Source organism: Schistocerca serialis, chromosome 3 (genome assembly GCF_023864345.2).
Source record: "Schistocerca serialis cubense isolate TAMUIC-IGC-003099 chromosome 3, iqSchSeri2.2, whole genome shotgun sequence".
Lineage (NCBI taxonomy): Eukaryota > Metazoa > Arthropoda > Insecta > Orthoptera > Acrididae > Schistocerca > Schistocerca serialis.
Genome location: NC_064640.1, coordinates 425,939,882 through 426,011,970, shown reverse-complemented (window position 1 = coordinate 426,011,970; position 72,089 = coordinate 425,939,882).

Genomic DNA, 72,089 nt, shown 5'->3' with positions numbered 1-72,089 from the left:
TTTCGCTCCTTGTATTTTACCCCTCTTACCTTCACGATTTCAAAGAGTATATTGCAGTGAGCATTGTCAAAATCTTTCTCCAAGTCTACAAATCTAAACGTTGATTTGCCTTTCCTTATCGATTATGAATATTAGTTACGAACGGGTGAGGTAGCATTAACTCTCTCGTTATGTTGTTTGACCAGGGAGAGAGCAGGATATCAGGCAGAATTTAAGCAAAAATTTTCATCTCTATTTCCACAGTCACTTGTTAATTTAAGCTCTACTACTTCTTTAACAATACTATCGCAGTAGCTGCAAGTACAAGGTAGACTACCAGTGTTGGTATATTCCATAGGAGGATGGGCGCCAAGGCAATATCCTGTAACAGCAGACGGTTTACGTTTGAATGACTCTGATATTTCAGTAAGCTTTCTAGTGGTCTCTCCATTCACTCGCATTCCTCTAATTCGTCACTGTTTCTTGGGGTGAATAAACGTGGAATTTAGAACCTCAGCTTTCGTTCTGCTGTCTTCTATTGCCTCATCATACTGGTCGACGAGTCCCTGAACAAAAGCATTCGATCCGCTTAGCTATTTTGCGTCGGTACAGAATTTTCTCGGGTTCTCAGCAAGATCTTTCGCTTAGGTATGACGGTGGAAGTTTCTGTACGCTGCGCTCATCGATCTTTATGTAGTCGCACGAATTTCTACTAACTTTTCCCGTCGACATCCCTACGTTCTTTTTTGAACCGGAAGAGCAACAATCTCTGTTTTTTCCGCATTTTTCGAATGTGTTCTTAAACCACTATGCGTATTTTCCCACTTAACCCACTTACTCGGCACATAATTCTCCAGGACGCGATATACCATCAGTTTAAACTTTGCCGATAATTCCTCTTTGTCCATTATGATGGAACTAAATGATTTCCATTCGTTGTGTAAGTGGGGTGGTAATAATATCTTTTCTCCTCTTTCCAGTACAAAATCTTTCCTAGTCTTCGTAGACTTAAGTAATCATCGGCTCTATGATGATATCATTATCATTAATCCCCGCCTCTATATTGACTCTGAAGATAAGGTCAGGCCTGCTTGTATCTACAAGTTTTGAAATATTTCCGTTGGGAGCGGGTAGTCCAACTAGCTCCTGAAGACTGTTTTCGGAGAATGTTTTCCGAAACACAATGAGTCCACAGACGTTCCAATATACAGTCTAAAGGTTAAGCCACCTCCCACTAAAATTGCGTGATCGGGGTACATCCGCGCTAATGAGCGTAGAATTTCTTTGAATCATTCTACAGCTGTTAGGGTGGTCTAGTGTGGCCGGTAGAAACATCTGGTAATTAAGTTGAGTTCACCAAGGCCTTTTGCTCGTGTACAGATAATTTTTCATTCAGGCTCAATATATACTTTGATATACAGAACATTTCTGTCGACTGAAATGAACACCCGTCCCTCCTATGACGTCTAGCGTGTCTTTACGCTATACTTGTTAAATATTTTCGAAAATCTATATATCAGGTCTCATCCAGCTGTCGGTCCCAAGTACAATTTCAGCTCAACAGCTTCCTAGAGGCTGGAGAATTCAGGAACTTTAAATAATATTTCGGCTGTTTACTGCTAAAATTTTTCATTAGAAGTGTCTTTACTTTGTATAGCCTTTGCCTTTCGATGTTGCAGGGCGCGACCGGCAGCCCACGCTAATCGGAATTTACGGATTTCACGGATATGGGCACAGTTCAAATGCTCCAACATCGAAAATGCTCTCTAGGTCATATAAGTATATGTGAGGAAGCACATTTTCCTTATCGCATCTAACAGAAAATCAAAGCGAACAGCTTCGAAGTGCTCTCACAAGGGCACACCTTGGAACAAATTTGACGGAAAAAAATATGGATGTATTTATTGGAAACAAGGAAGCTGAGAAAAAATAAAATGTAAGCTAAGTTATTAGTTATAATTTTCTCTCTGTTAATACAGGGTTATTACAAATGACTGAAGCGATTTCACAGCTCTACAATAACTTTATGATTAGAGATATTTTCACAATGCTTTGCACACACATACAAAAACTCAAAAAGTTTTTTTAGGCATTCACAAATGTTCGATATGTGCCCCTTTAGTGATTCGGCAGACATCAAGCCGATAATTAAGTTCCTCCCACACTCGGCGCAGCATGTCCCCATCAATGAGTTCCAAAGCATCGTTGATGCGAGCTCGCAGTTCTGGCACGTTTCTTGGTAGAGGAGGTTTAAACACTGAATCTTTCACATAACCCCACAGAAAGAAATCGCATGGGGTTAAGTCGGGAGAGCGTGGAGGCCATGACATGAATTGCTGATCATGATCTCCACCACGACCGATCCATCGGTTTTCCAATCTCCTGTTTAAGAAATGCCGAACATCATGATGGAAGTGCGGTGGAGCACCATCCTGTTGAAAGATGAAGTCGGCGCTGTCGGTCTCCAGTTCTGGCACGAACCAATTTTCCGCGGGCTACACGTAAAACTTGCCCGCACGCGTTCAACCGTTTCTTCGCTCACTGCAGGCCGACCCGTTGATTTCCCCCTACAGAGGCATCCAGAAGCTTTAAACTGCGCATACCATCGCCGAATGGAGTTAGCAGTTGGTGGATCTTTGTTTAACTTCGTCCTGAAGTGTCGTTGCACTGTTATGACTGACTGATGTGAGTGCATTTCAAACACAACATACGCTTTCTCGGCTCCTGTCGCCATTTTGTCTCACTGCGCTCTCGAGCGCTCTGACGGCAGAAACCTGAAGTGCGGCTTCAGCCGAACAAAACTTTATGAGTTTTTCTACGTATCTGTAGTGTGTCGTGACCATATGTCAATGAATGGAGCTACAGTGAATTTATGAAATCGCTTCAATCATTTGTAATAGCCCTCTATTATTACACATGGAGAGGACATAAATCCTCCTGTGATTTATCTAAGTCGGTGATATTATAATTAGGGCCGGTGAACTGTGGAAACGGTATCATAAACTAGAGATTGTTAGGACTGATGATATTGCAACTGAATGGAAAGTTTTCTCAGAATCTATAAATCCTAGACAAAGTAGTACTTCATGTACATCACTCCGTTCTACAGTTTCGGTTACTTGTAATGTAATACTTTGTCCTGATCGACTTTCTTGTCGTATAACAAATAAAAGAAGCGATCAAGACGGAGCAGAGCACTGCGTTTTCAAGTGAGATTACTATTGTGTACTCATTTAATGATTTTAAGTTATTCGTTGAGAAAATTTCGTTTACGACTTGCATATGGCCCAGCGTGCTTTATCAACACCTTGTTACTTTGCCTAATTAATATCTTGTTTTTCTGTCTATATCGTTAGCGACAATGTTAGTGAATATCATGTACATTACTGAGAGGTATCACATAGGTCTAAGGGATATTATACTTTGTCTGTATTCTTTACTTGAAACAGAACGACTACAGAATTGTTGTTTCCATATATATATTTTTTTAAGATTAGATGATTGATAGAATAATGGTGTTACAATGTGACAGAATTGCGAGACTTGTAAGAAAGGGATATGCCACGGAAATATTTCAAGTCGGTTTACGACTTGCATATGGGCCAGCGTGCTATATCAACACCTTGTTACTTTGCCTAATTAATATCTTGTTTTTCTGTCTATATCGTTAGCGACAATGTTAGTGAATATCATGTACATTACTGAGAGGTATCACATAGGTCTAAGGGATATTATACTTTGTCTGTATTCTTTACTTGAAACAGAACGACTACAGAATTGTTGTTTCCATATATATATTTTTTTAAGATTAGATGATTGATAGAATAATGGTGTTACAATGTGACAGAATTGCGAGACTTGTAAGAAAGGGATATGCCACGGAAATATTTCAAGTCGGTTTACGACTTGCATATGGGCCAGCGTGCTATATCAACACCTTGTTACTTTGCCTAATTAATATCTTGTTTTCTGTCTATATCGTTAGCGACAATGTTAGTGAATATCATGTACATTACTGAGAGGTATCACATAGGTCTAAGGGATATTATACTTTGTCTGTATTCTTTACTTGAAAAAGAACGACTACAGAATTGTTGTTTCCATATATATATTTTTTTAAGATTAGATGATTGATAGAATAATGGTGTTACAATGTGACAGAATTGCGAGACTTGTAAGAAAGGGATATGCCACGGAAATATTTCAAGTCGGTTTACGACTTGCATATGGGCCAGCGTGCTATATCAACACCTTGTTACTTTGCCTAATTAATATCTTGTTTTTCTGTCTATATCGTTAGCGACAATGTTAGTGAATATCATGTACATTACTGAGAGGTATCACATAGGTCTAAGGGATATTATACTTTGTCTGTATTCTTTACTTGAAACAGAACGACTACAGAATTGTTGTTTCCATATATATTTTTTTTTTTAGATTAGATGATTGATAGAATAATGGTGTTAGAATGTGACAGAATTGCGAGACTTGTAAGAAAGGGATATGCCACGGAAATATTTCAAGTCTGTTTACGACTAGCATATGGGCCAGCGTGCTATATCAACACCTTGTTACTTTGCCTAATTAATATCTTGTTTTTCTGTCTATATCGTTAGCGACAATGTTAGTGAATATCATGTACATTACTGAGAGGTATCACATAGGTCTAAGGGATATTATACTTTGTCTGTACTCTTTACTTGAAACAGAACGACTACAGAATTGTTGTTTCCATATATATATTTTTTTAAGATTAGATGAGTGATAGAATAATGGTGTTACAATGTGACAGAATTGCGAGACTTGTAAGAAAGGGATATGCCACGGAAATATTTCAAGTCGGTTTACGACTTGCATATGGGCCAGCGTGCTATATCAACACCTTGTTACTTTGCCTAATTAATATCTTGTTTTTCTGTCTATATCGTTAGCGACAATGTTAGTGAATATCATGTACATTACTGAGAGGTATCACATAGGTCTAAGGGATATTATACTTTGTCTGTATTCTTTACTTGAAACAGAACGACTACAGAATTGTTGTTTCCATATATATATTTTTTTAAGATTAGATGATTGATAGAATAATGGTGTTACAATGTGACAGAATTGCGAGACTTGTAAGAAAGGGATATGCCACGGAAATATTTCAAGTCGGTTTACGACTTGCATATGGGCCAGCGTGCTATATCAACACCTTGTTACTTTGCCTAATTAATATCTTGTTTTTCTGTCTATATCGTTAGCGACAATGTTAGTGAATATCATGTACATTACTGAGAGGTATCACATAGGTCTAAGGGATATTATACTTTGTCTGTATTCTTTACTTGAAACAGAACGACTACAGAATTGTTGTTTCCATATATATATTCTTTTAAGATTAGATGATTGATAGAATAATGGTGTTACAATGTGACAGAATTGCGAGACTTGTAAGAAAGGGATATGCCACGGAAATATTTCAAGTCGGTTTACGACTTGCATATGGGCCAGCGTGCTATATCAACACCTTGTTACTTTGCCTAATTAATATCTTGTTTTTCTGTCTATATCGTTAGCGACAATGTTAGTGAATATCATGTACATTACTGAGAGGTATCACATAGGTCTAAGGGATATTATACTTTGTCTGTATTCTTTACTTGAAACAGAACGACTACAGAATTGTTGTTTCCATATATATATTTTTTTATGATTAGATGATTGATAGAATAATGGTGTTACAATGTGACAGAATTGCGAGACTTGTAAGAAAGGGATATGCCACGGAAATATTTCAAGTCGGTTTACGACTTGCATATGGGCCAGCGTGCTATATCAACACCTTGTTACTTTGCCTAATTAATATCTTGTTTTTCTGTCTATATCGTTAGCGACAATGTTAGTGAATATCATGTACATTACTGAGAGGTATCACATAGGTCTAAGGGATATTATACTTTGTCTGTATTCTTTACTTGAAACAGAACGACTACAGAATTGTTGTTTCCATATATATATTTTTTTAAGATTAGATGATTGATAGAATAATGGTGTTACAATGTGACAGAATTGCGAGACTTGTTAGAAACGGATATGCCACGGAAATATTTCAAGTCGGTTTACGACTTGCATATGGGCCAGCGTGCTATATCAACACCTTGTTACTTTGCCTAATTAATATCTTGTTTTTCTGTCTATATCGTTAGCGACAATGTTAGTGAATATCATGTACATTACTGAGAGGTATCACATAGGTCTAAGGGATATTATACTTTGTCTGTATTCTTTACTTGAAACAGAACGACTACAGAATTGTTGTTTCCATATATATATTTTTTTAAGATTAGATGATTGATAGAATAATGGTGTTACAATGTGACAGAATTGCGAGACTTGTAAGAAAGGGATATGCCACGGAAATATTTCAAGTCAGTTTACGACTTGCATATGGGCCAGCGTGCTATATCAACACCTTGTTACTTTGCCTAATTAATATCTTGTTTTTCTGTCTATATCGTTAGCGACAATGTTAGTGAATATCATGTACATTACTGAGAGGTATCACATAGGTCTAAGGGATATTATACTTTGTCTGTATTCTTTACTTGAAACAGAACGACTACAGAATTGTTGTTTCCATATATATATTTTTTTAAGATTAGATGATTGATAGAATAATGGTGTTACAATGTGACAGAATTGCGAGACTTGTAAGAAAGGGATATGCCACGGAAATATTTCAAGTCGGTTTACGACTTGCATATGGGCCTGCGTGCTATATCAACACCTTGTTACTTTGCCTAATTAATATCTTGTTTTTCTGTCTATATCGTTAGCGACAATGTTAGTGAATATCATGTACATTACTGAGAGGTATCACATAGGTCTAAGGGATATTATACTTTGTCTGTATTCTTTACTTGAAACATAACGACTACAGAATTGTTGTTTCCATATATATATATTTTTAAGATTAGATGATTGATAGAATAATGGTGTTACAATGTGACAGAATTGCGAGACTTGTTAGAAACGGATATGCCACGGAAATATTTCAAGTCGGTTTACGACTTGCATATGGGCCAGCGTGCTATATCAACACCTTGTTACTTTGCCTAATTAATATCTTGTTTTTCTGTCTATATCGTTAGCGACAATGTTAGTGAATATCATGTACATTACTGAGAGGTATCACATAGGTCTAAGGGATATTATACTTTGTCTGTATTCTTTACTTGAAACAGAACGACTACAGAATTGTTGTTTCCATATATATATTTTTTTAAGATTAGATGATTGATAGAATAATGGTGTTACAATGTGACAGAATTGCGAGACTTGTAAGAAAGGGATATGCCACGGAAATATTTCAAGTCGGTTTACGACTTGCATATGGGCCAGCGTGCTATATCAACACCTTGTTACTTTGCCTAATTAATATCTTGTTTTTCTGTCTATATCGTTAGCGACAATGTTAGTGAATATCATGTACATTACTGAGAGGTATCACATAGGTCTAAGGGATATTATACTTTGTCTGTATTCTTTACTTGAAACAGAACGACTACAGAATTGTTGTTTCCATATATATATTTTTTTATGATTAGATGATTGATAGAATAATGGTGTTACAATGTGACAGAATTGCGAGACTTGTAAGAAAGGGATATGCCACGGAAATATTTCAAGTCGGTTTACGACTTGCATATGGGCCAGCGTGCTATATCAACACCTTGTTACTTTGCCTAATTAATATCTTGTTTTTCTGTCTATATCGTTAGCGACAATGTTAGTGAATATCATGTACATTACTGAGAGGTATCACATAGGTCTAAGGGATATTATACTTTGTCTGTATTCTTTACTTGAAACAGAACGACTACAGAATTGTTGTTTCCATATATATATTTTTTTAAGATTAGATGATTGATAGAATAATGGTGTTACAATGTGACAGAATTGCGAGACTTGTAAGAAAGGGATATGCCACGGAAATATTTCAAGTCGGTTTACGACTTGCATATGGGCCAGCGTGCTATATCAACACCTTGTTACTTTGCCTAATTAATATCTTGTTTTTCTGTCTATATCGTTAGCGACAATGTTAGTGAATATCATGTACATTACTGAGAGGTATCACATAGGTCTAAGGGATATTATACTTTGTCTGTATTCTTTACTTGAAACAGAACGACTACAGAATTGTTGTTTCCATATATATTTTTTTTTAAGATTAGATGATTGATAGAATAATGGTGTTACAATGTGACAGAATTGCGAGACTTGTAAGAAAGGGATATGCCACGGAAATATTTCAAGTCGGTTTACGACTTGCATATGGGCCAGCGTGCTATATCAACACCTTGTTATTTGCCTAATTAATATCTTGTTTTTCTGTCTATATCGTTAGCGACAATGTTAGTGAATATCATGTACATTACTGAGAGGTATCACATAGGTCTAAGGGATATTATACTTTGTCTGTATTCTTTACTTGAAACAGAACGACTACAGAATTGTTGTTTCCATATATATATTTTTTTAAGATTAGATGATTGATAGAATAATGGTGTTACAATGTGACAGAATTGCGAGACTTGTAAGAAAGGGATATGCCACGGACATATTTCAAGTCGGTTTACGACTTGCATATGGGCCAGCGTGCTATATCAACACCTTGTTACTTTGCCTAATTAATATCTTGTTTTTCTGTCTATATCGTTAGCGACAATGTTAGTGAATATCATGTACATTACTGAGAGGTATCACATAGGTCTAAGGGATATTATACTTTGTCTGTATTCTTTACTTGAAACAGAACGACTACAGAATTGTTGTTTCCATATATATATATTTTTTAAGATTAGATGATTGATAGAATAATGGTGTTACAATGTGACAGAATTGCGAGACTTGTAAGAAAGGGATATGCCACGGAAATATTTCAAGTCGGTTTACGACTTGCATATGGGCCAGCGTGCTATATCAACACCTTGTTACTTTGCCTAATTAATATCTTGTTTTTCTGTCTATATCGTTAGCGACAATGTTAGTGAATATCATGTACATTACTGAGAGGTATCACATAGGTCTAAGGGATATTATACTTTGTCTGTATTCTTTACTTGAAACAGAACGACTACAGAATTGTTGTTTCCATATATATATTTTTTTAAGATTAGATGATTGATAGAATAATGGTGTTACAATGTGACAGAATTGCGAGACTTGTAAGAAAGGGATATGCCACGGAAATATTTCAAGTCGGTTTACGACTTGCATATGGGCCAGCGTGCTATATCAACACCTTGTTACTTTGCCTAATTAATATCTTGTTTTTCTGTCTATATCGTTAGCGACAATGTTAGTGAATATCATGTACATTACTGAGAGGTATCACATAGGTCTAAGGGATATTATACTTTGTCTGTATTCTTTACTTGAAACAGAACGACTACAGAATTGTTGTTTCCATATATATATTTTTTTAAGATTAGATGATTGATAGAATAATGGTGTTACAATGCGACAGAATTGCGAGACTTGTAAGAAAGGGATATGCCACGGAAATATTTCAAGTCGGTTTACGACTTGCATATGGGCCAGCGTGCTATATCAACACCTTGTTACTTTGCCTAATTAATATCTTGTTTTTCTGTCTATATCGTTAGCGACAATGTTAGTGAATATCATGTACATTACTGAGAGGTATCACATAGGTCTAAGGGATCTTATACTTTGTCTGTATTCTTTACTTGAAACAGAACGACTACAGAATTGTTGTTTCCATATATATATTTTTTTAAGATTAGATGATTGATAGAATAATGGTGTTACAATGTGACAGAATTGCGAGACTTGTAAGAAAGGGATATGCCACGGAAATATTTCAAGTCTGTTTACGACTTGCATATGGGCCAGCGTGCTATATCAACACCTTGTTACTTTGCCTAATTAATATCTTGTTTTTCTGTCTATATCGTTAGCGACAATGTTAGTGAATATCATGTACATTACTGAGAGGTATCACATAGGTCTAAGGGATATTATACTTTGTCTGTATTCTTTACTTGAAACAGAACGACTACAGAATTGTTGTTTCCATATATATATTCTTTTAAGATTAGATGATTGATAGAATAATGGTGTTACAATGTGACAGAATTGCGAGACTTGTAAGAAAGGGATATGCCACGGAAATATTTCAAGTCGGTTTACGACTTGCATATGGGCCAGCGTGCTATATCAACACCTTGTTACTTTGCCTAATTAATATCTTGTTTTTCTGTCTATATCGTTAGCGACAATGTTAGTGAATATCATGTACATTACTGAGAGGTATCACATAGGTCTAAGGGATATTATACTTTGTCTGTATTCTTTACTTGAAACAGAACGACTACAGAATTGTTGTTTCCATATATATATTTTTTTAAGATTAGATGATTGATAGAATAATGGTGTTACAATGTGACAGAATTGCGAGACTTGTAAGAAAGGGATATGCCACGGAAATATTTCAAGTCGGTTTACGACTTGCATATGGGCCAGCGTGCTATATCAACACCTTGTTACTTTGCCTAATTAATATCTTGTTTTTCTGTCTATATCGTTAGCGACAATGTTAGTGAATATCATGTACATTACTGAGAGGTATCACATAGGTCTAAGGGATATTATACTTTGTCTGTATTCTTTACTTGAAACAGAACGACTACAGAATTGTTGTTTCCATATATATATTCTTTTAAGATTAGATGATTGATAGAATAATGGTGTTACAATGTGACAGAATTGCGAGACTTGTAAGATAGGGATATGCCACGGAAATATTTCAAGTCGGTTTACGACTTGCATATGGGCCAGCGTGCTATATCAACACCTTGTTACTTTGCCTAATTAATATCTTGTTTTTCTGTCTATATCGTTAGCGACAATGTTAGTGAATATCATGTACATTACTGAGAGGTATCACATAGGTCTAAGGGATATTATACTTTGTCTGTATTCTTTACTTGAAACAGAACGACTACAGAATTGTTGTTTCCATATATATATTTTTTTAAGATTAGATGATTGATAGAATAATGGTGTTACAATGTGACAGAATTGCGAGACTTGTAAGAAAGGGATATGCCACGGAAATATTTCAAGTCGGTTTACGACTTGCATATGGGCCAGCGTGCTATATCAACACCTTGTTACTTTGCCTAATTAATATCTTGTTTTTCTGTCTATATCGTTAGCGACAATGTTAGTGAATATCATGTACATTACTGAGAGGTATCACATAGGTCTAAGGGATATTATACTTTGTCTGTATTCTTTACTTGAAACAGAACGACTACAGAGTTGTTGTTTCCATATATATATTTTTTTAAGATTAGATGATTGATAGAATAATGGTGTTACAATGTGACAGATTTGCGAGACTTGTAAGAAAGGGATATGCCACGGAAATATTTCAAGTCGGTTTACGACTTGCATATGGGCCAGCGTGCTATATCAACACCTTGTTACTTTGCCTAATTAATATCTTGTTTTTCTGTCTATATCGTTAGCGACAATGTTAGTGAATATCATGTACATTACTGAGAGGTATCACATAGGTCTAAGGGATATTATACTTTGTCTGTATTCTTTACTTGAAACAGAACGACTACAGAATTGTTGTTTCCATATATATATTTTTTTAAGATTAGATGATTGATAGAATAATGGTGTTACAATGTGACAGAATTGCGAGACTTGTAAGAAAGGGATATGCCACGGAAATATTTCAAGTCGGTTTACGACTTGCATATGGGCCAGCGTGCTATATCAACACCTTGTTACTTTGCCTAATTAATATCTTGTTTTTCTGTCTATATCGTTAGCGACAATGTTAGTGAATATCATGTACATTACTGAGAGGTATCACATAGGTCTAAGGGATATTATACTTTGTCTGTATTCTTTACTTGAAACAGAACGACTACAGAATTGTTGTTTCCATATATATATTTTTTTAAGATTAGATGATTGATAGAATAATGGTGTTACAATGTGACAGAATTGCGAGACTTGTAAGAAAGGGATATGCCACGGAAATATTTCAAGTCGGTTTACGACTTGCATATGGGCCAGCGTGCTATATCAACACCTTGTTACTTTGCCTAATTAATATCTTGTTTTTCTGTCTATATCGTTAGCGACAATGTTAGTGAATATCATGTACATTACTGAGAGGTATCACATAGGTCTAAGGGATATTATACTTTGTCTGTATTCTTTACTTGAAACAGAACGACTACAGAATTGTTGTTTCCATATATATATTTTTTTAAGATTAGATGATTGATAGAATAATGGTGTTACAATGTGACAGAATTGCGAGACTTGTAAGAAAGGGATATGCCACGGAAATATTTCAAGTCGGTTTACGACTTGCATATGGGCCAGCGTGCTATATCAACACCTTGTTACTTTGCCTAATTAATATCTTGTTTTTCTGTCTATATCGTTAGCGACAATGTTAGTGAATATCATGTACATTACTGAGAGGTATCACATAGGTCTAAGGGATATTATACTTTGTCTGTATTCTTTACTTGAAACAGAACGACTACAGGATTGTTGTTTCCATATATATATTTTTTTAAGATTAGATGATTGATAGAATAATGGTGTTACAATGTGACAGAATTGCGAGACTTGTAAGAAAGGGATATGCCACGGAAATATTTCAAGTCGGTTTACGACTTGCATATGGGCCAGCGTGCTATATCAACACCTTGTTACTTTGCCTAATTAATATCTTGTTTTTCTGTCTATATCGTTAGCGACAATGTTAGTGAATATCATGTACATTACTGAGAGGTATCACATAGGTCTAAGGGATATTATACTTTGTCTGTATTCTTTACTTGAAACAGAACGACTACAGAATTGTTGTTTCCATATATATTTTTTTTAGGATTAGATGATTGATAGAATAATGGTGTTACAATGTGACAGAATTGCGAGACTTGTAAGAAAGGGATATGCCACGGAAATATTTCAAGTCGGTTTACGTCTTGCATATGGGCCAGCGTGCTATATCAACACCTTGTTACTTTGCCTAATTAATATCTTGTTTTTCTGTCTATATCGTTAGCGACAATGTTAGTGAATATCATGTACATTACTGAGAGGTATCACATAGGTCTAAGGGATATTATACTTTGTCTGTATTCTTTACTTGAAACAGAACGACTACAGAATTGTTGTTTCCATATATATTTTTTTTTAAGATTAGATGATTGATAGAATAATGGTGTTACAATGTGACAGAATTGCGAGACTTGTAAGAAAGGGATATGCCACGGAAATATTTCAAGTCGGTTTACGACTTGCATATGGGCCAGCGTGCTATATCAACACCTTGTTACTTTGCCTAATTAATATCTTGTTTTTCTGTCTATATCGTTAGCGACAATGTTAGTGAATATCATGTACATTACTGAGAGGTATCACATAGGTCTAAGGGATATTATACTTTGTCTGTATTCTTTACTTGAAACAGAACGACTACAGAATTGTTGTTTCCATATATATATTTTTTTAAGATTAGATGATTGATAGAATAATGGTGTTACAATGTGACAGAATTGCGAGACTTGTAAGAAAGGGATATGCCACGGAAATATTTCAAGTCGGTTTACGACTTGCATATGGGCCAGCGTGCTATATCAACACCTTGTTACTTTGCCTAATTAATATCTTGTTTTTCTGTCTATATCGTTAGCGACAATGTTAGTGAATATCATGTACATTACTGAGAGGTATCACATAGGTCTAAGGGATATTATACTTTGTCTGTATTCTTTACTTGAAACAGAACGACTACAGAATTGTTGTTTCCATATATATTTTTTTTTAAGATTAGATGATTGATAGAATAATGGTGTTACAATGTGACAGAATTGCGAGACTTGTAAGAAAGGGATATGCCACGGAAATATTTCAAGTCGGTTTACGACTTGCATATGGGCCAGCGTGCTATATCAACACCTTGTTACTTTGCCTAATTAATATCTTGTTTTTCTGTCTATATCGTTAGCGACAATGTTAGTGAATATCATGTACATTACTGAGAGGTATCACATAGGTCTAAGGGATATTATACTTTGTCTGTATTCTTTACTTGAAACAGAACGACTACAGAATTGTTGTTTCCATATATATATTTTTTTAAGATTAGATGATTGATAGAATAATGGTGTTACAATGTGACAGAATTGCGAGACTTGTAAGAAAGGGATATGCCACGGAAATATTTCAAGTCTGTTTACGACTTGCATATGGGCCAGCGTGCTATATCTACACCTTGTTACTTTGCCTAATTAATATCTTGTTTTTCTGTCTATATCGTTAGCGACAATGTTAGTGAATATCATGTACATTACTGAGAGGTATCACATAGGTCTAAGGGATATTATACTTTTTCTGTATTCTTTACTTGAAACAGAACGACTACAGAATTGTTGTTTCCATATATATATTTTTTTAAGATTAGATGATTGATAGAATAATGGTGTTACAATGTGACAGAATTGCGAGACTTGTAAGAAAGGGATATGCCACGGAAATATTTCAAGTCGGTTTACATCTTGCATATGGGCCAGCGTGCTATATCAACACCTTGTTACTTTGCCTAATTAATATCTTGTTTTTCTGTCTATATCGTTAGCGACAATGTTAGTGAATATCATGTACATTACTGAGAGGTATCACATAGGTCTAAGGGATATTATACTTTGTCTGTATTCTTTACTTGAAACAGAACGACTACAGAATTGTTGTTTCCATATATATATTTTTTTAAGATTAGATGATTGATAGAATAATGGTGTTACAATGTGACAGAATTGCGAGACTTGTAAGAAAGGGATATGCCACGGAAATATTTCAAGTCGGTTTACGACTTGCATATGGGCCAGCGTGCTATATCAACACCTTGTTACTTTGCCTAATTAATATCTTGTTTTTCTGTCTATATCGTTAGCGACAATGTTAGTGAATATCATGTACATTACTGAGAGGTATCACATAGGTCTAAGGGATATTATACTTTGTCTGTATTCTTTACTTGAAACAGAACGACTACAGAATAGTTGTTTCCATATATATATTTTTTTAAGATTAGATGATTGATAGAATAATGGTGTTACAATGTGACAGAATTGCGAGACTTGTAAGAAAGGGATATGCCACGGAAATATTTCAAGTCGGTTTACGACTTGCATATGGGCCAGCGTGCTATATCAACACCTTGTTACTTTGCCTAATTAATATCTTGTTTTTCTGTCTATATCGTTAGCGACAATGTTAGTGAATATCATGTACATTACTGAGAGGTATCACATAGGTCTAAGGGATATTATACTTTGTCTGTATTCTTCACTTGAAACAGAACGACTACAGAATTGTTGTTTCCATATATATATTTTTTTAAGATTAGATGATTGATAGAATAATGGTGTTACAATGTGACAGAATAGCGAGACTTGTAAGAAAGGGATATGCCACGGAAATATTTCAAGTCGGTTTACGACTTGCATATGGGCCAGCGTGCTATATCAACACCTTGTTACTTTGCCTAATTAATATCTTGTTTTTCTGTCTATATCGTTAGCGACAATGTTAGTGAATATCATGTACATTACTGAGAGGTATCACATAGGTCTAAGGGATATTATACTTTGTCTGTATTCTTTACTTGAAACAGAACGACTACAGAATTGTTGTTTCCATATATATATTTTTTTAAGATTAGATGATTGATAGAATAATGGTGTTACAATGTGACAGAATTGCGAGACTTGTAAGAAAGGGATATGCCACGGAAATATTTCAAGTCGGTTTACGACTTGCATATGGGCCAGCGTGCTATATCAACACCTTGTTACTTTGCCTAATTAATATCTTGTTTTTCTGTCTATATCGTTAGCGACAATGTTAGTGAATATCATGTACATTACTGAGAGGTATCACATAGGTCTAAGGGATATTATACTTTGTCTGTATTCTTTACTTGAAACAGAACGACTACAGAATTGTTGTTTTCATATATATAGTTTTTTTTAAGATTAGATGATTGATAGAATAATGGTGTTACAATGTGACAGAATTGCGAGACTTGTAAGAAAGGGATATGCCACGGAAATATTTCAAGTCTGTTTACGACTTGCATATGGGCCAGCGTGCTATATCAACACCTTGTTACTTTGCCTAATTAATATCTTGTTTTTCTGTCTATATCGTTAGCGACAATGTTAGTGAATATCATGTACATTACTGAGAGGTATCACATAGGTCTAAGGGATATTATACTTTGTCTGTATTCTTTACTTGAAACAGAACGACTACAGAATTGTTGTTTCCATATATATTTTTTTTTAAGATTAGATGATTGATAGAATAATGGTGTTACAATGTGACAGAATTGCGAGACTTGTAAGAAAGGGATATGCCACGGAAATATTTCAAGTCTGTTTACGACTTGCATATGGGCCAGCGTGCTATATCAACACCTTGTTACTTTGCCTAATTAATATCTTGTTTTTCTGTCTATATCGTTAGCGACAATGTTAGTGAATATCATGTACATTACTGAGAGGTATCACATAGGTCTAAGGGATATTATACTTTGTCTGTATTCTTTACTTGAAACAGAACGACTACAGAATTGTTGTTTCCATATATATATATTTTTAAGATTAGATGATTGATAGAATAATGGTGTTACAATGTGACAGAATTGCGAGACTTGTAAGAAAGGGATATGCCACGGAAATATTTCAAGTCGGTTTACGACTTGCATATGGGCCAGCGTGCTATATCAACACCTTGTTACTTTGCCTAATTAATATCTTGTTTTTCTGTCTATATCGTTAGCGACAATGTTAGTGAATATCATGTACATTACTGAGAGGTATCACATAGGTCTAAGGGATATTATACTTTGTCTGTATTCTTTACTTGAAACAGAACGACTACAGAATTGTTGTTTCCATATATATATTTTTTTAAGATTAGATGATTGATAGAATAATGGTGTTACAATGTGACAGAATTGCGAGACTTGTAAGAAAGGGATATGCCACGGAAATATTTCAAGTCGGTTTACGACTTGCATATGGGCCAGCGTGCTATATCAACACCTTGTTACTTTGCCTAATTAATATCTTGTTTTTCTGTCTATATCGTTAGCGACAATGTTAGTGAATATCATGTACATTACTGAGAGGTATCACATAGGTCTAAGGGATATTATACTTTGTCTGTATTCTTTACTTGAAACAGAACGACTACAGAATTGTTGTTTCCATATATATATTTTTTTAAGATTAGATGATTGATAGAATAATGGTGTTACAATGTGACAGAATTGCGAGACTTGTAAGAAAGGGATATGCCACGGAAATATTTCAAGTCGGTTTACGACTTGCATATGGGCCAGCGTGCTATATCAACACCTTGTTACTTTGCCTAATTAATATCTTGTTTTTCTGTCTATATCGTTAGCGACAATGTTAGTGAATATCATGTACATTACTGAGAGGTATCACATAGGTCTAAGGGATATTATACTTTGTCTGTATTCTTTACTTGAAACAGAACGACTACAGAATTGTTGTTTCCATATATATATTCTTTTAAGATTAGATGATTGATAGAATAATGGTGTTACAATGTGACAGAATTGCGAGACTTGTAAGAAAGGGATATGCCACGGAAATATTTCAAGTCGGTTTACGACTTGCATATGGGCCAGCGTGCTATATCAACACCTTGTTACTTTGCCTAATTAATATCTTGTTTTTCTGTCTATATCGTTAGCGACAATGTTAGTGAATATCATGTACATTACTGAGAGGTATCACATAGGTCTAAGGGATATTATACTTTGTCTGTATTCTTTACTTGAAACAGAACGACTACAGAATTGTTGTTTCCATATATATATTTTTTTAAGATTAGATGATTGATAGAATAATGGTGTTACAATGTGACAGAATTGCGAGACTTGTAAGAAAGGGATATGCCACGGAAATATTTCAAGTCGGTTTACGACTTGCATATGGGCCAGCGTGCTATATCAACACCTTGTTACTTTGCCTAATTAATATCTTGTTTTTCTGTCTATATCGTTAGCGACAATGTTAGTGAATATCATGTACATTACTGAGAGGTATCACATAGGTCTAAGGGATATTATACTTTGTCTGTATTCTTTACTTGAAACAGAACGACTACAGAATTGTTGTTTCCATATATATATTTTTTTAAGATTAGATGATTGATAGAATAATGGTGTTACAATGTGACAGAATTGCGAGACTTGTAAGAAAGGGATATGCCACGGAAATATTTCAAGTCGGTTTACGACTTGCATATGGGCCAGCGTGCTATATCAACACCTTGTTACTTTGCCTAATTAATATCATGTTTTTCTGTCTATATCGTTAGCGACAATGTTAGTGAATATCATGTACATTACTGAGAGGTATCACATAGGTCTAAGGGATATTATACTTTGTCTGTATTCTTTACTTGAAACAGAACGACTACAGAATTGTTGTTTCCATATATATATTTTTTTAAGATTAGATGATTGATAGAATAATGGTGTTACAATGTGACAGAATTGCGAGACTTGTAAGAAAGGGATATGCCACGGAAATATTTCAAGTCAGTTTACGACTTGCATATGGGCCAGCGTGCTATATCAACACCTTGTTACTTTGCCTAATTAATATCTTGTTTTTCTGTCTATATCGTTAGCGACAATGTTAGTGAATATCATGTACATTACTGAGAGGTATCACATAGGTCTAAGGGATATTATACTTTGTCTGTATTCTTTACTTGAAACAGAACGACTACAGAATTGTTGTTTCCATATATATATTTTTTTAAGATTAGATGATTGATAGAATAATGGTGTTACAATGTGACAGAATTGCGAGACTTGTAAGAAAGGGATATGCCACGGAAATATTTCAAGTCGGTTTACGACTTGCATATGGGCCAGCGTGCTATATCAACACCTTGTTACTTTGCCTAATTAATATCTTGTTTTTCTGTCTATATCGTTAGCGACAATGTTAGTGAATATCATGTACATTACTGAGAGGTATCACATAGGTCTAAGGGCTATTATACTTTGTCTGTATTCTTTACTTGAAACAGAACGACTACAGGATTGTTGTTTCCATATATATATTTTTTTAAGATTAGATGATTGATAGAATAATGGTGTTACAATGTGACAGAATTGCGAGACTTGTAAGAAAGGGATATGCCACGGAAATATTTCAAGTCGGTTTACGACTTGCATATGGGCCAGCGTGCTATATCAACACCTTGTTACTTTGCCTAATTAATATCTTGTTTTTCTGTCTATATCGTTAGCGACAATGTTAGTGAATATCATGTACATTACTGAGAGGTATCACATAGGTCTAAGGGATATTATACTTTGTCTGTATTCTTTACTTGAAACAGAACGACTACAGAATTGTTGTTTCCATATATATTTTTTTTAGGATTAGATGATTGATAGAATAATGGTGTTACAATGTGACAGAATTGCGAGACTTGTAAGAAAGGGATATGCCACGGAAATATTTCAAGTCGGTTTACGTCTTGCATATGGGCCAGCGTGCTATATCAACACCTTGTTACTTTGCCTAATTAATATCTTGTTTTTCTGTCTATATCGTTAGCGACAATGTTAGTGAATATCATGTACATTACTGAGAGGTATCACATAGGTCTAAGGGATATTATACTTTGTCTGTATTCTTTACTTGAAACAGAACGACTACAGAATTGTTGTTTCCATATATATATTTTTTTAAGATTAGATGATTGATAGAATAATGGTGTTACAATGTGACAGAATTGCGAGACTTGTAAGAAAGGGATATGCCACGGAAATATTTCAAGTCGGTTTACGACTTGCATATGGGCCAGCGTGCTATATCAACACCTTGTTACTTTGCCTAATTAATATCTTGTTTTTCTGTCTATATCGTTAGCGACAATGTTAGTGAATATCATGTACATTACTGAGAGGTATCACATAGGTCTAAGGGATATTATACTTTGTCTGTATTCTTTACTTGAAACAGAACGACTACAGAATTGTTGTTTCCATATATATATTTTTTTAAGATTAGATGATTGATAGAATAATGGTGTTACAATGTGACAGAATTGCGAGACTTGTAAGAAAGGGATATGCCACGGAAATATTTCAAGTCGGTTTACGACTTGCATATGGGCCAGCGTGCTATATCAACACCTTGTTACTTTGCCTAATTAATATCTTGTTTTTCTGTCTATATCGTTAGCGACAATGTTAGTGAATATCATGTACATTACTGAGAGGTATCACATAGGTCTAAGGGATATTATACTTTGTCTGTATTCTTTACTTGAAACAGAACGACTACAGAATTGTTGTTTCCATATATATTTTTTTTTAAGATTAGATGATTGATAGAATAATGGTGTTACAATGTGACAGAATTGCAAGACTTGTAAGAAAGGGATATGCCACGGAAATATTTCAAGTCGGTTTACGACTTGCATATGGGCCAGCGTGCTATATCAACACCTTGTTACTTTGCCTAATTAATATCTTGTTTTTCTGTCTATATCGTTAGCGACAATGTTAGTGAATATCATGTACATTACTGAGAGGTATCACATAGGTCTAAGGGATATTATACTTTGTCTGTATTCTTTACTTGAAACAGAACGACTACAGAATTGTTGTTTCCATATATATATTTTTTTAAGATTAGATGATTGATAGAATAATGGTGTTACAATGTGACAGAATTGCGAGACTTGTAAGAAAGGGATATGCCACGGAAATATTTCAAGTCTGTTTACGACTTGCATATGGGGCAGCGTGCTATATCTACACCTTGTTACTTTGCCTAATTAATATCTTGTTTTTCTGTCTATATCGTTAGCGACAATGTTAGTGAATATCATGTACATTACTGAGAGGTATCACATAGGTCTAAGGGATATTATACTTTGTCTGTATTCTTTACTTGAAACAGAACGACTACAGAATTGTTGTTTCCATATATATATTTTTTTAAGATTAGATGATTGATAGAATAATGGTGTTACAATGTGACAGAATTGCGAGACTTGTAAGAAAGGGATATGCCACGGAAATATTTCAAGTCGGTTTACATCTTGCATATGGGCCAGCGTGCTATATCAACACCTTGTTACTTTGCCTAATTAATATCTTGTTTTTCTGTCTATATCGTTAGCGACAATGTTAGTGAATATCATGTACATTACTGAGAGGTATCACATAGGTCTAAGGGATATTATACTTTGTCTGTATTCTTTACTTGAAACAGAACGACTACAGAATTGTTGTTTCCATATATATATTTTTTTAAGATTAGATGATTGATAGAATAATGGTGTTACAATGTGACAGAATTGCGAGACTTGTAAGAAAGGGATATGCCACGGAAATATTTCAAGTCGGTTTACGACTTGCATATGGGCCAGCGTGCTATATCAACACCTTGTTACTTTGCCTAATTAATATCTTGTTTTTCTGTCTATATCGTTAGCGACAATGTTAGTGAATATCATGTACATTACTGAGAGGTATCACATAGGTCTAAGGGATATTATACTTTGTCTGTATTCTTTACTTGAAACAGAACGACTACAGAATTGTTGTTTCCATATATATTTTTTTTTAAGATTAGATGATTGATAGAATAATGGTGTTACAATGTGACAGAATTGCGAGACTTGTAAGAAAGGGATATGCCACGGAAATATTTCAAGTCTGTTTACGACTTGCATATGGGCCAGCGTGCTATATCAACACCTTGTTACTTTGCCTAATTAATATCTTGTTTTTCTGTCTATATCGTTAGCGACAATGTTAGTGAATATCATGTACATTACTGAGAGGTATCACATAGGTCTAAGGGATATTATACTTTGTCTGTATTCTTCACTTGAAACAGAACGACTACAGAATTGTTGTTTCCATATATATATTTTTTTAAGATTAGATGATTGATAGAATAATGGTGTTACAATGTGACAGAATAGCGAGACTTGTAAGAAAGGGATATGCCACGGAAATATTTCAAGTCTGTTTACGACTTGCATATGGGCCAGCGTGCTATATCAACACCTTGTTACTTTGCCTAATTAATATCTTGTTTTTCTGTCTATATCGTTAGCGACAATGTTAGTGAATATCATGTACATTACTGAGAGGTATCACATAGGTCTAAGGGATATTATACTTTGTCTGTATTCTTTACTTGAAACAGAACGACTACAGAATTGTTGTTTCCATATATATATTTTTTTAAGATTAGATGATTGATAGAATAATGGTGTTACAATGTGACAGAATTGCGAGACTTGTAAGAAAGGGATATGCCACGGAAATATTTCAAGTCGGTTTACGACTTGCATATGGGCCAGCGTGCTATATCAACACCTTGTTAGTTTGCCTAATTAATATCTTGTTTTTCTGTCTATATTGTTAGCGACAATGTTAGTGAATATCATGTACATTACTGAGAGGTATCACATAGGTCTAAGGGATATTATACTTTGTCTGTATTCTTTACTTGAAACAGAACGACTACAGAATTGTTGTTTTCATATATATAGTTTTTTTTAAGATTAGATGATTGATAGAATAATGGTGTTACAATGTGACAGAATTGCGAGACTTGTAAGAAAGGGATATGCCACGGAAATATTTCAAGTCTGTTTACGACTTGCATATGGGCCAGCGTGCTATATCAACACCTTGTTACTTTGCCTAATTAATATCTTATTTTTCTGTCTATATCGTTAGTGACAATGTTAGTGAATATCATGTACATTACTGAGAGGTATCACATAGGTCTAAGGGATATTATACTTTGTCTGTATTCTTTACTTGAAACAGAACGACTACAGAATTGTTGTTTCCATATATATTTTTTTTTAAGATTAGATGATTGATAGAATAATGGTGTTACAATGTGACAGAATTGCGAGACTTGTAAGAAAGGGATATGCCACGGAAATATTTCAAGTCTGTTTACGACTTGCATATGGGCCAGCGTGCTATATCAACACCTTGTTACTTTGCCTAATTAATATCTTGTTTTTCTGTCTATATCGTTAGCGACAATGTTAGTGAATATCATGTACATTACTGAGAGGTATCACATAGGTCTAAGGGATATTATACTTTGTCTGTATTCTTTACTTGAAACAGAACGACTACAGAATTGTTGTTTCCATATATATATTTTTTTAAGATTAGATGATTGATAGAATAATGGTGTTACAATGTGACAGAATTGCGAGACTTGTAAGAAAGGGATATGCCACGGAAATATTTCAAGTCGGTTTACGACTTGCATATGGGCCAGCGTGCTATATCAACACCTTGTTACTTTGCCTAATTAATATCTTGTTTTTCTGTCTATATCGTTAGCGACAATGTTAGTGAATATCATGTACATTACTGAGAGGTATCACATAGGTCTAAGGGATATTATACTTTGTCTGTATTCTTTACTTGAAACAGAACGACTACAGAATTGTTGTTTCCATATATATATTTTTTTAAGATTAGATGATTGATAGAATAATGGTGTTACAATGTGTCAGAATTGCGAGACTTGTAAGAAAGGGATATGCCACGGAAATATTTCAAGTCGGTTTACGACTTGCATATGGGCCAGCGTGCTATATCAACACCTTGTTACTTTGCCTAATTAATATCTTGTTTTTCTGTCTATATCGTTAGCGACAATGTTAGTGAATATCATGTACATTACTGAGAGGTATCACATAGGTCTAAGGGATATTATACTTTGTCTGTATTCTTTACTTGAAACAGAACGACTACAGAATTGTTGTTTCCATATATATATTTTTTTAAGATTAGATGATTGATAGAATAATGGTGTTACAATGTGACAGAATTGCGAGACTTGTAAGAAAGGGATATGCCACGGAAATATTTCAAGTCGGTTTACGACTTGCATATGGGCCAGCGTGCTATATCAACACCTTGTTACTTTGCCTAATTAATATCTTGTTTTTCTGTCTATATCGTTAGCGACAATGTTAGTGAATATCATGTACATTACTGAGAGGTATCACATAGGTCTAAGGGATATTATACTTTGTCTGTATTCTTTACTTGAAACAGAACGACTACAGAATTGTTGTTTCCATATATATTTTTTTTTAAGATTAGATGATTGATAGAATAATGGTGTTACAATGTGACAGAATTGCGAGACTTGTAAGAAAGGGATATGCCACGGAAATATTTCAAGTCGGTTTACGACTTGCATATGGGCCAGCGTGCTATATCAACACCTTGTTACTTTGCCTAATTAATATCTTGTTTTTCTGTCTATATCGTTAGCGACAATGTTAGTGAATATCATGTACATTACTGAGAGGTATCACATAGGTCTAAGGGATATTATACTTTGTCTGTATTCTTTACTTGAAACAGAACGACTACAGAATTGTTGTTTCCATATAAATATTTTTTTAAGATTAGATGATTGATAGAATAATGGTGTTACAATGTGACAGAATTGCGAGACTTGTAAGAAAGGGATATGCCACGGAAATATTTCAAGTCGGTTTACGACTTGCATATGGGCCAGCGTGCTATATCAACACCTTGTTACTTTGCCTAATTAATATCTTGTTTTTCTGTCTATATCGTTAGCGACAATGTTAGTGAATATCATGTACATTACTGAGAGGTATCACATAGGTCTAAGGGATATTATACTTTGTCTGTATTCTTTACTTGAAACAGAACGACTACAGAATTGTTGTTTCCATATATATTTTTTTTTAAGATTAGATGATTGATAGAATAATGGTGTTACAATGTGACAGAATTGCGAGACTTGTAAGAAAGGGATATGCCACGGAAATATTTCAAGTCGGTTTACGACTTGCATATGGGCCAGCGTGCTATATCAACACCTTGTTACTTTGCCTAATTAATATCTTGTTTTTCTGTCTATATCGTTAGCGACAATGTTAGTGAATATCATGTACATTACTGAGAGGTATCACATAGGTCTAAGGGATATTATACTTTGTCTGTATTCTTTACTTGAAACAGAACGACTACAGAATTGTTGTTTCCATATATATATTTTTTTAAGATTAGATGATTGATAGAATAATGGTGTTACAATGTGACAGAATTGCGAGACTTGTAAGAAAGGGATATGCCACGGAAATATTTCAAGTCGGTTTACGACTTGCATATGGGCCAGCGTGCTATATCAACACCTTGTTACTTTGACTAATTAATATCTTGTTTTTCTGTCTATATCGTTAGCGACAATGTTAGTGAATATCATGTACATTACTGAGAGGTATCACATAGGTCTAAGGGATATTATACTTTGTCTGTATTCTTTACTTGAAACAGAACGACTACAGAATTGTTGTTTCCATATATATATTTTTTTAAGATTAGATGATTGATAGAATAATGGTGTTACAATGTGACAGAATTGCGAGACTTGTAAGAAAGGGATATGCCACGGAAATATTTCAAGTCTGTTTACGACTTGCATATGGGCCAGCGTGCTATATCAACACCTTGTTACTTTGCCTAATTAATATCTTGTTTTTCTGTCTATATCGTTAGCGACAATGTTAGTGAATATCATGTACATTACTGAGAGGTATCACATAGGTCTAAGGGATATTATACTTTGTCTGTATTCTTTACTTGAAACAGAACGACTTCAGAATTGTTGTTTCCATATATATTTTTTTTTAAGATTAGATGATTGATAGAATAATGGTGTTACAATGTGACAGAATTGCGAGACTTGTAAGAAAGGGATATGCCACGGAAATATTTCAAGTCTGTTTACGACTTGCATATGGGCCAGCGTGCTATATCAACACCTTGTTACTTTGCCTAATTAATATCTTGTTTTTCTGTCTATATCGTTAGCGACAATGTTAGTGAATATCATGTACATTACTGAGAGGTATCACATAGGTCTAAGGGATATTATACTTTGTCTGTATTCTTTACTTGAAACAGAACGACTACAGAATTGTTGTTTCCATATATATTTTTTTTTAAGATTAGATGATTGATAGAATAATGGTGTTACAATGTGACAGAATTGCGAGACTTGTAAGAAAGGGATATGCCACGGAAATATTTCAAGTCTGTTTACGACTTGCATATGGGCCAGCGTGCTATATCAACACCTTGTTACTTTGCCTAATTAATATCTTGTTTTTCTGTCTATATCGTTAGCGACAATGTTAGTGAATATCATGTACATTACTGAGAGGTATCACATAGGTCTAAGGGATATTATACTTTGTCTGTATTCTTTACTTGAAACAGAACGACTACAGAATTGTTGTTTCCATATATATTTTTTTTTAAGATTAGATGATTGATAGAATAATGGTGTTACAATGTGACAGAATTGCGAGACTTGTAAGAAAGGGATATGCCACGGAAATATTTCAAGTCTGTTTACGACTTGCATATGGGCCAGCGTGCTATATCAACACCTTGTTACTTTGCCTAATTAATATCTTGTTTTTCTGTCTATATCGTTAGCGACAATGTTAGTGAATATCATGTACATTACTGAGAGGTATCACATAGGTCTAAGGGATATTATACTTTGTCTGTATTCTTTACTTGAAACAGAACGACTACAGAATTGTTGTTTCCATATATATATTTTTTTAAGATTAGATGATTGATAGAATAATGGTGTTACAATGTGACAGAATTGCGAGACTTGTAAGAAAGGGATATGCCACGGAAATATTTCAAGTCGGTTTACGACTTGCATATGGGCCAGCGTGCTATATCAACACCTTGTTACTTTGCCTAATTAATATCTTGTTTTTCTGTCTATATCGTTAGTGACAATGTTAGTGAATATCATGTACATTACTGAGAGGTATCACATAGGTCTAAGGGATATTATACTTTGTCTGTATTCTTTACTTGAAACAGAACGACTACAGAATTGTTGTTTCCATATATATATTTTTTTAAGATTAGATGATTGATAGAATAATGGTGTTACAATGTGACAGAATTGCGAGACTTGTAAGAAAGGGATATGCCACGGAAATATTTCAAGTCGGTTTACGACTTTCATATGGGCCAGCGTGCTATATCAACACCTTGTTACTTTGCCTAATTAATATCTTGTTTTTCTGTCTATATCGTTAGCGACAATGTTAGTGAATATCATGTACATTACTGAGACGTATCACATAGGTCTAAGGGATATTATACTTTGTCTGTATTCTTTACTTGAAACAGAACGACTACAGAATTGTTGTTTCCATATATATATTTTTTTAAGATTAGATGATTGATAGAATAATGGTGTTACAATGTGACAGAATTGCGAGACTTGTAAGAAAGGGATATGCCACGGAAATATTTCAAGTCGGTTTACGACTTGCATATGGGCCAGCGTGCTATATCAACACCTTGTTACTTTGCCTAATTAATATCTTGTTTTTCTGTCTATATCGTTAGCGACAATGTTAGTGAAAATCATGTACATTACTGAGAGGTATCACATAGGTCTAAGGGATATTATACTTTGTCTGTATTCTTTACTTGAAACAGAACGACTACAGAATTGTTGTTTCCATATATATATTTTTTTAAGATTAGATGATTGATAGAATAATGGTGTTACAATGTGACAGAATTGCGAGACTTGTAAGAAAGGGATATGCCACGGAAATATTTCAAGTCGGTTTACGACTTGCATATGGGCCAGCGTGCTATATCAACACCTTGTTACTTTGCCTAATTAATATCTTGTTTTTCTGTCTATATCGTTAGCGACAATGGTAGTGAATATCATGTACATTACTGAGAGGTATCACATAGGTCTAAGGGATATTATACTTTGTCTGTATTCTTTACTTGAAACAGAACGACTACAGAATTGTTGTTTCCATATATATATTTTTTTAAGATTAGATGATTGATAGAATAATGGTGTTACAATGTGACAGAATTGCGAGACTTGTAAGAAAGGGATATGCCACGGAAATATTTCAAGTCGGTTTACGACTTGCATATGGGCCAGCGTGCTATATCAACACCTTGTTACTTTGCCTAATTAATATCTTGTTTTTCTGTCTATATCGTTAGCGACAATGTTAGTGAATATCATGTACATTACTGAGAGGTATCACATAGGCCTAAGGGATATTATACTTTGTCTGTATTCTTTACTTGAAACAGAACGACTACAGAATTGTTGTTTCCATATATATTTTTTTTTAAGATTAGATGATTGATAGAATAATGGTGTTACAATGTGACAGAATTGCGAGACTTGTAAGAAAGGGATATGCCACGGAAATATTTCAAGTCGGTTTACGACTTGCATATGGGCCAGCATGCTATATCAACACCTTGTTACTTTGCCTAATTAATATCTTGTTTTTCTGTCTATATCGTTAGCGACAATGTTAGTGAATATCATGTACATTACTGAGAGGTATCACATAGGTCTAAGGGATATTATACTTTGTCTGTATTCTTTACTTGAAACAGAACGACTACAGAATTGTTGTTTCCATATATATATTTTTTTAAGATTAGATGATTGATAGAATAATGGTGTTACAATGTGACAGAATTGCGAGACTTGTAAGAAAGGGATATGCCACGGAAATATTTCAAGTCTGTTTACGACTTGCATATGGGCCAGCGTGCTATATCAACACCTTATTACTTTGCCTAATTAATATCTTGTTTTTCTGTCTATATCGTTAGCGACAATGTTAGTGATTATCATGTACATTACTGAGAGGTATCACATAGGTCTAAGGGATATTATACTTTGTCTGTATTCTTTACTTGAAACAGAACGACTACAGAATTGTTGTTTCCATATATATTTTTTTTTAAGATTAGATGATTGATAGAATAATGGTGTTATAATGTGACAGAATTGCGAGACTTGTAAGAAAGGGATATGCCACGGAAATATTTCAAGTCGGTTTACGACTTGCATATGGGCCAGCGTGCTATATCAACACCTTGTTACTTTGCCTAATTAATATCTTGTTTTTCTGTCTATATCGTTAGCGACAATGTTAGTGAATATCATGTACATTACTGAGAGGTATCACATAGGTCTAAGGGATATTATACTTTGTCTGTATTCTTTACTTGAAACAGAACGACTACAGAATTGTTGTTTCCATATATATATTTTTTTAAGATTAGATGATTGATAGAATAATGGTGTTACAATGTGACAGAATTGCGAGACTTGTAAGAAAAGGATATGCCACGGAAATATTTCAAGTCGGTTTACGACTTGCATATGGGCCAGCGTGCTATATCAACACCTTGTTACTTTGCCTAATTAATATCTTGTTTTTCTGTCTATATCGTTAGCGACAATGTTAGTGAATATCATGTACATTACTGAGAGGTATCACATAGGTCTAAGGGATATTATACTTTGTCTGTATTCTTTACTTGAAACAGAACGACTACAGAATTGTTGTTTCCATATATATTTTTTTTTAAGATTAGATGATTGATAGAATAATGGTGTTACAATGTGACAGAATTGCGAGACTTGTAAGAAAGGGATATGCCACGGAAATATTTGAAGTCGGTTTACGACTTGCATATGGGCCAGCGTGCTATATCAACACCTTGTTACTTTGCCTAATTAATATCTTGTTTTTCTGTCTATATCGTTAGCGACAATGTTAGTGAATATCATGTACATTACTGAGAGGTATCACATAGGTCTAAGGGATATTAGACTTTGTCTGTATTCTTTACTTGAAACAGAACGACTACAGAATTGTTGTTTCCATATATATTTTTTTTTAAGATTAGATGATTGATAGAATAATGGTGTTACAATGTGACAGAATTGCGAGACTTGTAAGAAAGGGATATGCCACGGAAATATTTCAAGTCTGTTTACGACTTGCATATGGGCCAGCGTGCTATATCAACACCTTGTTACTTTGCCTAATTAATATCTTGTTTTTCTGTCTATATCGTTAGCGACAATGTTAGTGAATATCATGTACATTACTGAGAGGTATCACATAGGTCTAAGGGATATTATACTTTGTCTGTATTCTTTACTTGAAACAGAACGACTACAGAATTGTTGTTTCCATATATATATTTTTTTAAGATTAGATGATTGATAGAATAATGGTGTTACAATGTGACAGAATTGCGAGACTTGTAAGAAAGGGATATGCCACGGAAGTATTTCAAGTCGGTTTACGACTTGCATATGGGCCAGCGTGCTATATCAACACCTTGTTACTTTGCCTAATTAATATCTTGTTTTTCTGTCTATATCGTTAGCGACAATGTTAGTGAATATCATGTACATTACTGAGAGGTATCACATAGGTCTAAGGGATATTATACTTTGTCTGTATTCTTTACTTGAAACAGAACGACTACAGAATTGTTGTTTCCATATATATATTTTTTTAAGATTAGATGATTGATAGAATAATGGTGTTACAATGTGACAGAATTGCGAGACTTGTAAGAAAGGGATATGCCACGGAAATATTTCAAGTCTGTTTACGACTTGCATATGGGCCAGCGTGCTATATCAACACCTTATTACTTTGCCTAATTAATATCTTGTTTTTCTGTCTATATCGTTAGCGACAATGTTAGTGAATATCATGTACATTACTGAGAGGTATCACATAGGTCTAAGGGATATTATACTTTGTCTGTATTCTTTACTTGAAACAGAACGACTACAGAATTGTTGTTTCCATATATATTTTTTTTTAAGATTAGATGATTGATAGAATAATGGTGTTATAATGTGACAGAATTGCGAGACTTGTAAGAAAGGGATATGCCACGGAAATATTTCAAGTCGGTTTACGACTTGCATATGGGCCAGCGTGCTATATCAACACCTTGTTACTTTGCCTAATTAATATCTTGTTTTTCTGTCTATATCGTTAGCGACAATGTTAGTGAATATCATGTACATTACTGAGAGGTATCACATAGGTCTAAGGGATATTATACTTTGTCTGTATTCTTTACTTGAAACAGAACGACTACAGAATTGTTGTTTCCATATATATATTTTTTTAAGATTAGATGATTGATAGAATAATGGTGTTACAATGTGACAGAATTGCGAGACTTGTAAGAAAAGGATATGCCACGGAAATATTTCAAGTCGGTTTACGACTTGCATATGGGCCAGCGTGCTATATCAACACCTTGTTACTTTGCCTAATTAATATCTTGTTTTTCTGTCTATATCGTTAGCGACAATGTTAGTGAATATCATGTACATTACTGAGAGGTATCACATAGGTCTAAGGGATATTATACTTTGTCTGTATTCTTTACTTGAAACAGAACGACTACAGAATTGTTGTTTCCATATATATTTTTTTTTAAGATTAGATGATTGATAGAATAATGGTGTTACAATGTGACAGAATTGCGAGACTTGTAAGAAAGGGATATGCCACGGAAATATTTCAAGTCGGTTTACGACTTGCATATGGGCCAGCGTGCTATATCAACACCTTGTTACTTTGCCTAATTAATATCTTGTTTTTCTGTCTATATTGTTAGCGACAATGTTAGTGAATATCATGTACATTACTGAGAGGTATCACATAGGTCTAAGGGATATTATACTTTGTCTGTATTCTTTACTTGAAACAGAACGACTACAGAATTGTTGTTTCCATATATATATTTTTTTAAGATTAGATGATTGATAGAATAATGGTGTTACAATGTGACAGAATTGCGAGACTTGTAAGAAAGGGATATGCCACGGAAGTATTTCAAGTCGGTTTACGACTTGCATATGGGCCAGCGTGCTATATCAACACCTTGTTACTTTGCCTAATTAATATCTTGTTTTTCTGTCTATATCGTTAGCGACAATGTTAGTGAATATCATGTACATTACTGAGAGGTATCACATAGGTCTAAGGGATATTATACTTTGTCTGTATTCTTTACTTGAAACAGAACGACTACAGAATTGTTGTTTCCATATATATATTTTTTTAAGATTAGATGATTGATAGAATAATGGTGTTACAATGTGACAGAATTGCGAGACTTGTAAGAAAGGGATATGCCACGGAAATATTTCAAGTCGGTTTACGACTTGCATATGGGCCAGCGTGCTATATCAACACCTTGTTACTTTGCCTAATTAATATCTTGTTTTTCTGTCTATATCGTTAGCGACAATGTTAGTGAATATCATGTACATTACTGAGAGGTATCACATAGGTCTAAGGGATATTATACTTTGTCTGTATTCTTTACTTGAAACAGAACGACTACAGAATTGTTGTTTCCATATATATATTTTTTTAAGATTAGGTGATTACTAGAATAATGGTGTTACAATGTGACAGAATTGCGAGACTTGTAGGAAAGGGATATGCCACGGAAATATTTCAAGTCGGTTTACGACTTGCATATGGGCCAGCGTGCTATATCAACACCTTGTTACTTTGCCTAATTAATATCTTGTTTTTCTGTCTATATCGTTAGCGACAATGTTAGTGAATATCATGTACATTACTGAGAGGTATCACATAGGTCTAAGGGATATTATACTTTGTCTGTATTCTTTACTTGAAACAGAACGACTACAGAATTGTTGTTTCCATATATATATTTTTTTAAGATTAGATGATTGATAGAATAATGGTGTTACAATGTGACAGAATTGCGAGACTTGTAAGAAAGGGATATGCCACGGAAATATTTCAAGTCGGTTTACGACTTGCATATGGGCCAGCGTGCTATATCAACACCTTGTTACTTTGCCTAATTAATATCTTGTTTTTCTGTCTATATCGTTAGCGACAATGTTAGTGAATATCATGTACATTACTGAGAGGTATCACATAGGTCTAAGGGATATTATACTTTGTCTGTATTCTTTACTTGAAACAGAACGACTACAGAATTGTTGTTTCCATATATATATTTTTTTAAGATTAGATGATTGATAGAATAATGGTGTTACAATGTGACAGAATTGCGAGACTTGGAAGAAAGGGATATGCCACGGAAATATTTCAAGTCTGTTTACGACTTGCATATGGGCCAGCGTGCTATATCAACACCTTGTTACTTTGCCAAATTAATATCTTGTTTTTCTGTCTATATCGTTAGCGACAATGTTAGTGAATATCATGTACATTACTGAGAGGTATCACATAGGTCTAAGGGATATTATACTTTGTCTGTATTTTTTACTTGAAACAGAACGACTACAGAATTGTTGTTTCCATATATATTTTTTTTTAAGATTAGATGATTGATAGAATAATGGTGTTACAATGTGACAGAATTGCGAGACTTGTAAGAAAGGGATATGCCACGGAAATATTTCAAGTCGGTTTACGACTTGCATATGGGCCAGCGTGCTATATCAACACCTTGTTACTTTGCCTAATTAATATCTTGTTTTTCTGTCTATATCGTTAGCGACAATGTTAGTGAATATCATGTACATTACTGAGAGGTATCACATAGGTCTAAGGGATATTATACTTTGTCTGTATTCTTTACTTGAAACAGAACGACTACAGAATTGTTGTTTCCATATATATATTTTTTTAAGATTAGATGATTGATAGAATAATGGTGTTACAATGTGACAGAATTGCGAGACTTGTAAGAAAGGGATATGCCACGGAAATATTTCAAGTCGGTTTACGACTTGCATATGGGCCAGCGTGCTATATCAACACCTTGTTACTTTGCCTAATTAATATCTTGTTTTTCTGTCTATATCGTTAGCGACAATGTTAGTGAATATCATGTACATTACTGAGAGGTATCACATAGGTCTAAGGGATATTATACTTTGTCTGTATTCTTTACTTGAAACAGAACGACTACAGAATTGTTGTTTCCATATATATTTTTTTTTAAGATTAGATGATTGATAGAATAATGGTGTTACAATGTGACAGAATTGCGAGACTTGTAAGAAAGGGATATGCCACGGAAATATTTCAAGTCGGTTTACGACTTGCATATGGGCCAGCGTGCTATATCAACACCTTGTTACTTTGCCTAATTAATATCTTGTTTTTCTGTCTATATCGTTAGCGACAATGTTAGTGAATATCATGTACATTACTGAGAGGTATCACATAGGTCTAAGGGATATTATACTTTGTCTGTATTCTTTACTTGAAACAGAACGACTACAGAATTGTTGTTTCCATATATATATTTTTTTAAGATTAGATGATTGATAGAATAATGGTGTTACAATGTGACAGAATTGCGAGACTTGTAAGAAAGGGATATGCCACGGAAATATTTCAAGTCGGTTTACGACTTGCATATGGGCCAGCGTGCTATATCAACACCTTGTTACTTTGCCTAATTAATATCTTGTTTTTCTGTCTATATCGTTAGCGACAATGTTAGTGAATATCATGTACATTACTGAGAGGTATCACATAGGTCTAAGGGATATTATACTTTGTCTGTATTCTTTACTTGAAACAGAACGACTACAGAATTGTTGTTTCCATATATATATTTTTTTAAGATTAGATGATTGATAGAATAATGGTGTTACAATGTGACAGAATTGCGAGACTTGTAAGAAAGGGATATGCCACGGAAATATTTCAAGTCTGTTTACGACTTGCATATGGGCCAGCGTGCTATATCAACACCTTGTTACTTTGCCTAATTAATATCTTGTTTTTCTGTCTATATCGTTAGCGACAATGTTAGTGAATATCATGTACATTACTGAGAGGTATCACATAGGTCTAAGGGATATTATACTTTGTCTGTATTCTTTACTTGAAACAGAACGACTACAGAATTGTTGTTTCCATATATATATTTTTTTAAGATTAGATGATTGATAGAATAATGGTGTTACAATGTGACAGAATTGCGAGACTTGTAAGAAAGGGATATGCCACGGAAATATTTCAAGTCTGTTTACGACTTGCATATGGGCCAGCGTGCTATATCAACACCTTGTTACTTTGCCTAATTAATATCTTGTTTTTCTGTCTATATCGTTAGCGACAATGTTAGTGAATATCATGTACATTACTGAGAGGTATCACATAGGTCTAAGGGATATTATACTTTGTCTGTATTCTTTACTTGAAACAGAACGACTACAGAATTGTTGTTTCCATATATATATTTTTTTAAGATTAGGTGATTGATAGAATAATGGTGTTACAATGTGACAGAATTGCGAGACTTGTAAGAAAGGGATATGCCACGGAAATATTTCAAGTCGGTTTACGACTTGCATATGGGCCAGCGTGCTATATCAACACCTTGTTACTTTGCCTAATTAATATCTTGTTTTTCTGTCTATATCGTTAGCGACAATGTTAGTGAATATCATGTACATTACTGAGAGGTATCACATAGGTCTAAGGGATATTATACTTTGTCTGTATTCTTTACTTGAAACAGAACGACTACAGAATTGTTGTTTCCATATATATATTTTTTTAAGATTAGATGATTGATAGAATAATGGTGTTACAATGTGACAGAATTGCGAGACTTGTAAGAAAGGGATATGCCACGGAAATATTTCAAGTCGGTTTACGACTTGCATATGGGCCAGCGTGCTATATCAACACCTTGTTACTTTGCCTAATTAATATCTTGTTTTTCTGTCTATATCGTTAGCGACAATGTTAGTGAATATCATGTACATTACTGAGAGGTATCACATAGGTCTAAGGGATATTATACTTTGTCTGTATTCTTTACTTGAAACAGAACGACTACAGAATTGTTGTTTCCATATATATATTTTTTTAAGATTAGATGATTGATAGAATAATGGTGTTACAATGTGACAGAATTGCGAGACTTGTAAGAAAGGGATATGCCACGGAAATATTTCAAGTCGGTTTACGACTTGCATATGGGCCAGCGTGCTATAGCAACACCTTGTTACTTTGCCTAATTAATATCTTGTTTTTCTGTCTATATCGTTAGCGACAATGTTAGTGAATATCATGTACATTACTGAGAGGTATCACATAGGTCTAAGGGATATTATACTTTGTCTGTATTCTTTACTTGAAACAGAACGACTACAGAATTGTTGTTTCCATATATATATTTTTTTAAGATTAGATGATTGATAGAATAATGGTGTTACAATGTGACAGAATTGCGAGACTTGTAAGAAAGGGATATGCCACGGAAATATTTCAAGTCGGTTTACGACTTGCATATGGGCCTGCGTGCTATATCAACACCTTGTTACTTTGCCTAATTAATATCTTGTTTTTCTGTCTATATCGTTAGCGACAATGTTAGTGAATATCATGTACATTACTGAGAGGTATCACATAGGTCTAAGGGATATTATACTTTGTCTGTATTCTTTACTTGAAACAGAACGACTACAGAATTGTTGTTTCCATATATATTTTTTTTTAAGATTAGATGATTGATAGAATAATGGTGTTACAATGTGACAGAATTGCGAGACTTGTAAGAAAGGGATATGCCACGGAAATATTTCAAGTCTGTTTACGACTTGCATATGGGCCAGCGTGCTATATCAACACCTTATTACTTTGCCTAATTAATATCTTGTTTTTCTGTCTATATCGTTAGCGACAATGTTAGTGAATATCATGTACATTACTGAGAGGTATCACATAGGTCTAAGGGATATTATACTTTGTCTGTATTCTTTACTTGAAACAGAACGACTACAGAATTGTTGTTTCCATATATATATTTTTTTAAGATTAGATGATTGATAGAATAATGGTGTTACAATGTGACAGAATTGCGAGACTTGTAAGAAAGGGATATGCCACGGAAATATTTCAAGTCGGTTTACGACTTGCATATGGGCCAGCGTGCTATATCAACACCTTGTTACTTTGCCTAATTAATATCTTGTTTTTCTGTCTATATCGTTAGCGACAATGTTAGTGAATATCATGTACATTACTGAGAGGTATCACATAGGTCTAAGGGATATTATACTTTGTCTGTATTCTTTACTTGAAACAGAACGACTACAGAATTGTTGTTTCCATATATATATTTTTTTAAGATTAGATGATTGATAGAATAATGGTGTTACAATGTGACAGAATTGCGAGACTTGTAAGAAAGGGATATGCCACGGAAATATTTCAAGTCGGTTTACGACTTGCATATGGGCCAGCGTGCTATATCAACACCTTGTTACTTTGCCTAATTAATATCTTGTTTTTCTGTCTATATCGTTAGCGACAATGTTAGTGAATATCATGTACATTACTGAGAGGTATCACATAGGTCTAAGGGATATTATACTTTGTCTGTATTCTTTACTTGAAACAGAACGACTACAGAATTGTTGTTTCCATATATATTTTTTTTAAGATTAGATGATTGATAGAATAATGGTGTTACAATGTGACAGAATTGCGAGACTTGTAAGAAAGGGATATGCCACGGAAATATTTCAAGTCGGTTTACGACTTGCATATGGGCCAGCATGCTATATCAACACCTTGTTACTTTGCCTAATTAATATCTTGTTTTTCTGTCTATATCGTTAGCGACAATGTTAGTGAATATCATGTACATTACTGAGAGGTATCACATAGGTCTAAGGGATATTATACTTTGTCTGTATTCTTTACTTGAAACAGAACGACTACAGAATTGTTGTATCCATATATATTTTTTTTTAAGATTAGATGATTGATAGAATAATGGTGTTACAATGTGACAGAATTGCGAGACTTGTAAGAAAGGGATATGCCACGGAAATATTTCAAGTCTGTTTACGACTTGCATATGGCCCAGCGTGCTATATCAACATCTTATTACTTTGCCTAATTAATATCTTGTTTTTCTCTCTATATCGTTAGTGACAATGTTAGTGAATATCATGTACATTACTGAGAGGTATCACATAGGTCTAAGGGATATTATACTTAGTCTGTATTCTTTACTTGAAACAGAACGACTACAGAATTGTTGTTTCCATATATATATTTTTTTAAGATTAGATGAGTGATAGAATAATGGTGTTACAATGTGACAGAATTGCGAGACTTGTAAGAAAGGGATATGCCACGGAAATATTTCAAGTCGGTTTACGACTTGCATATGGGCCAGCGTGCTATATCAATACCTTGTTACTTTGCCTAATTAATATCTTGTTTTTCTGTCTATATCGTTAGCGACAATGTTAGTGAATATCATGTACATTACTGAGAGGTATCACATAGGTCTAAGGGATATTATACTTTGTCTGTATTCTTTACTTGAAACAGAACGACTACAGAATTGTTGTTTCCATATATATATTTTTTTAAGATTAGATGATTGATAGAATAATGGTGTTACAATGTGACAGAATTGCGAGACTTGTAAGAAAGGGATATGCCACGGAAATATTTCAAGTCGGTTTACGACTTGCATATGGGCCAGCGTGCTATATCAACACCTTGTTACTTTGCCTAATTAATATCTTGTTTTTCTGTCTATATCGTTAGCGACAATGTTAGTGAATATCATGTACATTACTGAGAGGTATCACATAGGTCTAAGGGATATTATACTTTGTCTGTATTCTTTACTTGAAACAGAACGACTACAGAATTGTTGTTTCCATATATATTTTTTTTTAAGATTAGATGATTGATAGAATAATGGTGTTACAATGTGACAGAATTGCGAGACTTGTAAGAAAGGGATATGCCACGGAAATATTTCAAGTCGGTTTACGACTTGCATATGGGCCAGCGTGCTATATCAACACCTTGTTACTTTGCCTAATTAATATCTTGTTTTTCTGTCCATATCGTTAGCGACAATGTTAGTGAATATCATGTACATTACTGAGAGGTATCACATAGGTCTAAGGGATATTATACTTTGTCTGTATTCTTTACTTGAAACAGAACGACTACAGAATTGTTGTTTCCATATATATTTTTTTTTAAGATTAGATGATTGATAGAATAATGGTGTTACAATGTGACAGAATTGCGAGACTTGTAAGAAAGGGATATGCCACGGAAATATTTCAAGTCTGTTTACGACTTGCATATGGGCCAGCGTGCTATATCAACACCTTGTTACTTTGCCTAATTAATATCTTGTTTTTCTGTCTATATCGTTAGCGACAATGTTAGTGAATATCATGTACATTACTGAGAGGTATCACATAGGTCTAAGGGATATTATACTTTGTCTGTATTCTTTACTTGAAACAGAACGACTACAGAATTGTTGTATCCATATATATTTTTTTTTAAGATTAGATGATTGATAGAATAATGGTGTTACAATGTGACAGAATTGCGAGACTTGTAAGAAAGGGATATGCCACGGAAATATTTCAAGTCTGTTTACGACTTGCATATGGGCCAGCGTGCTATATCAACACCTTATTACTTTGCCTAATTAATATCTTGTTTTTCTCTCTATATCGTTAGTGACAATGTTAGTGAATATCATGTACATTACTGAGAGGTATCACATAGGTCTAAGGGATATTATACTTTGTCTGTATTCTTTACTTGAAACAGAACGACTACAGAATTGTTGTTTCCATATATATATTTTTTTAAGATTAGATGAGTGATAGAATAATGGTGTTGCAATGTGACAGAATTGCGAGACTTGTAAGAAAGGGATATGCCACGGAAATATTTCAAGTCGGTTTATGACTTGCATATGGGCCAGCGTGCTATATCAACACCTTGTTACTTTGCCTAATTAATATCTTGTTTTTCTGTCTATATCGTTAGCGACAATGTTAGTGAATATCATGTACATTACTGAGAGGTATCACATAGGTCTAAGGGATATTATACTTTGTCTGTATTCTTTACTTGAAACAGAACGACTACAGAATTGTTGTTTCCATATATATATTTTTTTAAGATTAGATGATTGATAGAATAATGGTGTTACAATGTGACAGAATTGCGAGACTTGTAAGAAAGGGATATGCCACAGAAATATTTCAAGTCGGTTTACGACTTGCATATGGGCCAGCGTGCTATATCAACACCTTGTTACTTTGCCTAATTAATATCTTGTTTTTCTGTCTATATCGTTAGCGACAATGTTAGTGAATATCATGTACATTACTGAGAGGTATCACATAGGTCTAAGGGATATTATACTTTGTCTGTATTCTTTACTTGAAACAGAACGACTACAGAATTGTTGTTTCCATATATATTTTTTTTTAAGATTAGATGATTGATAGAATAATGGTGTTACAATGTGACAGAATTGCGAGACTTGTAAGAAAGGGATATGCCACGGAAATATTTCAAGTCGGTTTACGACTTGCATATGGGCCAGCGTGCTATATCAACACCTTGTTACTTTGCCTAATTAATATCTTGTTTTTCTGTCTATATCGTTAGCGACAATGTTAGTGAATATCATGTACATTACTGAGAGGTATCACATAGGTCTAAGGGATATTATACTTTGTCTGTATTCTTTACTTGAAACAGAACGACTACAGAATTGTTGTTTCCATATATATTTTTTTTTAAGATTAGATGATTGATAGAATAATGGTGTTACAATGTGACAGAATTGCGAGACTTGTAAGAAAGGGATATGCCACGGAAATATTTCAAGTCTGTTTACGACTTGCATATGGGCCAGCGTGCTATATCAACACCTTGTTACTTTGCCTAATTAATATCTTGTTTTTCTGTCTATATCGTTAGCGACAATGTTAGTGAATATCATGTACATTACTGAGAGGTATCACATAGGTCTAAGGGATATTATACTTTGTCTGTATTCTTTACTTGAAACAGAACGACTACAGAATTGTTGTTTCCATATATATATTTTTTTAAGATTAGATGATTGATAGAATAATGGTGTTACAATGTGACAGAATTGCGAGACTTGTAAGAAAGGGATATGCCACGGAAATATTTCAAGTCTGTTTACGACTTGCATATGGGCCAGCGTGCTATATCAACACCTTGTTACTTTGCCTAATTAATATCTTGTTTTTCTGTCTATATCGTTAGCGACAATGTTAGTGAATATCATGTACATTACTGAGACGTATCACATAGGTCTAAGGGATATTATACTTTGTCTGTATTCCTTACTTGAAACAGAACGACTACAGAATTGTTGTTTCCATATATCTGCTTCTGTAGCTCTACGTAGAGTTCTTATAGCTTCTCGTCAAAATGCGAACACGTTGGGACACAGACTTGAAATATTTCCGTGGCATATCCCTTTCTTACAAGTCTCGCAATTCTGTCACATTGTAACACCATTATTCTATCAATCATCTAATCTTAAAAAAAAAAGAAGAATGCCTTTAAAGTTTATCGTAATATAACTGTGATGTGCAAAGACTATATGGAAAGTGTAATACATGTGATGTTAGAATGCTTTGTATGTTTGTAACTAACGTTCAAAAGGTTTAAAGGGCTCTGAGAACTATGGGACTTAACTTCGGAGGTCATCAGTCCCCTAGAACTTAGAACTACTTAAACCTAACTAATCTAAGGACATCACACACATCCATGCCCGAGGCAGGAATCGAACCTGCGACCGTAGCGGTCACGCAGTTCCAGACTGAAGCGTCTAGAACCTCTCGGCCACATCGGCCGGCAATTAACTTATGTTTTGACCCTAGAATTCTGCAGCTGTTCAATGACATAAGTAAAAACTTTCATAAAATGCTTAATGAAATATTTCAATAATTTTTTTGTGCAAAGCGACATCGCTATGCGTAATACCGCCAACATAAAAAAGTGCTTATAGTAGTAAGACTTAGAAGTCATGATGTAAGGTTTCACATATAAACACTGATTATCAATACATCAAGTTGGAAGAAAATAATGGACGTGATGTAAAATAACGCGTATGTGAATAACTGATTTGTTCCATACCTTACAGCCAGCCGTTGTGGCCGACCGGTTCTAGGCGCTTCAGTCAGGAACCGTGCGACCGCTACGATCGCCGGTTCGAATCTTGCCTCGGGCATGGATGTGTGTGATGTCCTTAGGTTAGTTAGGTTTAAGTAGTTCTAAGTTCTAGGGGACTGATGACTTCAGATGTTAAGTCCCATAGTGCTCAGAGCCATTTGAACCATAACCTCCATACCCTACAATTACGGATTAGTTAACTGTTAGTAAATCTCTTCTTCAACAATCGAATTTATGGAGGGTAGGCGACTTCTGAAAGCTAATGTTTTGTATTGCGCCACTGCCAACTTAGCGATCCAACAATGCTGTGAGCAGTAGCCGCTGCTGAATGCGATATTTCAGTGTCCTGCGTTTATGACGTTTGTGATAGAATGTTTGATAAAGCAAATCCTAGCCAATTACACGCCCTACAAGCTATTCCTTATCGTATCCGGATTGGAGGTCGATGGTAGGTTTGTAGTGCAAAGGAAAAGTAAAGTGATTAAATCTTATGACTTCCCTTCGTTACACTCAGCACTACAGTCCACGAGCAGAAACCCGTATACGCTTCTGTAAGCTCTAAAACATTTGTCCGTACCATGTATTCAGCAGTTTTAAACAATTGTGCTTTAATTTGTACGAACATGTTTTCATCAAAATTTCAGCCTGATTACATACTTAGCAACTATTACCAACTCTCCATTCATTCATAGTATTGCAAGAAACGCAGGATATATTACACTTTTTGCAAAATATAGAACTACTTTTACAAGTTGTATGCAGCAATCACAATTAGCAAAAGAGAAGGAAATGTCTGCTGCCCTCAGCTGTTTAATGAGTGCTGAGCTAAGACATTCGGGTGTGGGAGGGGCTGTAGGAATCTGTGGTGCGATCCTAATCTGATGCTTTAATTCGGGAGACTCTAATAACGACCGCGGCTTCCGCTTCACCCGTTTCGTTTTAATTTGGACTCTAATTCCGCACGCAATAACGAGGTGCTGTACTCGCTCTTCCACTGAAGAGAACTTCGTTTACAGGCGACGGAATAAGCTTCGGCGTCTCTATAAGCGCTCTGTGCACTGGCGTTTTATGGGACCGGAGACTGAACTAACAACTGCAGGATCCCTTCCCGTCTCTCCGTGTGTGTGTGTGTGTGTGTGTGTGTGTGTGTGTGTGTGTGTGTGTGTGTGTGTGTGTCTGTGTGTGTGGTGAGGGTAAGAGAGAGAGAGAGAAAGAAAGAGAAAGAGAGAAGGTAATGAAGATGAGCTGAGAACTTATTCCAGCTACTAATAAAAGAGCCGTAGCCTCGTGCTTCACATCGCTCATTCCAGTGTATCCAGTTCAATAAAATGCCGCCACACGTTGCTAAAAGTACATAGTGATCGTAGTGTACTATCAGCCGCATTAATGATTACTGGCTGCAATAATTTACTGAGTTGGACACAGGTTGCACGAAAGAAAAGCGGATAATAGGGAACCACGCGTATTAAAACAAACGGATTATTTAATCATATTTTCATTGAAACAAGAAAATCGAACAATTGCTTAGTACATCACTAGGTCGCTTGGCACAGGAGGAAGTGCACACTATCTATTCCATGTGGGATTCTGAATGTAACTGTACTGAAAGAAAATTGCAGATTTCTCTCGAATTTGGAGTTGTTAACTCCAATAAGAAGGGATAATTTTCCTATCGTTGTCTTTCCTGCGGGTTGGGTATTTTACTATCGTCTCGCCGGAGCCAGCTGAGATGTTGTATGGCTATTAGACAATGGATATCCTGACTCGGTGCCTCACTGACGTGGACACCACAAGCGTGACAAGAAGTCAGCCGAAGAACTGCAGTGAAAACTCGTTTATCCGGTCTAAGTAGGACTGTAGATTGTCAGGATAATCGAATCCGGCAAAAAAAAGAAAAGGATGACTAAAGTTAATTACAATAAATGAGGGAACCCAGTGAGTTCTATGTAATGAAACAATAAGTTCCTTGTGGGTCGCCGGCCGCGGTGGTCTCGCGGTTCTAGTCGCTCAGTCGGGAACCGCGCGACTGCTATGGTCGCAGGTTCGAATCCTGCCTCGGGCATGGATGTGTGTGATGTCCGTAGGCTGGTTAGGTTTAAGTAGTTCTAAGTTCTAGGGGACTGATGACCACAGATGTTTAGTCCCATAGTGCTCAGAGCCATTTGAACCATTTGAACCTTGTGGGTGGGATTAGTATGTCGTTTACACACGACAGGATCAGTTTCAGCAGTAATATTTGTTCGTTCCAATTACATCATAGTCTTTTCCAGCTGTTGCTTCTGTGTGTGTCATAATACGAATAGCGTTCAATAAATAGCTCAAAACATTTTTTCTCGGCCACTTTTGGTTGAAAAAATGCAGAATTTGTCTTGGGACACCGTGAAATATTCCCGTTTCAGACCCTATAGTTTCGCGAAGTACTGACAAGTGGCGGTGCTGTAAGTAGCCTTCAAAACAGGCGCCTGTAAGAGAGATGCGTTCCAAGCAGAGAGCATTCATGCAGTTTCTTTTGTCGGAAAACTAGAGCATCGCAGATATTCATAGGCACTTGCCGAAATTCTAGGGAAACCTGGCTGCATACAAAAGGACGGTGAGCTGTTGAGCGAGGCGTCAGTCATTACCGCAACAAGGTCGCGAAACCTGTCCCATCTCCGGCGTGCCAACCTCCGCACACAGCTGTTAACTACGGCAGTGTTGGAACGTGCGAACAGTCTCATTCGAGGTGATCTACAGATCACAATCAGACACCTCCTTGCTCAACTGGACGTCACTGTTGGTAGTGCTGACCCACTAGTCCACTGGTTGAATTGTATTGTGCTACCCTCAGGAAATTGAAGAAACGGTTTCAACGTGTTCGTCGGACTAAATGCAAACGAACTTCTCAATCTCCACGACAACGCAAAGCGTCACACAAGTCTGCCCACGCGAGAGGAGCTCACGAAACTTCGTTGGCCCGTTGGATTTTCTTCCTCATTTATCCTGCAGCCCAGATCTCGCATCTTTAGACTCCCATCTGTTTGGCCCAATGAAGGATGCACTCCGCGGGAAGCACTACCTGGATAATGGAGAGGTCATTGAGGCAACAAGACGTTGGCGCCGGCGTCGACCAGGAGAGTGGTACCATGTCGGCACGCAGGCCCTCCCATCAGTACGGCGTAAGGCGGTCACAGTGAACGGAGATTACTTTGACAGTTAGGATTTTGTAGTGAAAAGAGTGGGAAATAAGATGGTATATTGGAATCCTGAATAAAACCAACAGCCAACGGCCTTGCCGCAGTGGTAACACCGGTTCCCGTCAGAGCACCGATGTTAAGCGCTGTCGGGCTGGGTTAGCACTTGGATGGGTGACCATCCGGTCTGCCGACCACTGTTGGCAAGCGGGTGCACTCAGCCCTTGTGAGGCAAACTGAGGAGCTACTTGATTGAGAAGTAGCGGCTCCGGTCTCAGAAACTGATTTACGGCCGGGAGAGCGGTGTGCTGACCACACAACCCTTCATATGTGCATCCAGTGACGCCTGTGGGCTGAGGATGACACGGTGGCCTTCGGTACCTTTGGGCCTACATGACCTGTGCGGGAGGAGTTTAGTTTTTAGTTTAGTTTTAGAATAAAGCCAACCTCCTTTCAGAAAAAAAGTGTTGCATTACTTATCGGATTGAGCATCAATTCAGTTAGATAATCCATCTTCACTATTTTTGTTATCTCCGTATAATTTCGTTATCAGAAATAGTTGTCCATTCGCAGCGACTAAGTTACGTCTGTGGCACCTATGTCAGAGCATTCTGGAATCTTTTCTTTGGTGTTAGTTTACACTCCCAACAAACGGGTGCAATACAGTACTGCTACACTTAACGTCAGTCTGTTAACTATCTTCCAGATTCTGTGTATGGCAGTTGGTTGAATTTAAATTCAATGACACTTATCATAGATTGTTACCTCTGTTACATCAAATACCGTACAGTTATTGTTCACAACACTCGGAAGTAGTGAGACGACGCCTAAGTCCACGAGCTGCTCAAATTCCATCACGAGTAAATTTTCTAAGTGTAGAAACTGTGCAGCTGTACTGCCGCTCAGGAAACGAAGTCCAACTCCCGGCTAAACGCTAGACATACTCCGCACGGCAGACACTCACCACCGACTGCCGACTAAAAAGAATTATTGTTAAAATTACCATAGTCAACAATCAAAGCGACCGCTACGGTCGCAGGTTCGAATCCTGCCTCGGGCATGGATGTGTGTGATGTCCTTAGGTTAGTTAGGTTTAAGTAGTTCTACGTTCTAGGGGACTGATGACCTCAGAAGTTAAGTCCCACAGTGCTCAGAGCCATTTCAACCATTTTTGAACAATCAAATATATTTCATTAAAATCAAACACAAAAATAGAAGTCATCTCACGCTGATTACTCCCTCACTTTCCAAATCCTTCTAACATTAATGTTGTTGCACTTTTCTATAAAAAAGAAATATAATACAGTATAAGGAAATACTCCGGAAGAAAGAAAACCACGCAACATGTAGGAATTATCTGAATGGGAAGGAAATCAATAGATGCGATGTACATGTACAGACAAACAAATGAATACAACTTCAGAAAAAACTAAATGGTTTATTCAAGAAAAAGAGCTTCACAAATTGAGCAAGTCAATGACGCGTCAGCCGACCTCTGGGCCTTATGTAAACATTTATTCGGCTTGTCATTGGTTGATAGAGTTGTTGGCTGTCCTCCTCAGGGATATCGTTCCAAACTATTTCCAGTTGGTGCATTCATTCGTCAAAATCCAGAGATGGTTGGACGGTCCTGCCCATAATGCTACAAACGTTCTCAGCTGAAAAGAGATCTGGCCAACTGGCCAACACAGTGTTTAGCAAGCACGAAGACAAGCAGCAGAAATTCTCGCCATGTGCTGGCGGGTATTACTTCCCTGAAACCTAAGTCCAAGATTGCTTGCCGTTAAGGGGGAAAGCAACGGAGCGTAGAACAATGTAGATGTACCGCTGTGCTGTAAAGGTGCCGCGGGTGACAACCAGGGGGGACCATGCCATCACTCATGTTTGTCGGGACTGACATTGGACAGCACTCAAGGTTGGTATTCCACCGCTGTCCAGGGCGTCTCCAAACACATCTTCGCTCGTCATTAGGGCCTAATTCGAAGCGTGACTCATCACTGAAGACAATTCTACTCTAGCTAATGACATTCCAAGGCGAAGATGTGTCTGCAGACACCCTGGACAGCGGTGGGGTACCAACCAATCTGAATGTCGTCCGCCTTGCCGCCCGGCACCGAGGAGTGGTGGTCTGGGCTACCGTTTCCTTTCATAGCAGCACCTCATTGGGTGCTATCCGCGGCATCCTAATAGCACAGCGGTACTTTGATTGTGTTGTGCGCGCCGTTTTGTTGTCATTCGTGGCAAGCCATCTGGGCTTGCATATCAGCAAGATATTGCCTACCTGCACACGGCATTTAGAACTGTGCATCAGAACACCTGGAGTCTACAAGATACCTTTGAGTGTTGCCAGACTTACGTCGGACAAACTGCACGCACTGTGGAAGAATACAGGAAGGAGCATGAGATGTTTTATCGCCTACGCTACCCCGAGAAATCCGCTTCGTTGAGCATGCTTTAGAAAACTGATACCGGATAAAACTTGGTGAAACACCCGTTGTGGCTCGCATTAAAGGCTTCAGAGATTGTGTAATTAAAGAAGTCATTGAAATAAGAACCACCGATAACACCCTAAATAGGAAAGGTGGCCTGCAGCTAAGCACCGCGTGAGCGATCGCGCAGTTGAAGCGGGCGAATCGAATTCCGAGTCATCTTATGCCCTTATATGGTGATATGCTGGGCACCAGCGACGTCACAGCCGGCAGCTAGTGTACGAGGGTGAGTCAAATGAAAACCTTAAATAGTTTTTAAAATATTATTTATTGTGCAGAAGTGGTACAAAGCTGTATCACTTTTCAACATAATCTGCCCCACGCTCAATGCAAATCTTCCAAGGCTTACGAAGTGCATAAATTCCTTTGGAAAAAATTCTGTTGGTAGTCCGCGCATCCACTCATGCTCCGCGTGGCGTAACTCTTCATCAGAACGGAACTTCTTTCCTCCCATTGCGTCTTTGGGTGATCCAAACATATGAAAATCACTTGGGGCAAGGTCTGGTGAGTATGGTGGATGAGGAAAACACTCAACATGCAGGTCTGTGATTGTTGAAACTGTTGTACGGGCAGTGTGGGGCCTTGCATTGTCATGTTGCAAAAGGACAACTGCTGACAGCAATCCAAGTCACTTTGATTTGATTTTTTAGGAGATCTGTGTATGATGCACTGGTGACAGTGGTCCCTCTAGGCATGTAATCCCCCAAAATGACGTCCTTTTCCTCCCAAAAGAGAGTCAGCATAACCTTCCCTGCTGATGGTTCTGTTCGAAACTTCTTTGGTTTTGGTGATGAGGAATGGCGCCATTCCTTGCTCGCTCTCTTCGTTTCCGGTTGGTGGAAGTGAACCCAGGTTTCGTCCCCAGTAACGATTCTTGCAAGGAAGCCATCACCTTCTCGTTCAAAGCGCCGAAGAAGTTCTTCACAAGCATCAACACGTCGTTCTCTCATTTCAGGACTCAGCTGCTGTGGCACCCAACTTGCAGACACTTTGTGAAACTGGAGCACATCATGCACAATGTGGTGTGCTGACCCATGACTAATCTGTAAACATGCTGCAATGTCATTCATTGTCACTCTGCGGTTTTCCTTCACTATGGTTTCAACTGCTGCAATGTTCTGTGGAGTCACAAGTCGTTGTGCCTAAGCTGGACGAGGAGCATCTTCCACTGAAGTCACATCATTTGCGAACTTCCTACATTCGTAGACTTGCTGCAGTGACAAACATGCATCACCGTACTGAACCTTCATTCTTCGATGAATTTCAATAGGTTTCACACTTTCACTACGCAAAAACCAAATAACAGAGCGCTGTGCTTCCCTGTTGCAAGTCGCAAGTGGGGCGGCCATTTTTATACTGATACTGCGACGGTATGTGTGCATCTGCACTATGCTGCCACCTACAGGCCATTCTGTACGCTGTTTGTAGCACGCTTACCAACTTACAAGATAACGGAGCGAAATTTCGATTTGTTATTACAAATTTAAGGTTTTCATTTGACTCACCCTCATATATAAGGGCGTACCAGCAGCCCACTTGCAGTCGTACCGCTTGACAATGTCCAAGGAGTCTTGGCCGAAAGCTCATGTAATTTTAATCACCTGACACTGCTGGAAATACGAGAACATTTCGTTCAATGTTACTGCCGCGAGACTGCATTCTTACGCATTAGTAATACTTGCGGATCCTCGGATATCAGTTGAGTTTCAGATAAACGTACTTATTATATTGTACAGTATACATAAGCTTCAATTAGGCGGATAAGTGAAGTTAGTAGCTGCGTTACTCTGCCTTTAGTTTAACTTAAAATACACTCCTGGAAATGGAAAAAAGAACACATTGACACCGGTGTGTCAGACCCACCATACTTGCTCCGGACACTGCGAGAGGGCTGTACAAGCAATGATCACACGCACGGCACAGCGGACACACCAGGAACCGCGGTGTTGGCCGTCGAATGGCGCTAGCTGTGCAGCATTTGTGCACCGCCGCCGTCAGTGTCAGCCAGTTTGCCGTGGCATACGGAGCTCCATCGCAGTCTTTAACACTGGTAGCATGCCGCGACAGCGTGGACTTGAACCGTATGTGCAGTTGACGGACTTTGAGCGAGGGCGTATAGTGGGCATGCGGGAGGCCGGGTGGACGTACCGCCGAATTGCTCAACACGTGGGGCGTGAGGTCTCCACAGTACATCGATGTTGTCGCCAGTGGTCGGCGGAAGGTGCACGTGCCCGTCGACCTGGGACCGGACCGCAGCGACGCACAGATGCACGCCAAGACCGTAGGATCCTACGCATTGCCGTAGGGGACAGCACCGCCACTTCCCAGCAAATTAGGGACACTGTTGCTCCTGGGGTATCGGCGAGGACCATTCGCAACCGTCTCCATGAAGCTGGGCTACGGTCCCGCACACCGTTAGGCCGTCTTCCGCTCACACCCCAGCATCGTGCAGCCCGCCTCCAGTGGTGTCGCTACAGGCGTGAATGGAGGGACGAATGGAGACGTGTCGTCTTCAGCGATGAGAGTCGCTTCTGCCTTGGTGCCAGTGATGGTCGTATGCGTGTTTGGCGCCGTGCAGGTGAGCGCCACAATCAGGACTGCATACGACCGAGGCACACAGGGCCAACACCCGGCATCATGGTGTGGGGAGCGATCTCCTACACTGGCCGTACACCACTGGTGATCGTCGAGGGGACACTGAATAGTGCACGGTACATCCAAACCGTCATCGAACCTATCGTTCTACCATTCCTAGACCGGCAAGGGAACTTGCTGTTCCAACAGGACAATGCACGTCCGCATGTATCCCGTGCCACCCAACGTGCTCTAGAAGGTGTAAGTCAACTACCCTGGCCAGCAAGATCTCCGGATCTGTCCTCCATTGAGCATTTTTGGGACTGGATGAAGCGTCGTCTCACGCGGTCTGCACGTCCAGCACGAACGCTGGTCCAACTGAGGCGCCAGGTGGAAATGGCATGGCAAGCCATTCCACAGGACTACATCCAGCATCTCTACGATCGTCTCCATGGGAGAATAGCAGCCTGCATTGCTGCGAAAGGTGGATATACACTGTACTAGTGCCGACATTGTGCATGCTCTGTTGCCTGTGTCTATGTGCCTGTGGTTCTGTCAGTGTGATCATGTGACGTATCTGACCCCAGGAATGTGTCAATAAAGTTTCCCCTTCCTGGGACAATGAATTCACAGTGTTCTTATTTCAATTTCCAGGAGTGTATATGTTAAATCATAGCTTGTAAAAAGCTGTGTTATTCGTGATCTAGAGGTCATACAGCGAAGTGCAAAGCTGTAACAAGCTTTTAAAGTCATGATATTGATTGGATATTCTCATATACTCTGACGCTCTGTTTCATTCAAATTTTGGTATTTCTCATGCATTTGAAAGTTCTTTTCAGTGGCTGGAAATTGTCAGTCGGCCACCATCATACGTGGGTGTCGCGCCTCCTGTGTTTTACCTGTCGTTACTAGCCGCTACTCATCCTTTGTGTCCATGCCAGTTAGCTGAACGGGGCCATCTCACTGCCGCGTTCCTTTGTCGTACCTAGCCAAGATCCAGCCAGTCCAGTAACTCACAGCCGGTGATTGACGTCAGCATCGAAAAGAGCAGTCTGGATCTGCCAAACACGTGAGTGAAACCCATCGGATTTGACGCTACTTGTATACCCATAGCATACTCGCGATCAGCCATCGGACGATGTGCTTAACAACCTTTCAGGTCCTTTGACCTGACTTGTGGTGAGCGCTGTGTCTTACTTCTCAAATGTTGCTGTAAAGTCGTCAACATGAATACCTACTATCCGGGCACTAGCGAAAAGCTTTACCACAGAGGGAGCGCCACACATCATCGTATCCAACTATGGCCCAAGGTTTACATCGGCTGACTTCTATTCCTTTTGTCAAAGGAATTGCTTAACACATCTGACCATCATTCCTTTAGATCCTGCGTCAAACTCGGAAGTGCAGCAGTTAGTCAGAACGTTAAATGCCCAAATGAATAAGGTTAAGATGATGAAAACATTTGAGGAAGCCCTGGCACGCTTTCTCGTTACATTCTGATCCACCCCCGTGCACTACCGCAGTCCAGCTCAGCATTGCACACGTGCCTGCATCACATCCTCTTCAGTGAGCCCATTTCACGCAGACACACCAGCGCTGTTGTACAGGCGCTTTAGACAGAACCTGCACGTGTGGCGTCAATGAGGAGCACTTACTCCGACGTTGTAATCAGCTCTGGTCATAACAACTGAACGGCATTATGCCCCCAACACGACCTCGTCAGAATCCAAATAACCACCCAAAACCGTCAGTGCTGCCGGCCCAAGTCTAGACTGCTGCCTCCCAAACATCCGCACATTATCCACTAATGTTTCCCACTTCCGCCCCCGGCGAAGAATCACCAACTTTGCCACTACCGTAGACCCAGCATGCCGAGACCATCACGGAAAATGAACTAAAGAGAGCCTGTTGTACCTTTACCCCCATCTGTGGAAGTCTCATCGTCATCGAAAGAATAGTCATTGAGGCTCTGCCACCTCCAGCAGATGGCAGAAATGCCATCCTCTCCTGCCTATCTCGCTGGTCTTGTTTTCACCCTGGCCGTTACTGCCGTAAATGGTCAGTTAAATGCGGATTGGGTGAACTAATACCCCACCACTGTAGTGATATGCGGCGGTCACTTTTCCAGAGGTCGAGGCTAAACACTCACATGGGGTTGGCCGTTTGTCTGTTAACTGAAATAAATTATCATTTCTTCAGCTCAATCAGCACTCCATATCATACTACCGAAGCTTAGTGCGGGTATTCGCAATTACGTTGCTCCCTCGCTTTCTGAACCTGGAATTTGATTTGGGTATTTTGTGTATGTGTTGTGGTTACGGCGATTCTGGCTTTATTCATTGGCACTGATTTGGAGCTCATGCTACTTACGGTCTAAACATACCCATTCTAATATATTTTGGGCCATCCATGTAGCTTCAGTTTTGGTATCGGCGTGTTGCATGTTTTGCGGCAGTGACCTCTCTGGCTCCTATACCTACGTAACAAAAGCCAGCGAGCGATACTGAAGGCTGTTGACCCATGACATATTTCAGGCGACTCAGCAGAGCAATGCACCACACCACCGCAAATAGTATCGTGCTGTTTTTGTGAAGTGTCGGTTGAGCTGTTTAGTATATCCGCAAGACGCGTTAAGTCCGATCCCTGACAACCTACAGGGAAGAGTAGCATCATAAAAGACCATGGAAATTTAAGAAAAACAATTTCATGCCAAAGAAACATGTTATTGAAGGAAAGCTATTAGGATTAGCACAGTTAAGCATGGAAGTATGTGTACCACACCATGCATGGATATGTTAATGAAGGGACTCATTTACCTACAAAAGACACTAATGGTTACTATAAGAATTTGGTTCATTAACATAAAATATCAGACAAACAAATAACCCACTGAAACAAGTGGACGAGGACTTGTAATTATGAAATATTGGCACTGTCACTGTTGGGTGGACAGATGAAAACATTACATGAAACTATATCACAGATACAGCCAGTGACTGCGAGAATGGTTTGTAGTTAAAGAAATAACTAGAAAAATACGTACAAACACCAGTGGAGTCACCAAGTTGCGTGACGGAAGCAACTAGCTGGCTGCGAGTGTTAAAATTGTACAATTAAACCCAGATAAAAATTAACTAGCCTCGTGTCCCCCTCATTCTTACCATTCTAATACGCTGTTACTGTGGATGAAGACAGCAGTAACAGTTGGAAATTCTTAGTACGGCTCACCCTCTCTACTCAGTACTAATACGCCGGCATCTCTCCACGCGAAACTTAAGCAGCAAGCTCGTCTCCAGACAGGAAGTGTTCTCTCATCGATCACCTGGCGGTAACGGTTTACCTACCGATAGTTTGGCACCAAGTGTTGTCTCACTTAACTCTATGAAATTAGGCTGTGTCTGTCAATGAAGATCTTGTGATATCCACCACATAATAATTTTGGTAATAAGTTTAATAAACACTAACTTTCATGGATATGGTCATCTTTAGCCAATGATAGTTTGGCATAGGAGATAAGGCAGAAAATCTGTTTCACTCCATGACAAGTTTCTGACTCTGACCAACCAAAGAGCTTGCATGTAGACGGACGCAGGAAAGCGCGCTGTTTACAGAAATAGTTCAAAAAAATGGTTCAAATGGCTCTGAGCACTATGGGACTTAACATCTGTGGTCATCAGTCCCCTAGAACTTAGAACTACTTAAACCTAACCAACCTAAGGACATCACACACATCCATGCCCGAGGCAGGATTCGAACCTGCGACCGTAGCAGTCGCGCGGTTCCGGACTGAGCGCCTGAACCGCTAGACCACCGCGGCCAGCAGAAATAGTTATTGTGAGCCAATCAGAGTTCTTATTGCAACGAGTTTAAATAAACGGGCTTTCAATGCAAGGACACAAAGAAACAAATGACCTCACAGTTCCCCCGTTCTCGTGGGTACACCTGGCTTCACACGTTATCTTTCGAAAAGGATCCCTTCAGGCATCTCGCAGATAGGCCACATCCCGTCACCTGTTACATTGAGATAGGACGTACACATTCTCCATCTCCTGTCTGCTCTGGAGGAACATTTTCAGCTCCAAACACGTTTATGATCCACCCAGGTCCTTCCAAGTAAGCGTCTACGCTGCTTGAGGCGGCTAGAAGGCTTTCAAGACTGCAGAAAATAACAATTCCCTCATGGTAATAAAAATGAAGGAAGAGAAAAGTAATTAGCTGAGCAATCATTTGCAGTATTGAATGACGTCTGCAGTTATGATGCAGAATTAAGGGTGCTCCTAGACTTACTATGGTAATGTGCGTATTACATTATAAAATATGTTGTGTGACAGTTTGTGGACAAACTGCCACGTAACAATTTGAAGAACACTCCAATATTGTGAAGATGCTTGAATGAGCCAGAGTTCAAATGACTTCGTGCTTTAGAGCACACCAGCAATTTAAACGATTTCATGCTACTGAGCTCACCTATGATGCCACCGATATGTGTTCGACCTGGACCGATGATGCTTGTGGGTGGACGTAGAACAGTCACACGTGAGGAATGTTTCCGAATGAATAAAGTCTGTGTTCCATGTAGTCCATGTATTCTCACGTCATAGTGGTTCTCAGGAACAGAGTGCTATTCGCTTACGCTGACTATCGTCAGAAACAAATATACTTATCACTTATACAAACGAAATAAAGTTTTCACAATTATTTCCCACATTTTGTTACAAATTGTGCAAGAAAATCACTATAGTTAATCATATGTAGATAGATAGAGAGGGAGAGGGAGAGACAGAGAGGCAGAGAGAAATAGATAGAAACGTCTGCAATGTAAACACGGCCAAGTATACATGTTAACGGTAATTTTGGAAGCCTTTTTCGTGATGATCATGTTTCTGAAAGTTTCGTTGTTTAATAGCTTCTATCTGACAGCAAATTAATAACATAATTAGAAGATTTCAAGGTAAATAACGATACGAGGGTGCTCTAGGTAGGTTCGATAATCAATTCTAACAACGAAATTGTAACTCAGTTTCAAAAGTATTCGTGGAACATAGCAGAATACTGACGCACGGGCCTCCTCCATTATCAGATGTTCATCTACATTGTGTTTATGTCTACGATGAGTACTTTTATAAGTAACTTTACGTCTTTCAAGTTGAGGACGAGAAGGATACCTTAGAGGAAATATGAAGCCTATTTATCTAAGGTATTTAACTGTAGAATGCGGGAGTGGAACCATTGTCAGCGGTGTTACGTGCCCTCACTCCATGATATGTTATGAATGGACATGGGGCTTAATAAGCTGCATTACCAAACAGCCTCATTATCAGGAACTGTAAGCCACCTTTTGTTGTGTAAATGCTGGTGATAAAACTTTGTGCCATGTGCACTATTCGAACCGGCCACCTGGACTAAATTGTCATCGCTTTTAGCTCAAGATTTGTAGTAGGGGCGTACAAAGATATTTGTATCAGTAAAAAATATTGAAATCCGCCTCACTTTTCGAAGAATGAGCAATTACTAACTAGTTTTGGACCTAAGCCTATTTTTAGTCAGTCACACACATTTCTTACGAAACTGTTGGATGGTTTCACAAAAACACAATTTAACTTATATAAAACACCGGAGAAATCAAATACCTTGCTGCGACACAGAACAAGCAATTTATACTTCATGCTATTGTCCTGTACTTCATGATTGATTAGGCCTTTTATAGACTGCGAGATATAATAAATTTGATACCTTGTCTCTTATTCGCCTCGCAGAATTTCTTCGTTCTTTCACTGGGGCTCTGTTTCCTTTCTTCTGTGTACCTATTCTCGACGTTTAATTTTCATGGAATACCTTGAAGTTATCGACCTTAATTTGAAATACGCCTCGATTCCAATTTCTTAGAATCAGTCACAACTTTGTCCATATCGTTGTAATTTTTTCATCTCATTTTGTCGCTGCGTATAACTTGGGACTGAAGTTGCAAGTTTTCTTTGATAATCTACTGGCAAGTTCGCAAATAATTTCAGTCACCTGTTGAATTAGTTCTGTTATCTTCTGCGGCTGTTTGTATTAAGTTTCATTATTCATCCTCCTCGATGAAAATAGTCTTCTTTGTGATTATCTTCAGATTATTATTTCCTTTTGCTTTTAGTTACTCCACTTCTCATTTCTGGTTAAAGAGTTCCATGCTTTTCAAAGTTTCTGTCTTCACCACCGTGGTGCAATACTGTCTCTTTGCTTTGTTGGAGATCATCGTGTCGTATCTATTCAGAATATATTTGTACGTCAGTTCTGCAATCTTTACTTCATTATCAACCCATTTTGCTGTAACAAATCAACAAGATGTCTAAATTAATCTATTTCTGGATGTGTGGAAACAAGAATTACATTTGAGTTTATTCAATATGTTTGTATTCTCTGTACTTTGTCTTCTAGTAAGAGAACTTGAATATCGCTTTTTCTATAGTAAGTTATAATTTTAGAACCATGTCCCGAGCGACTTCTTTATTTTTGGACGGTAATACGAAAGCATTTGTGAATGTTAGGTACTCCGGCTCTAAGCTGTCGCATTTTGAGCTAAGCATATACTCTACGACTCATTCTTCATTTACAATAGTCCATATTGTCATTATGTTTTCTGGGGCCTTGGGGAAGCAATAGTTGATCACAGATGTATGACTCCTGACAAAATGTTGAATGGCTGCGAAATATCCCAGTAAAATTTAACTTCCAAAATAGTTTTTCTTAAAAGATTTTGTCTGCTATTTGTTCAAGACTCTTCCAAACAACTGAGTAATGCCGTTGCACCAGTCGGGTTTTCTGAGATGACGACAACAAATAAGACGTATAACAGGCAAATTTGGTGTGAGACCAGTGTTCCCAGCACCACGTAAAATTAACGATTTTCCTTATTAGAGCACCTTGTGTTTCAACGCGTCATGTTAATATAGTGAAACTCTTATGGGACAGACAATTTGAACCATATCTGAGTGCTTCACTAAGTGTAAAAATCATATAAATCCAGAAACTTAGATAAGACAGGGGTTTATGAACATCGTCTTATGAAGGAAAAAAACGCCTCTTTGGATGATAAGAACGGTCGTCTAACTGGGACTCTACAATAACAAAAGCATTAAAAATTCATCTGTGCACTAGTAAACTTAACAGACCATGACTGTAATCTTAGTGGAGCCAGGAATCTTAGTGAACTAGGAACCTCACCCTAATAACGGTGTAAAAAATTTGAATAGAAAAGTTGATTTGAATGGAAGTGGTGGTGCTGGGAGGGGTCTCCGTTCTCCTTCCGGTCCGTAATTAAGGCCCGAGGCGTAGGGGGCGTGGAGGGGCTGTGCTCTCTTCACTGTTAATTTCCCACAAGTCGAGGGCGCAAATCTTCCCGCAACACGAGACGTCATTCTACCAACCCTAACCAGAAAAACTTGCGACCCACTGATTTCAACGAGATGTGGTTGGTACACTGTTCGTAATTTATCGCGTTTTTCGTTAGCTATTTCACTTAAAATGTAACAAGTTGTCCTAACTGATATTAACCTACAATTACATTAAATTACGTAAAATAAAGACAGATTGAAGGTCATTTGTGTACTGTAATCTACTCTCGCTGATGTTTTTCATGATGAAAAGTAAAATTCAACTAATACAACAACACTTATCATTTTTCAGTTTCGCAAACGATGCCAGCAGGCCAAAGGAAATGGAAGCTCTACAAAGTACCGTCCTTTTATCAGGAATGAGATTTCGTTATATTTCTTGCTAATCTTTCTAATTTACATTTTTTCTCTTTATACACACGTTGAAGTGAATTCCTATGGCACACCAAACTACGTAGCACAGAACTTGAACTACTGAACTCGAATTCGGGAGGGTTGAAGGTTCAAATAACAGACTGGCCGTCCATACCGTCCATACTTCTTTTTCGTGTGTTCGAATGATTTTTCTAAGCGGATACAGCTGATATTTTTTCTCCTGTCTTAATCGGACTAGATAGCGCTGTGTCCCTAATCATCCTTACTTTCTTACGCAACATTAGTACTGAATTGGTTTCAAGTACAAATACGTTCACACAATTGATTAGTCACGATCATATGCTAAGACTATATACATGCATGTTGCAGCTTGGTTACGATGGCTAGGTAAAACCTCATTATGCTGGCGGAAGAAAGATAATGGAAATTAGTTCCGCAACAAATGGGGAAGCTGGACCCGCCTCAGAGAAAATCAGGCTAAAAAGTAAGAAAGAGTGCCGTCACAGATAGGAAGAGCGGTTTTAATTGAAGTTGCCTATTCGTCTCCAGTGTGCGTGTAGAAAGGCAACGGCAGTCTCCATTAATTACTTTGCATTAGAGAAATTAAGAAAGTAATTTATGTGCCGATAACGGAACGAGAAACCGCCAAAGGAAGGACAGTTATACAGCTGAATTGTTTCCAACGGCATTTCTCTTGTTTTCGCATTGAATGTAACACTGAAACAGCCTTTACTTTGTTGGAAGTTCTGCCACAATTCTCGGAAGACGTTCACAGTAGCTTCGACAGACTTCATATTTCTTATGTTTCGTTCTGATATTATTTGTGTTTGTTATCGAGCAAAATACGAATTCTGGACCATAAAAAATCCCCTGCATGACAACATTTGCGATATTTTTGGAGAGCAAATGAGTTTTTAGTCAACGGTACAGATCAAATAATTTGATCATGAATTGTCAATAACATATCCTCATTAAAAGAAAACCTTTCTGAGTCACTCCATACTTAGTCCTCGACGAGAATTTGTATTTCATATTCCGTATCCACTACAATCCTCTTTTCTTCCACTTCTGCCCGAGTGTCAAGTTTCAGCTTGAATACAGTGGTGGGCAGAAGATCTTTCGCTTTAAGGCCGTTATTGATCGCCAATTCTTCAGGGAGGGTTCCTCGAGTGACTAATCCGTCCACCTCAGGCACTTCGCCCTGCTGGGTCATTGTGTTCTAAGTAGAATTTTGAATAATTATTTTTGACACCTACGAAAGCCTCTCATATCTTACTATTTGGTGTCTCTCATATCCCAACCGAAAATCTGTACCTCACACTTGTCGTTAAGACAAAAGACTAATAGAGGTCCTTCAGCCTGCGGATCTTCAGTTTGCGCCTGCCTTACACTATGGAAATCTGTATGGTATCCTTTTTCGTAACGGATTTCTGGCAGCAAGCAAGTAAGTAGCTCTGTACTTAACAGCCAGATAATTTGGAAGAAAATCAAATCTTCCATCACAGACAGTGAAGTAAATTATTATTTGTCATGAGCTCCAGAATGAAACAAGATATGAGAATAATGCTGCCTATATGAAGAAAATGGAACTATCAGATTGGTCACTATCTTACTTGGTGTTATTTACGAATTGTAATGCAGCCCTGAACAGAAAGACGGCTGTGACTTCTAGCCACACATATCCAGATTTAAAGATAAGATCGCGGTGACACTGAGATTTACATGTAGATGTTCACACCTGTAATAAATACCAGTAAAACTGTTTTGTTCGCACTTATCTATATACCCATTTCAGTAGCAATAAGATTAACGATTTCTTCTTCCAGCAGAAGCAATTGATGCAGCAGCTACAATTAAGGATGCAAGTCAACAGAAAGACATTGTAACACACTACTAATTATAATAACCACGTGTACAAGTTAAAAATTTACTATGTTCTACTTATGACGTTACCTATATCATAGTACAGCAGGAAATAAATTATTGATTTAAAATTTTTGATCAAAAACATGATCTTAATTTCTCCTTAAAATTAGTGAGAAATAAATGTAGGTTCCCTTGTGAGATGCTTATTAAAATAGAAAAAAAATGATTCAAATCGCTCTGAGCACTATAGGACTTAACATCTGAGGTCAGTAGTCCACTAGAACTTAGAACTACTTAAACCTAACTAACCTAAGGACATCACACACATCCATGCCCGAGTCAGGATTCGAACCTGCGACCGTAGCGATCACGCGGTTCCAGACTGAAGCGCCTATAACCGCTCGGCCACACCGACTGGCTAAAACAGAAAGCTAAGGACGTTTTTTCTTTGGATTCGGTAGATGACCAATGGGCTGCTGTCCCACTGACGATATAGATTTTGGCTTTCACTGGAACGTGAAGGTGATAAATAAGATTAGTGAAATAACAAAGGCCCCTCATTGCTTTAGGTGAGTCAAAACGCGTTAGAACGTATATATAAGCACGCGTATTAATATTTGTGGCTGTAGCGGTATTAAGTTTCGTGGGTATTGGTTTTCAGGTTCGACGAAATATACGGTTCATAACAGGTTGCAGCTCTGCACGGGGTAATTACAATGGATAGTCATGTGGCCTCTCTGAACGATATACCAGCGAGCACATCGGTGCACTAGACGTGGAGCTATCAGGTCACATCGTTTCTGGTACACTATTGACACAAGAGTAGCTCTTGTGGTGGGAAGATTGTTTTCATGCAGTTACTTGCTAAAGAACAGAAATGGGGGAAAGAAGAAGAAAACTATCGCTTCTATCACCAGTGTTTTCAAAATTATTTGGTTGTTAAGTGAAATGAATGTAAAATGTTTTTTTTTCTCGAACACTGGAAAGATATCAAAATTCCAGAGTTAAACGCAGATGATGATCGTAAGATTCCAGAATGAATTTTATCGTCAAGACGATGTTTGAATAACTGTTAAAAAGCTCCACAGTAATCTATATATACGAAATATTCCTGAATCGTCTCGTTTGATTTTCCTGAAAGGGCAAATAACACTTTTCAGCACTGAATAGTGATTATGAAGGTGTAGGAATGGACGTTGACCTTCTCTCTACCAAGTAACTGCTAAATCTAGTGTTTTCTGTCTAACAGTGTTCAAAACACTGGGAATTTTAATGTTCCGTGTGAGTACATTTACCGATCAGTTCTACACGTCAAAATAACAGTGATGATTACTGCACCAACAGCTCTGCCCATGACTATGGAAAAAATTCTAGACTGAACTTATATTTATCAAGAAAGAATAAACATAAAACTCAAAACAGCATTTCCTGCCAAGGAATAAAACTGTACAATAAAATGTCAAAGGAAACTAAAGACATTACTGAAAAAAACTTTTTTAAAACGGCAGTTAAAAAGTACCCGTTAAGCAATACATTCTATAAATGAAGGATTATTTAGATAACACAGAATAGGGATTTGAGAAAAAAATTAAGACAAATAAATAATAATAATAAGTAGAATAATAATAATAATTAGAATCTATCACTACATGAAACACTTCCACAGTTTATTTTTCTTTCCTTTTTCTTTTTCTGGAAAAATTGGCCCAAATGTTATGCAATGTATAATGCGATCACTGTAACGTCTTCCTGAGCTAAGCATCTCACACGTTATAGAGCGATATCGGTTCAGTTTTTCAGGCTAGCAAATCGGAAGCTGCGGTACACAAAACTGTAGAGTGTTCAGTGATTGGCAGTGAGAAAGGAATGAACAGTGTAGCACTAACGGTTTACATTATTAAATAACTTTTCCGTATTACAGTATTGTACACTAGGGATAAACCAAATGGCGTAGCACCGTTTTTCATAGAGCGGATATGTATTCGGGATTATGGAGGCTTCAATCTTCATCCAGCCATCCTGACTTGGAGTGTCCGTGGTTACCCTAAATTACTTCAGTCAGAGGCCAGGATGTTTCCCACTATAATTCGACGACCGACTACCTGTCCCACACTTGTCATGCTAGGCTTGCTGGTATCTAACTGTCTGTATATGTGAATTACTTGATTTATGTTGTTCTTAAATTGTAATACAAAGACATGTTCAATATCCTTGTAAAAGTGCTCTACGGATGAATATAACTATTAATACTATTACTACTACTACTACTACTATTTCTACTGCTGCTGCTATTACTACCACCACAAATATCTTGCAACCTTTCAAGCCATAACCAAACACAGGTTCCAAATCTGAGGTATTTTTTGAGGATATATTCACTATTACTCCATTTTATGTACCCAAAGTTGTGTTCTTTAAGTAAATCGGCATATTTATCGAGAATACCACGCCAGATGAGACAATTTCAACAATAGCTACCCCTTTTGATTGTCACAGTGTCATTACATGACTCTGTCTGATTAAATCTCGAGTCAACATGTAGAGCAGCAGTTATAATATAGTGAAATTTGAACACAATTCCTCGTCTTACTTCAAAATTGCCAAGTTTTTCCCTCTAGAACCCTGCTGAACGGGAGCTGATTAGACACATTGTATGGTGTATGGTGAATACATGTAACGATTTACACTACCTATGTGTTTATTCAAGGTGAGAATGCTGTCCTCAGTGTCATTATCCTTCGATTTTTTGTGTTATTCAAGGTCGTAACTGTGTAGAAACTATTGTAGTCGTTATATATTGAGAATTTACTTAGGGGAATGTACTATCCTATATTCCAGTTGTGAGCATGACGGCAAATGCATTATTACGTTGAAAGTGTCTGACGTCTCAGACCATATCACAAAGCCCATTAGAAGAATAATGTTGGTGCTTTAATTATGTGTATTTGAAAACAGGGAAATCTCTGCTGACATACATAAGTTGGCAGACAGAAAATAATATATATTTATCTGGGCGACTTGTGAAGTTACACATAGTTAATGGTTCCATAAATCAAATTCACGATAAACTTTAAGATGTGAAACCACGTGAACAGAAGAAACATAGACGACTTAATTAAAACTAAATAAAACATATTAACTGTACCGTTGCATGCTGTCCACTTACGGGAGTTTTTAATGGCTAATTATCTCTACTCAAGAATCCCTCAATGACATACATAGAGTTTTTAAGGCTAAAGCTCTTCAATCTAAATTTGAAAACCTTTCTGATACCTGTCACACATTTCATTAGATTGTCAAGCTGTTTTATAAAAGCATATTTTACCCCTTACTGTGCCTTAGTTAGATTCATTAAAGGATACTGTAAATCATTTTTCTTTCTAGTGTTGTACTTGTGAAACTCTCTGTTACTTCCCAACTTAGATGGATTGTTGATAAAAAATTTGGTATGTGAATAACTGTACAGTGAGGCTGTCGTTAATATTCCAAGCTGCTTAAAGAGACGCCTGCAAATTGTATGTGTTTGAACTCCATTCATAGCTCTTATTACTTTCTTTTGTTCTATGAATACTTTACGTGTAAGCAAGGAGTTATCCCACAATATTCTCTCATAATACATAAATGAATGAAACTATGTAAAATATGTTGACTTACTGACTTCTATTTCCCAAAATCTTGCAATTATTCTTATGACAAAATTAGCAGAGACTAAACGTTTCAAGAGGTATAATACGTGGTTTTTCCGGTTTAATTTTCCAGCTGTTTCCACATCTCATAACTTACAATTTTCTTGCCTGTTTATTATTTATTGTAGGTATACTGGATCAGTAGGAGATGGAATATATCTGACAATACAAAACTGAGTTAACTGAGTTTTTTCAAAGTTTATAGCTAACCCATTTTGGCAAAACCATTCAGAAACTTTCACAAAAACGTTCTTTACTTCTTTCTCTGTAGATGTTTCGTTGCATGGCTTCACAACACTGCAAGTATCATCTTAAAACGGGACTAATTCTACCTCGTGATACCAATAAAGTGGCACATCATTGACACAAAGCAACGAAAGTAGTGCGCCAATGATTAAACCCTCTGGGGCTCCAATTGCAATTTCTCTTCATGCAGATTTGTCGTATCTCTTTGTATCAGTCTAACTGCCTAGGGTAACTTCCTATTGTTGTTGTTGGTTTTGGGGTGTACCAGTGCTCAACAGCGACGTTATCAGAACGCTTTCAGATATTAAATAAACGAATATGGTTAAAAGAGCTTAAAACGTTGTCGCACTGACTCACTCACTCACGTTGATCCACACAAGCACTGGGTATCACATGCCGTAAAACAAAGGAGAAATAGTAAAGATATTACACCTGGGAAGAAAACTGAAGGAACACGGCAGAGGAGATAAAACAACGGCACAGGGATGTTTGACCAGCTGACCACTTGCAAGAAACTTGGGTGAGCCTGTCAACCTGTTAACGCATAAGAACGTTTCCATATATTTCTTAGAAACAGTTGGAACACATCTCAACATCTTAAAATTCTCACCACGTTCATTTGAACGTCACTTAGAACAAAAGGCAGATCTGGCGGCAAATCTGAGACTGTCCTCTGGTCCGAAATTACAGACTATTAGATTGTGGCGCACTGCGATGTAAACCTCACAAGCACCAACAATAGGAGGGTCGTCGTGTTGGATCAAGAAGCCAATGCGTCAGAGGACTGTGGCCCATGTGAAGACGAGTAAGGACAACCTCATCCCGTTTACGTGGCTAAAAGGACTTAGCTTATTATCTGTTACTTCCAGCCACTCATCCTCACATCAAAGCACGATTCTGTACTGCAACAGCTAGGCGATAGCATGCAGGAGGATGGCACACTGAAATAACTGAGAATCACGACACACCTCCTTGGATGCTACATCTGCACTTTCGTTTCCTGCAGTACCCACGGGCCCTGGTACCCAGCAGAAAGATAGCTCTAGCTGTTGTTGTTGGAGGAGGGTGTCCTAGATAGTCTGGACTACTTTATCTGCTGGGTACAAGGATTGCAGAGAGAGAATGGCACTCAGGGAATCGGAAGAGACAAGGAATTTAGCATTTGAAGCACATCTCATCTGCTCCAGTGCCCGTAAGATCGCATATAATTTCACGTCGAAGACAGTAAAGTCGCGAGGCAGTCGGACTCTGAGGACACGATCAAGGAAAAGAATAGAGTAACGAGCAGAGTCCACCTGTTTCGACTCATACGTAAAGACAGCTGAAGAGTTCTGGTGCTCAGTTAAATGTCACAAAATAATGTATTAAAAAACATACAAAGGAGTTCAATCGATCCTGTACTGCACCAAATCCAAAATTACTCTGGGATTCCACAGTAAACAGGGAGACAGCCGGTTAAAACTCCGGATTTGGGGTTGTAATTGCTCCACAAGAAGTGACTCCAGCACCCACTGCACGCGGATCTCAGACGGCATCTTTGTTCGTTGACAACTGGAAAAAAGGCGTTCCAGATATGGTCGAACAGCAGTATGGTATGTGGATGAAGTCGGAGCTGCGAGGAAGTTACATGCCTGACCCATCATGAAGAGTTGTCTCCGGCTGGTGTATGGTGGTTCCACAGGCTCAGCACAGAGACAGTGTAAGGGGCTGGTGCTATAAGCACCTGTGGCCAACCTGACCCCCTCGTAGTGGATAGTGTCAATTATCTTCGGGTAAAAAGGCCTCGCTGACTCATACATTGTGCATTTAGAGTCGAGCCATGAACGCACAAAAGCCCTATAAAACTGGAGTAGACGCTCAAGTCTGCTACCGAACATCTGTGCCGAAGTCACTTCACGATATTTGGTGCCTTCTGGGTTCAGCATTTCAGGTCTCTCGGGTGTGATAACAACGATAGTTTGGAGTAAAAAATGAGGCCCAGAAATCTCACTGAGTCCTTAAAATGCGAATGCTGTCCCTCATATGCAAACTAGATAAATTAGAAATACGACGAGAAGGAGTAAAATGAACACGAACACACACACACAATTATCAGCAAAAAACTGAAAATCCTTTTCGCGGCCCACTCCTATAATCTCCGCACTGTAAGCTTCAGCTGACGGGTCGCTGTTGCAAACACTGGAGGAGCAGCAGAAACAGAAAAATCGTTCACTATCTTAGACTTTAAACTGTTTATGACTATGGTTAGGAGGTTAACAGTCAAAATACTGCTATGAAGGACACCGTTCTCCTACTCAAAACGATCAAACGATCCGACACACGTCACCAACTCGAGACCTAAGAAAGCACTTAGACAGGAAGGACCGTATGAAAATGGAGAAGTGGGTTAAAGAAGTCCCATTGACGGAGTTGCACGAGAATATTGTGTCTCCAAGTAGTGCCGTGCGCCTTACTAATATCGAAGAATATGACAAGACAGTGACGTTTGCGTACGAAAACCTGCTGAGTAGCTGCCTCTAGTAGGGTCAAGTTGTCGGGAGTGGAACGAAATCTGCGGAATCCTCACTGAGAGCGGTTAAGAAGTTGCCTGGTCTCTAACGAGCAGGTGTCAGTTACCCATTCGTTCCACGGTCTTTAGTACACAGCTCGTTAAGGCAATGCTCCGGCAACTACTGGGACTTGTGAGGTCCTTTCCAAGTTTGAGGAGAGGTATCACAACTGGGAAAGCTACCTGTCTGCCATATAAAATTACAAAATTCGAAGAGGATTTCCTTTGACACTGCTAGCAAATTCTGAAGCATGTAGTACCGGATTTGGTCGTGACTAGGTGCAGTGTCACGAGTCCCAGACAGGACCGATTCCAGCTCTCATGTGGAGAAAGGGTAGTTGTAAGACTCAAAATTGTGGGATCTGAAGTCAGAATTGCCCCTTCCTGTAGTCACACGCCAGATCCTGGGTGGCATCGGCAGTAGTTGCTGCAAAATGCTCTGCCATCGTCTGAGCGATGTCTCTGAGCGTTGTTTGGAGACACCCATGTTTCAGCACTGTTGATAGTGGTAAACGACTGTGTTTACCGGAAATTATCCTGGTGGCTTCCCATACTTTTGTAGAAGAAGTGGGATGGTTGATGGAGTCCAGAAACGCTTGCATGACGATTCCTTGCTCTGAGCTTTGGCTCTCGCGACTCACAAATCTGTGAGGTTGTCTTCTGTTCGGTGTTACTTAAACCGTCGAAGAGCCTCGTGCCTTTCACGTACGGTACCCACCGGTTCACTAAGGAAGAGGTTGCAATCTGAAATGACCTTGTCCACCCATTCCTTGATGCTGTCACAGCTTGATGCTGGATGAATAGCGTCCAGTTAGCCCTGCTTACCATCCATCTCGGTGTCTTCTCTGCTGGGAATGCTCTATTCAAGAGATGACTGCGGAGTGGGAAGTGTCACTAGAATGAAGATCGTCAATGACTTCCCACTGAACAGAGTCTGCGAAGACGGCAGCGCAGACAGATTGGTCAATGGATCAGAATCACCCAGTAGCAGCACAAAAATGAGCCGGAGTACCAGTGTTGATGATGCACAGCTCGTAAGATGTCATGAGGCTCTCCAGAATGCGACCCCGAGGGCAAGTAGAGGTCGAGCCCCACAAGATGGGCATTGAAGTTTCCCGGTAGGAGAAACGGAGAGTTGTTCAGAAGACGTGTGAGAGCCTCAGGATCTATTGCACCTTTGAGAGGTAACTAAAGTGATACATCATTGACTGACAATTCATACAATACAACAATGTTTAAATGCCGGTTTTAAAACTATTAAAATATAAAAACGAATGAAAAATCCAATAGTTCGCTGTAGCTCTATTTATTTAAATTCATTAGAGACCCATAAAGCAACCGATTTTGCAACTTTTAAGTTGCATCTTCTGGTGTATACCTATACAAAATTTTTTATAAATTAGTGCTTTGATAACGGGGAAATGAAGTTGTCTGAGATATCTTTAAGAACTGAGTGAACAGGCTTAAACAAGGAATAAATTATTACGCATCTAATTAGGAAACTACGTGTGGGTCACATACGCTCCACAAAGAACAGGCCTATACGTGTTTAATAAACAAGATTTGTAATTTCGTTCTAAAAGATGGTTACTTACAAATGTTTTGTAGTATCGAACAGGGAGTTGCAGAATGCCGCAGAGTAACATTTGGAGTGTGTAGGCAAGTTCCCAGCCCTCCTCAACTGATAAAAGCCCTCATCAATGATGCATGTCCAGTCTAAAACACTAGAAGCGCAGCACGGTGGTCGCTGAAGCATGCCCAGAGCTTACGGTGACAGAGGGTTGTCGGCGCTTACTAATCCTCATCTCATTAACCACGGGGTCGCCAAGTTCGTACACAGTAATCGAATGCTGAACTCATGAGGGGATAACTTACTGCATTCTGTTTCTGGAACAAGAATTAAACCAGACATTTGCTGGTTTCTAGGACAAGAATTAAACCAGACATTTGCTGAATTACGTATTCCATAAAAACTTAGCATCTGTAACAGAATATTGTGACTGGCACAGTCAAATGGCTTCGACTAGTCATACAACATACCAAATGGAGATGTCTCATCATCCAAAGATTCTATTATGCGTTCAGCAAATCTCTAAATGGAATGGAAATTAAGTCCCATGCTTCTTGACAGAGCGTAGGGGAACGATGCGGGAGATCCGCACCGCCGTACTAGGCAAAGTCCTAGTGGAGGTGGTTAGCCGTTGCCTTCCTCCGAAATCTATAAATAGCTGGCTCAGTAGAATGGCCTCAACTCTGTTCAGTCCACAACCCGATAGCTCACAAGTAAGCCGGCCTCAGATACCTCCTACGCAGACTGAACAGAATTCCAACGGACGTAGATAGATACGCACAACAACTAAACGTAATCAGACAGATTGCCACAGAAAAGGCTAAAAAATAAATGTTGTTGACTAATTGATCCATAAAATAAAAGCCGGCCGCGGTGGTCTAGCGGTTCTAGGCGCGCAGTCCGGAACCGCGCGACTGCTACGGTCGCAGGTTCGAATCCTGCCTCGGGCATGGATGTTTGTGATGTCCTTAGGTTAGTTAGGTTTAAGTAGTTCTAAGTTCTAGGGGACTGATAACCACAGTAGTTAAGTCCCATAGTGCTCAGAGCCATAAAATAAAAACACAAGTGACAGCGAACACACACATCAGTATCACAGTGGAGCATAACAGTAACAACCACAGAGCAGACAACACACAAAGCACACAAGATGAAGAAACCACAAACAGCAGGAAACACTGCACACACTGACATTTTACAACTGAATAACACACAGAATAGGAAATACGAAAAAGAAAGTATACGGGTAGCGTATAAAACAAACAATACGCCGCAGAAAATATAAAAAATACCAAATACCACAACAGATAAATTTAAAAAAGATTACATTTACCAGCTAACAGGCAAAGAATGTGATTCAGTATATGTCGGAGTGACTTGTAGAAATTTCAGGATAAGAGCACTGAAAAGTAACAGCACACATTCCACGTTTGTAGACCATTCCATTAAAAACAACCACCAGGCCATTGACGAAGAAACAGACCTCAAAATCCTAAAACACTGTAATCATCTGCACCATTTTTAAGAACAGAAGAAAATTACCACATCCAAAAGGTTATCAACAGGACAAAAATATCATCAATGACTAAACAATACTCTGCAACAAAACACTATTCAACGCTCTAAACGAACTGTCAGACAAAAATATACTGTGCGATCGAAAGTATCCGAACACCTGGCTGAAAATGACTCACAAGTTCGTGGCGCCCTCCATCGGTAATGCTGGAATTCAATATGGTGTTGGTCCACCCTTAGCCTTGATGACGGCTTCCACTCTTGCAGGCATACGTTCAGTCAGGTGCTGGAAGCTTTCTTGGGGAATGGCAGCCCATTCTTCACGGAGTGCTGCAGTGAGGGGAGGTATCGATGTCAGTCGGTGAGGCCTGGCACGAAGTCGGCGTTCTAAAACATCCCAAAGGTGTTCTATAGGATTTAGGTCAGGACTCAGTGCAGGCCAGTCCATTACTGGGATGTTATTGTCGTGTAACCACTCCGTCACAGGCTGTGCATTATGAACAGTTATTCGATCGTGTTGAAAGAATCAATCGCCATCCCCGAATTGCTCCTCAACAGTGGGAAGCAAGAAGGTACTTAAAAAATCAATGTAGGCCTGTGCTGTGATAGCGCCACTCAAAATAACAAGGGGTGCAAGTCCTATCCATGAAAAACACGACCACACGGTAACACTACCCAATCGGAATTTTCCTTTTGGCACTACACACGCTGTCAGATGACGTTCACCAGGCATTCGCAATATCCACACACTACCATCGGATCGACGCAGGGTGTATCGTGATTCGACACTCCACACAACCTTTTCCCACTGTTCAATCATCCGGTATCTACGCTCCTTAGACCAAGCGAGACGTTGTTTGGCATTTACCGCCTTGATGAGGAGCTTATAAGCAGCCGCTCGGACATGAATTCCAAGTTTTCTCACCTCCCGCCTAACTGTTATAGTTCTTGCGGTGGGTCCTGATGCAGTTTGGAATTCCTGTATGATGGTCTTTATACATGTCTGCCTATTACACATTACGACCCTCTTCAACTGTCGCCGGTCTCTGTCAGTCAACAGACGAGGTCGACCTGTACGCTTTTGTGCTGTACGTGTCCTTTCAAGTTTCCACTTCACTATCACTTCGGAAACAGTGGACCTAGGGATGCTTAGGAGTGTGGAAATCTCGCGTACAGACGTATGACAAAAGTGACACCCAATCACCTGATCACGTTCGAAGTACGTGATTTCCACGAAGCGTCCCATTCTGCTCTCTCACGATGTCTAATAACTAACTGAGGTCGCTGATATGGAGTACCTGGCAGCAGGTGGCAGCGCAATGCACCTAATATGAAAAAAGTATATTTTTGGGGGTGTCCGGATAATTTTTATCACACAGTGTATATATACATCACACAAACATACAAACAGAATGAAAGAAAACGGAAAATTTTTAATTTCGCGGCCGAAAAACCAGCCGGACAGGGTGGCCGAGCGGTTCTAGGCGCTACAGTCTGGAACCGCGCAACCGTTACGGTCGCAGGTTCGAATCCTCCCTCGGGCATGGATGTGTGTGATGTCCTTAGGTTAGTTAGGTTTAAGTAGTTCTAAGTTCTAGGGGACTGATGACCTTAGAAGTTCAGTCCCATAGTGCTCAGAGCCATTTGAACCATTTTTTGAACCGAAAAACCAAATCAAAACAGTGAAAAAAACGGAAGTCAAAAGTGCATAAGAAACGTAAGCTGTGAAGTGGAACGTGTGACCAAGCTACAGAAACATAACATTACGCAGGCTTCACAAATGAGCGGGAGAAAAGGTGAGTGTACTCTATTAAAATACAAAATATAATGCAATGAATAACAAACCACACCAAACAGTTCTCGATACCAAAGCTTCACAAATTTTACCGATGTACACAGATGAGTCCAGCTACACAAATACAACAAAAACGTATTTGCCACACAAATACAAATCAGCCACAGTTAAAGACAAGGCAGAGACCGCACTGTAAGTTTAAAAAGGCGAATATGCAACGACTGTTTCTGGAATATATGTTTTAAAGGTTGGATTATAAACAAAAATGCCTAACATCCCTCATTTTCGCGGATGACACCGTGTGCTAGTTCAGATCTCTGGCCGATTTCGGTTGGCGCCCACAGGACACATGCAATGTAAAATAAAAGGTAAAGTACATATGTAATTTAAATGACAACAGAATCTTATATAACATGTTACAAAACCTTCATTTAATCTGTATGTATGTATTACAGACAAATAAAAGAAGAAAAGTCCACTGAGAATGTCACAACTGTGATGAAACCTGTTTGGGTATTAAAGTAAAATAATAACTGCGTACTTCCACAAAGGCGGACCCATCCTTAACTCATTATTATTTCCTGCAGGCACGGAAACTGAATTCAAAATTCCTATATAATATTTAAGAGTTTGTGTTGTCTAACAGCTGTGGTGATGTAAATACTATAGTTTCGATTGAAAACTATCACATTAGCAGTATAAAATCAGTACTCTGTACAAGCATCCAATCTGCAACAGCAGCTTTCCTCTACCGATTGATCCAATCGAAAGTTAAATTGGTTTGCGGTAGCTTAAAGAGAAAAGTTGCTTCATTTGCGTCAATATTTCATG